Raw genomic sequence first — 72,089 nt, 5'->3', positions numbered from 1 at the left:
CTTTTAGGAAATTATATGCTAATACATATATTGTTTGACACACAAAACTACACACAGAAAACTTAAGTATTTTCTGTCAGTTAAGAGTCTAATTTAGTAAGAATCTTTGCAAATTAACAACAATGTATTTAACCCAAATATAATGAGTGGGCACTTACAACTAAACCAACTTAATACTTTTTTTTTAATTTTTATTTTTTTTTATAATTTGTACCAAACTGCACCACGCTTGTTGTAAAATGTCCTATAAATTAACAGTTTAATACCTGCAAATTACTCAGAAAACAGTATAAAATGAAGCGGTCTGGAAAATAAAGCTTTACCTTAAGTTTCACCTTGGTTCGGTGATATAATGGTGAAACTAAGCATTTCTCTGTGCCGTGCCTGCTATGTTGCCTTACATTATCTGTCCTGCAGGGGACAGTATAGTAACGTGTGAATGATATCAATGCCAACAGCCTGAAGGATCCTCCTATGAGCATTTTAATAACCCTGCACTCTCATCCTAGGATAAATTAAAAAGAGAGCGACAAGCTCAGCTCAGCCTGAGAGAATGAGTGTGTGATGCATGTTCATACGTTCAAGAGTTCCTCAACAATGTGAGTTACTATTGATCAGCCAGTATCAGTTATTGTAAGCCCAACTTTGTGAACACAGAAATGAAACGGGAGGGACCCACAGTGTGAATTTTGTTGATCATTAATTAATGATTTCGGAATTAAAATATGGTGGAAAATATTTGTCTGTTCTTGTGCTGTTTTTTTTAATACAGTATGTCAGGCTATAAACTTTTATTTGGGTAGTAAATCAGATTGCTGCAAATTATATCACATTTTTATTATTATTTTCATTTCATGAAACAGCTGCTGAGCCCTCTGGCCATATGTTAAATCCCTGTCATAAAACAGACTCCTTGTGTCTCTGTGTTTCCTGCTACCACAGGCTCACAGTACAATGATGTGACTGAATCAAGCTTCACCCTCAGGGATTCATCCTCATCAGAAGGACAGTTTAATGTTTGCTCTGCTAGTCCTTCACAGACCTAAGATCAGTACTAATTTTGCAGAGTTACGGTCTCGCAGCCTGCACAGCGTGGCAGTTCCATCTATAGTTAAGAGATATTCAGCCGTAATGATGAATGGCTGCAGTGTGACTCTGTCCCTACGCCTCAGTGAACACTGCTGCACATTACTTTATTAGTACTATCCATCACATGCAAAGTGTTAATGACTGTGACCATTCACCTCTACCTTCACGTGTATGTGTAGGAATTCATGAGCCTCATGCTTCTGCATGTTTTCTGCTTATTCACAGTCCTCATGGGTGCTATTTCTGCACACCTGCCTGTGTGTACATGTGTGATGAGGAAAATCAAGCTGTAGACCTGCCTACTGTGATGTTTTTTACATCAGACATGCAGTTTGATTTCAGGAGAAACTATAAACCTCACATCCAACAATTCAGGTGCTGTGTGTCTATAAATATCTGGTGTTTTCAGAAGCTGAAATAGATCATCACACTGATCACATGCATACAAGAATAATGTATAGAGATGTAAGTAGCATTTTTTAAAACTTTGTCCATGTCTATTTATGTTTAAAAAATAATTTAAAAATATTCTCAAAAAAAAAAAGAAGAGGAAAAAAAGAAAAATCAAGAGAGACGTCCCGCTTTAAGATAACAGATTTCATTATTTCTTATCAAGTTTTTTGGAGAACTCTGGTTCAGTTCATTTTGTTGGTCTAAAATACAAACCAGAAAAAAACATGTTATACAGGACAATCAATATTCCCAGAAACATTCAGTGATTCAGGTGTAATGCAGTCTAGCTACTGTGATACATCGATTTCTGAAAAAAAAAAATCTCTTTCCCAAACTCAATATCACCCTCTCAGGAGGACAGCTGATATTTAGGGTGAAAACAAGAACTATTTTTGATTTTTAATGCACATTACATTTTTTTACTTTTATTTTATCTTTTTATCTGGTTTGTTTCCTGTATTTTCCTTTGGGAGCAAGAATCTCAATATAAAGGAGGCATGTATTTGAGAAACCAACACATATACAGATGAATGCATTGAATTCAATATCTGTAAAAAAAGGTCGGAAAAAAACACCTCCCATAACATCTTCAGGTCAGGGCTGAGTTATGGCAACAGTTGTGCCATTTGCAACTGGCAGTAATCAGAAAATATGGGTTGCTTCTATTTTCTCTGGTGAGTGTAATGAAGTTGTGTTCATTAACAGCAAAAGATTTAACTTCATCGAGTTCAAATGTTCTAATTATTATTCCTGAGCATCATCATTCATCATTTATCATTAATTCCCAACAAGACACTCAGAGTAAAGAGTATCAAGAAGAGAAATGGGGGGAAAAAAGTTGTCCATTCAAGTCATAGAAAGAGAGAGATGCAAAGCCATATTGATCACATGTAGGCAAGTTCAGCACCAAACAACAGACAAAGTTAGTGACTAACTGGTGAAGAAAGTGGAACAACTATCAGACCCGGATATGTCCAGGAAGTGGATTTGTTAGCTGACTGTGGAGCCTTAATTGGCCAAAACAAATCAACTCATGAAGTTTAAAATGTTACCATTTAAGAGATAAACAGAGTGAAAACTTTCATTCACTCAGCTCTGTCAATTTTGTGGTTGATTTGTTTTCACTCAGCGTCTGCTGAATGAACGGGAGTTATCACTCTATCTTCTAAATGGGAAAATTTTAAACTGCATAAGTATTATTCCAACTCACGCAGGGTCGTGAGTAGGAATAATAAAGTTATTCCTCACTTCACCGGCCAGTATGTGACTCTAAAGGCCAGCTAATCTGAGCATCATTGAGGGCTCAGAGGAAAGTGATTGTAGGCTGTGTGAGCTGAGGTTGATGGAGAGACTGCAGGGACTAATATTACTACAAAGGTCACAGTGAAACTTTGGTACCGGAGTGAAGCTCACTTTCTGCCTGTTGCTCAGCAAATGGTAACCAGGCTGGTTACAGGAAAATATGTCAAATTGGAATTTGCTTCATACGATCATGATGTGAAATACTTGGTGTGTTTGATTTAAGATACAGCTGAAGAGATTAAAAACAAGACAAGTGAAAGCATGTTAAAAGTTTGATCCAAACAAACACCAGTGAGAGAAATGTTTCCCCCAACAACTTATGAACAGTTGATTAGATTTGCTCTTCTCTCACTCACATACTGAGACCCTCCAGTTACATTGTAATGACTTTAATTCCTGTTGCAATCAATCCAGATCTACTAAACAGTCATCTGAAATGATTATTCATCTAATTGGCAAGAGAGAAGCACTTTGAATTGTCTTTGTGTATGATATGTGCCAAATAAAGAAAAGAACTACAGCTTTGCCTTCAAAATTTCAATTCTACCCGTGTTATCATATCACAGCCAGATGGTAATGTATACAAATGTGACTGTTTTACTCTGTTTCAATACAAGCTTACACATACTGCAACAAATGTCACAGTATGTGTAATATTTCTAATTGGTATAAATCATTTCAGTTCATCAAATGAAATAAATTAAATTTATCACTTTTTCCTCTTGTTCTCTCTCCCTCTCTCACTCGGCCCCCATCCTCCCTCCTTCCCTCTCACACACACACACACACACACATGCACATGTTGGATAATAAAATCTACAGAAAATAAAATAGAACAGTTAACTGAATATATATGAAAAATTCGTATGATTAATAAAATGTGTTTCTTTGCCCACAAGTGTTAAAGGATGTACCGGGGCTCAAAAATGACACTGGAAGTAAATAAATAAATCAAGTAAACAGGTCTGAAGTTTTCCCAAAAATATGATAAATGAATGAAGAATATTACATTGTTTCTGTATTGATTGTTTTCTTTACATATTTACTGGCATTTCTGTGTAACTTTCCCCCTCATTTATTCATATAATTATTTCCTTATTTATTTATTCAACTTATATATTTCCACATTTCTTTATTTCATCATATGTTTACTTCTGGGACTGTTACAACCTGCCTGAATTTGAATGAGTGTGTGTGTGTGTGTGTGTGTGTGTGTTTGTGTGCTGAGGTCTTCTACAGCACATTGTCTAACCTATAACTGTAATTTAAGAGGACATGCTTCATACAAAAAATACAGTTCAATATATTTATTGTCCATTGCGTTGCCGAGAGGGAACAGTGTGGCCCCATAGACCTCTGACAGTGGACACTGCTGCAATGCTGCAAGCCTCCTCCACCTGCAGCTGCTGATGTGCTGCTTTACGTGATGAGTATCATCAGAAAGATGGTGGCGTGTACACCTACAGAGAACATGTCTTTCCATAATTGGCAGGAGGCTGCTTTCTTTGCCAGTCGAGCAGGGAGCTCTTTGCTGTGAGCATGCAACAACTTGATGATGGCTTTGTCCACAACTGGATCCTGTAACATGTAATATGACAGATCTCCAGCAGGCGCCTGCTGCAAAATTTCTTCGTCTTGGATCACAGCCTTGTGGACTTTCTTCATGTTCAAAGAGAAGCCTTCAGTTACCATGATACCAAGTCCCCACAATGTGACTGTGTAAACAGATTTATGTTTCCACTGGTACACACACACACACACACACACCTCAAAGAAACTTGTTATGATGGACAGGGCTCAGTACCTGCTCTCAGTTCACATTCTGCTCTCCTTTATCATCTCTTGGGGTCATGACTTCTCCACCACTAACAGGGTGCAGAAGTAAGTGATCACTTGACTATATGGCAGAGATATTACAGCTCTTTATTCAGTGAGATGGTTGATGAGGATGCTTTGCTCATGCAAGCAAGTAGACTCTTGACTGCATCAGTCACTGCAGGAGCTAAAAATGAGTTGGCACAGTGTGTCAAGCAAACCATATCCCACTTGCACCAGAATGTGGTGTGTCTGATTACAACATTAGCTGGTTTAGTAACAGCTTGATACCTCACCAGCTCATTTAAGCACATTTATGAACATCATCTACTTGTTAATTTTGTATTACTATCTGCAAACCACACAAACCAGAGCTTTGGTGCAGTATTTTTTTTATTTTAGAAGTAAATGGCATAAGTTTCTGTAAAACAAATGCTTCCTCCTCTTTGGAATCTACTACCTGTTATTGTTTAAAACATTTGTATTTCTCTTTTCTTCTGGTTTCATGGCACCAGTTTTGACATTTTGGGCTTTATGGCCACTATGACGATTGCAAAAAATCATCTTGCAGGGTGCAGAGTGTCTCTTTTTCCCACCTTCTATGTGCTGTACACATGAGATTTGTCAAGACCCTATGTACACTCACAATGAATAAAAAGAAAAGTATTTATTGGGAAGGAGAGTGGAGAATAGCACAGGGTCTCTTTTTTACTCTTTTACACACTCAGATCTGAATACATACTTCATTACAGCCAATAAGATTGATGCATCTGCCAACAACAGTGTTATAAATTTGGGGTGCAACAGGAAGAAAATTCTCCCAGGCCCACACATTACATTTCCTCTCCAAGGAATATATGAACGATCATAACTCACCCTCCCACTGACTGCTGGACAAACAGGGCAGCTGCAGAATGGCCCCCGCCTCTATATACAGGCAGAGTGTGTGTGTGGCCGTTAGTGTGCATCAGAATGAGTTCTCCTCTTATCAGCAGTGTTAAGATAAATATCAGACTTTGTGGTTTATGACCCGGGAGAATACTTCTTGACCTAGCCTCGCACACTGAGTGCTCTCCTGCCACCACATCAAAAACAACTGTCAAGGGCTTGCAGACAAATTGTGCCTATGTGGTGTAATTACCTGTCTTCTATTGTGACAAATTTAACTCAGCGTGTGTGTGTGTGTTCATGGGGGATTGACACTGAATTAGCGTGTCATAGGCGTGGGTGAGAGCATCAGGAAGGATTAGACGGATTGTAAGAAAGCACGGAAAAGATGTGTTTATGTCTGTGCGGATGTGTTATATATGTGAATAAATGTCTGTAGTTGTGTAAAAGGACATTGAAGCCTGATGTATGAATGCAATGTGGCTTCAATTAGGTTTACGCCTTGAGTGTACCTGAAGTGATGTGTATCTGTGAAACCTCTCCTTCTTTCTCTGCTTCCCTTTCTCCTCTCTTTCCTCACATTTCCTTTATCTCTCTATTCCAGGTCATGGGTCATGGTGATTTGTTTTTGTAAGCTATGCATCAAAGGATATGAGGTGTGTATGTTTTCGTTGTTGTGGGAAATGTGAACCTGCAGATTGTTGTTACATTGTCTCACTGGGCATTAAAGCAATAAAGGACAGAGCTATGAAACCATAGTTCTTATAAATGTGAGGAGAGGAAGGGAAGTCATGCCAGCTGGAAAAAAGAAGCACAGATGCAACATCATTTGCATATATGACCGTGATGTGTCTCATTCATGTCTACTTTGTTTCAGATTCAACTGGTTTACATTCAAGGCAAACAGGATTCATTGGAACTTCATTAAAGATATAACTGGAAACGGCATGGCAACAGCTTGAAATAATGGTTTAAAAGCACCATTTAATTTCCCTGGAGGAGGCCTTGAATGTACACAAACACACATTTTTATTCATAAACATGGGCTCACTATACACTATATTACAGTATTGGTACATATTGTTGTATGTCATCAGCATAGAATAGAAATTAAATGGATTGTTTTTCTCATGAGTGGTGCCACTGACAGGTAGTACATCGGTGGAGAGCAATATGAAGGGTTGGGATTTGGGGGGGGTGATGGAAATCAAAGCTGCTGACAGAGGAGCAGCATTATGGTGAGGCTGATAATGACCATCTACTCATCAGTGTCTAATGATTTTAATTTTTCGAGAGTAATGAGCCACAAATTCTTTACAGTGTGAAGCCTAATAATTACACCGGATGAGGGCTGACGACAGAGTTTTGGGAGTTTCTGGCAACAGTATCAGAGATACAGTCCACTGTATTTTGCCCTTATGTCATTAGGTGTGGTGCCAAAATATATAAATATATAAAGACCAAATGAAACTGATCATAAACATAAAGATCTTCCTGAACCGCACCTTTAATGAGCAACTACAAATGTCAACAAAATAACTGTAACATCTTACAAAACCATACAATAGAAAGAGACAAAGAGGTGCGTTTTCTCACAGAAAAAACTTAATCCTAAAAGTAGCTCTTAAATAGCCAAAGTTAGGAGAAACTCAAAAAGAAAATAAAAATGACTTCAGTTTTTGATCTACTTCACAAAGTCAAAGAGAGACATCCAGATAACTGCCCTAAATCACTCAGCTGCTACTGGTATGAGCCTCATTGTATCAGTGTTTTGGAAAAAATGAACAATAATGAACTTCTAAAAGCATATTTTGGTGAGTTAGTGGTGACTTACACAACTCTCCACTATTTGAACACTTCAAAATTGCAGTTTTCAGCACTGATGAACTGAATTTCTTAGCCATCAGAATCATTCATCAAACCAGACAGTTCATTAAGTGCAAATTAGATAATCACCAGTTTCATGGCTATGGCTGGATTACCCACTAAAATTGGTGCTGTAGAATGAAACCATTTTTTTGGTCAATTTTTATTTTTAACATGTAAAAATGAAAATAAAAAACAAAACAAGAATAACAAAATAAAATAAGTAACAAATCTATACAACAAACCCAATAAACCCGTTCTGATAAACCACATATATTAAATATTACGTGTTTGAAAAGGAGTAGGATTAGTAGGAGTAGTATCTTCTTGAACTGATTTATGTTTGTATCACATCCAGACCATTCCACAAATTCCATGAAAGGATGAATTTGTTTGTCTTGCCCCTGTATATCAAACACTTTATTACACATTCACTGATACTGACCAAGTACTTCAAAAACAACCAAGTTAGTGCTGGCATAAAATAAACTTACGAATCCAAAGTGCCGATTCATTTGTGGGTTCGACATGTATCATAACCCACACCTTTCCATCCAAGATCTCACCCAAACTCAAATTTTTTTCTTTCTTTCTCTCTCTCTGTCTTTCTTTCTTTCTTTCTTTCTTTTTGCCTATTCAGTTCAAATTGCTCCTCATATTTAGTACAAGTGGCTGGTTGCCGTCCATGCTTTTTTTGGTACAAAAACACGCAATAATTGGTGTTTATGCAAAAAATCCGTGCCATTTGGTGGTCATGGCAGTTAGTTAGTGCGGGGCGCTGGGGTGCCATCTCTGTTTCAATTATCCAGAGAAAAAAGACTATTAAAACATGTTAAACATGAATTAATTATATTTGATGAAATAACCCTGCACCCCATACACTCTCATTTTTATTGGTAGCATATAGACACACAAGTTTCTGAGCAACGTCATCAGTGAGATTTTATGGGTGTCTGTCCTGTACAACAGTCAAATAGTAGGAATTAAATGCTAACATTACTTAATTGTTTTCATTCCAACGTTACTTGTGTGAGAGGAGCCTCTGGCTGATGGTTTGAGACAGATTCAGCTACTTTTCACTACCTGTAAAGCTAACTTTGTGTGGTCTGTTTTAACGTTATCACTGCTACTAGCTGCCGTTTCTTACTAAAATATGTGTCAAATGATAGCTTTTTGTTTAAATATTGCTTTGTGTGGGTTTGATGGTGTTCACATTCTAATATTTGTGATAATAAATCTGATGAATTCAAATTCACTGACTGGTGGTACCTTCTTGTTTTCTTTAATAGTATTGAATTGTCCATTTTTGCTGAGCTAAGAAGTGGTGCTTCAGTGCATCCTACTGGTGCTATATGGTTATAGCACACCTGTCAAATGTTTTTTTTACTAGTACATCAGTTGGAAATACTACAAATGATGTGATGGATTAAGCAGTCTTTTGAATTCACATGCAACTGTGTTAGCAAAGATGTCACAAGACCCTCTCCAACACTGACTGACGGACCTAACCATAACCCTGAACTGGACAACAACACAAACCACAGCTTTTAATATTACTATGAAGTTGAATCAATGCCTCTGATAATCTCAAAATATCAGAACATTATGGACTTCATCAGCTTTGTGTTTACTACCTAGCTATTGTACTGTATAGTAACATGTTTCTGATATTATATCTTTTGATATTATATCTTTTATAAAATGCAACAAATACTGAGTGAAAGATTCAAATCTGCAATTAATTAATACTTTAATACAATTTGTACTAACCTCATGAGTTGTTTTAAATTATAAAATAATGTATTTTACACTGCATCAGTGCCTGAACATCAGGACACTGTAAATACCTGTACAGTTAATTGGAATATTCCCATTTGCTGTTGTTTTCTATCTGTGTGCTGTATTCTGAAGGTGGAAGTTGTTTTGTTACAACTGTTCATGTGTGATGGGTTTTGAATGACACTCAAGTTTAAGAGTTTTTCATTCTTTTTTTTTTTATAGACAACTATGAATTTGCATCTGGTGGATGGTTTTGATCAACAGCTGTTCATATTTCAAAATACAGTTATCATGTATAAACTAGCTATTTCCATTTAAAATCAATAGGCTAACAGAATCACAAAATATACATATACATAAAATAGGCTATTAAAATGATCAGCTCTATAACAGAGCATTGAAAGTGCTATATCAGTCTATTATCTACAATTATTTACAATTCTTATCATTTCAGGTATAAAACCATTATCTCACTCCCTCATAACTTCAATCACGCAACATTTACATTACAATATAATCTCCCTCATTCATCCTCTCTGTTTACGCGTGACGTATTACAACGTGAGCTGCCTGGTTGCCTTGACAACGGTAAACAATAACGCTGCTAATCAGCTGTTCGGGCTCTGGCTCTAACTGACGTTGTAAACAACTGAAAATAAACGTTATGAACCGTTATAAACTAGAACTGAAAAACGATATTAACTGTTATAAACATACTGAAAATAAACGTTACTAACCGTTATAAACAAACTGAAAATAAACGTTATTAGCTGCTAGAGGAAAACGAACAAAACAAAGAAAATACAAACCACAAAACACTATAACATTAAATCTTACACAATCTTACATATCAGTGCAGTCAGGCAAACCCCACATCTGTTCAACCCAAAGACAACCATCATTGTAACTGGCAAGCTAGCGCCAACCCGCTCCACCTAGCTAGCGCAAATACACTAATAACCTACAGACACGCTACAATACATAAAGCAGTACAATAACAATAAAAACAACAATAAAACAATAAAAACAGTACATTAAATAGAAAAACCGAGAAACTGAATACACGCTTACATTACATTTACCCACCTGAAAGAACAAATTGACACTTTGTGAGTCGGCTGATCCTCAGCGGCTTTACTCTTAACGTTAACTGCCAACTGAAGAATGCAACCGCTCATACCTTATATACCCCCAGGTGGTCTCGTGCCTTTTCCATTCCAACTACCATTATGTGAAATTAAATGGGGGGCTAAAGTTTTATACATATAAAAAAATAACATATTTAAATCAGTGGCAATTTCCTATGCGCCACACATGCATATCTATGTGTGCTCCCTCTCACAGCTTACACATTTGTATGTATTATTACAGTACACACACAATCACATTCTCACGATTAGAGACAAAATTTAAAGAGGATTTGATCACAGTCAGTTGGGGAAATTAAAAATCAACACAGATCATATTGCAAGACTGTCTCCATTCTGTAATGTCATTATGAAGATCGGCAATTTCTATCTGCATAATATTTATAGGCTCATTAGCCAGATGTACGTTTACTCACTCAAAACATCACTACCTATTAATGTGTGATCAGAGCTGTAAGTCTATACACAGCAGGAATAAGAATAACGAGTTTTGCGGTGATTACTTTAATGAGGAAACTAACCTTTTTATAGAAATATTAGATGTAGAAATGTTGCTGTTATTCATGTGAAGTTGTTGCAGAAGTGTAACAAAATAGCTGTTGGGCTGGTAAGTGAATAAATGTTTAACTCACTTGTTATTCTTCATATAAAAGCATTGATTAAGAAAATCGATTCATGTGCAGCTCTGATGTTCCAAAACTTTAGTTTAAAGTATATAGAAATGCTCCCTGAAAGTCAAACGCCCAGGCATCAGCCTGCCCTGAATGCTTAGCAACGTTTTTTTCTAACTTGCCAATGAACTAATGCTGGTTTGTTGTGCAGCTAAATCCGACTACATCCTTTCTGTAGTCTTGGTTGCTAAGGTTGTTGATAAGGTTTTTCTGTGTGTTGTTTGCGTTGTCCACTCTCATATTTCGACTCGAACATGTACAATTGTATTTGAGAAGTTGACATTTCGAGTAAAGAATGAGAAAAGGTAGTGAAACCCTACTATTATTGTTTGCTTCCAGAAGCCAGATATTCCAGTAGAGCCCCAGAATGTAAATATATACCTGTAAATGTGCATGATACATCCCCTTAAAATTACTGTGTATCCATTATGGCTTGTACTCTACAGACATGCACATACATGTGACAGTGGACACATGTATGTTGGCATGTTTTCATGCCAAACACTGTAATATGTTCGAAAATCATCCTTTAATGGTCTGAGTTATGCGCAGATGATAGCTGTGACAGCTGAAGGTCAGAGGCCACACGGATATTGAATTGCGTTTTTCATAAAGACCACCAGCAATATAATAGAGAGGAGGCAGAATGAGTGAGGCAGCGTAAAAAGACAATAATACCTAGACGTAAGACCACTCAGCATCTAACCTGAGATCAGATTTCATTCGAGAATGCTGCACCAGTCCTCATAATAATGGACTGTCATTTACATCTTCAGGTCTGGGCAAAAATAAGATTCAGAAGTATCTAACAGAATCCTGTAGCTTTGTGCAATTGTCCTTCAAAAGCTGTGAGTCATGACAGCCTTGTAGAAATTAATTCCTGCTATAAGCAAAAAAGCCTCACCAGTCACACTTTTTCCTGAATGATGATTGTGCTACATAAAAACATTTTTTCAGACGTTGTTTTGACTAACTGAGTTTAGTAACCCTCTTTCAACCTCTCCATGAATATCTCTCCAATCATCCAAGTCTCAGAGTTTACAGCCACTTTCCAATACATTATGCAGGAACATCGGCAGACAGTAATTACAACTGAGTCCAAGCAAGCAGCTTGAGCTGTCACATGGTCAGACAGGTTTTAATGAAGAGGTGTGAAAACAAAGGTGAACACATCCAAAAATGTGCATTAGCATCACGTGTTGCATTGATAAACAGTGTGTATGCACAACTACTGTAAACTACAACATGTGACAGATGTTCAATGTACATTTTTATTAATGACTGTCATGTTCACCTTTGTTTTCATTTTTTAAATATTTCATTATATGGTTAAGTGTGGATTTGAATGAATGATTTCTTTTTTATATTGGCATTCCTGAACTTCCACATATAACCTTGTTTCCTTTTATCTGTAGGCTGAATAACCTTTGATATTGAGGCACTATGGCATACAGCCATTTTGCAGAAGTGAAAGTCATGGGATAACAGAGGATACATAATAAACAGGGTCTCCGGTGTTGTTTTCCTCATGAGTCTCATTGCTTTATCAGCCTGTGGGCTTTTTAACAGCTCTCACTTCGCTTTCATGCTTCAGCTTTCATATCAGCCTACAGACGAATATCTGACTTGGTGCCATAGTACTACGTGGGGAAATGCTTTTGGAAATGAAGTTAAAATTACTATCCTTGAATATAGAATCTTTACATTTATTGTATGATTATAAAATAATAATAATGCAGATAAAGAGGCAGATGTACTGGAATGTGTGGAAAAGGGGTCAGTCAAAGCTCAAGTCTTAGGTGCACCTACAAAAATGTTATATCAAACATTTAGTGGGAGGAATGAGGGTTCTGGGTTGACTCAAAGGTTAAAAAAAGGGAAAAAATGAGATGGTGTAACAGAGTAATAAATCCATGAGAAAAAAAAAAACCTTACTGGCTTAGCCTGAAGTTAGAAGTATCTCCTATTTGGAAAATTAAAATTCAACACGTCTTGTATAATTTCCTGTTAATACAAACAACATTTCTTAAACACTGGATCCGTCCCAATGCCCACACTTGTGGCATTTGCAAACAGTCAAGTGTCAACTTGTGACGTATTTTGGGGCCATACTTTTGAGGTCTTGTTTTGTGGTTTGCAAACAGAACAAGGATACAAGTCTGTCTTTTATGCTAAAATAATAAAACAACAACAACAACAACAAAACCGTATACTAGGCTGAACATATACTAACCTCTGATTGGTGCATTTCAGCCATGAACGCTGGCTAAAATCAAAGCAAAATTCAAATTCAAATGCAAATGTTTTTGCTTATATTTTTTCATGTTTAGGTAGTACACCGTTGGTATTTGAAAATGAAAAACTCAGTTTCACAATTTTATTATGATTGTGGCAGTAAATGGATAATTATTTGTTGATTGAATTTTAATTGAAATGTTAGTAGTAATGAGGCATTTTCAAACATTAAAATGATTATTTTTGCCATTTAAATTTTTTCCTAGATCATGCACGAGCAAAAAAAGATAAATGAAAGTTTGATTGAGTTATTTCTTTTTAACATTTATAGTCCTGAACTTACTGCTGACAGCTTTTCAACTAAGTAAGAGGACTGATCACTGCAGCTTTGTTGCCAAAATGAATCTTCACAAAACATTAGGTAATACTTTGCTTGGTACTTGGCTAATCCCCTAAACTGTGTTAGTATTGGAACCATCCATTCTGCTTGCGTTACTGGTTTCCTCTGCTGGTTTGTTGTTTTCCTGAGTCTGCATATCTGTTGCAGAATGCAACCTGAGACTAACCTGTCAGTGACCTCTGATCCTCCTCCCACATGTACATCTTTTTGTCCCATACAGACACTATGGTGCCTGTTCAACATGGAGCAAACTATACATTTTTTCTCAAAATGCTATAACATAGCTAAAATAAAAGCCTATGTTATTATCACTTCCTCTAAAATTCCTTTGGACTATGAGGAGGCCAACGCTTCCTACCATGAGTCAGAGAGGAAAAGTATTCAATGACTGATTCACATTCTGTTGGGAGCATCAGCTGGGAGCCGACCTGCATAAAGCTCACCACATTTACCAATACTCATACTGGAAGTTATAAGACTGACATTGCAAAATAAGGCATTCAAATATAGTAGCATGATGGGCCAAATGACACCAATAAACATAATATACAATGCAGGTGGTTGAACGACAATTTCCTTGTCTGTTAAAGGCGACTTAACAGACAAGCTGCAGTTATTCTGTGCCTTTAAATGTGACTTGCGTCATTCTTTGGCATTTACAGAAAATAAGGACAACCTGAGCCCTTAAGATTGACGTGATGCAGCTTTGGAAAAAATTAACCTCTGCCTCGTCTCTTCAAGTTGCAACTTTGAGGGAGATTTTGTGATGGTTTTACATTTCTGTGCTCTGGACCGATCCATTCAGCATTGGTTTGCTATGTACCTGGTTTGTGCTCAGTCACTGGGATTGTTTTGTATCCTGTTCTTGTTTTTTTTGTGTGTGTGCTTTAACAATGATATTGACAAAAACACACTGTACTTTTTCAAATCTACACAGTTTGTACTTGTTATAGGCTGCAGCTGCTGAACATATTGTAGATCTGCATGGGATGTGGGTTTCACTACTCAAGTCTACAAACCTGGACATGCTATAAAAACTCAAACACACTCTAGATATATTAGTGTGAACATACGGATATGCACTACTTATAGTAGTAGCTACTAGCTATGGACAATAATTTCACATAAATTTTTTCATTCTTATTTTCCTCTTTTGGGTCTCAGTTATTTTTCACATATTTTACAATAATGATATATGATCTGTTCTAGATATTTTTCCTTCTTGATTTTGACACTGACTCTTTTCAGTTGTGTTTTGAAATTTCTTACCGGAAGTCATCCTGTATATCCAGGTTGGTTTGACAGAAATCAGCAGCGCAGAGCAGCAACAGCGGAGCATTAAGCCTCATCCAGCCCGACGCACTTCAGTCCACTCTGCAACAGGAGCGAGATTTAATTAAAAAAACAGACAGAAACAAACAAAAAACAAAAGTGAGCCTAGATAGTAACTGGGGGAGAAGAAGAGGAATTTATTGCCACAACTCCATTTTCTTTCTTTCTTTCTTTCCTTCTTTCTTTCTGTCTTTCTTTCTTTCTTTCTTTTTTCTTTCTTTCTCCTTTTTACTCTTTTCTTTCCTTTTTTCTTTCTTTCTTCCCATCCTATCTTTGGACACGGTTATGCGCCCGCGCTGTGCTCTCTGGACTGTACCTGCGGTGATGGGCCGGGCCGGGAGATGAGCAGCGGGTGGTGCGTGGGTGCCAGGGGCGCAAGAGGAGGTCTGCACGCTTAGGTAAAGTCTAATTTTTTTTGCTGTTTGGTCTATTCATCTGTTTATTCTGAGTCTGTCTTCTCTAAGCTTCAGAAGAGCAGGCTAGTGGTTGGCAGATACTTTCTAATAGAGCCTGAGTTGATTCTCTCTGTTTTATTCTGGAGGAGAGCGCAGCCTCAACTTTTTGGAGTTGTTTTTTTTTTCAAGAGCTACTGCAGGTTGATGTTTCCAGCAAAGGCGCTTTATATGTAGTCTAAAATATTTATAGTCCTATTATGTAGGCTACCGTATCACATCTGTCTACATTTCAAGTCTTGTACGCTACTGTAGTCTGTGTCCTCTGCCCGTCCACAACACAGAGATTCCACTCACTTTTCAAGCGCCTGTGTATTATGACTTTTATGGTCAAATACTGTAATGCGTGCGTGCGTGCGTGCGTGCACGCGTGTGTGTGTATGTGTGTGTGTGTGTGTGTGTGTGTGTGTGTGTGTGTGTGTGTGTGTGTTCGCGCGCGCTTCTCGCCGCTGATGGCAGCTGAAGCGCGGGATGTTACGTGAGCTCGTGGCCGCCTTATCACGATGAAGGAATGCGAGAACTTAGTTCCAGTAAAACGTTGTGTTTCCTTTATCAGCAAACTTTCAGTGCTCTTCATTAATTATCTGCTTGTGTGCTGATGACACTTTGCGTGGTGATGAAGGACATATAGGCCTAAGTAATGGTTGATGATGCCAGCGATGATTAAACAGTGGATGAGGTGATATGTGATATATGGATCTATATGAATCGATTGTATTGTGGGTTACAGCTTGTTTGCTGATACTGAATTAGAGGAATATGATCACTTTAATTTCTACATTTCTCCCTCTCATTGTTGTTCTTAATGAACCGATAAAGTCAGGTTGGAGTGACATGAAGTGCTTGCAGAAGGCTGTCAGTGGGCTACTAGATATGATGGATGTAAATATTTTGTTTCTACTGTGATTTCTGAATGACTATGTCGTGATCATGACACAGCAAGCGTTGTTTTCATGTGAAGGTGGAACAAAATTTTCCAAAACAAGATTTCCTTGTTTGTTGAACCCTAAATGTCTTGCTGTCTTGTGATCACTGTGCACAGAGCGCCATACTAGGCTCAGTGATCATCTGTAATCTGCAGACATTCAGACAATCTCTGCCGTTTTTTTTGTTTGTTTGGTTTTTTTACTGCTCACATTTGACATCTGCAAAGAAGAGTTTTTTATAGCCTAATGCAGCTGCAAACAGGCTCCCTGTGCTGCCTTTAGGGGCCTTGAGTGTCCCTGTGGTCATCAGAAGTTAGTTTACAGTAGCCTGTTGTGACCAAATTAAACATAAATCAATGTAGCCTAATTTTCTTGTGACAAGTTCACAAAATGATTCTTTCATATTGCAGTGACTGTGAGAAGCAAAATCCAATTATGTCAAGATTGCAAAATTAATATTTTGTGACAAGAACATTAAAACAATTACACAAATGCAATTTATGGCTTATATGTGTTGCACTTCGACACTCTGCACATCACAGGCAGGTTTCTGTGAAGAAAGGTTAAGCTGGATTCTTGTCCTGGGTCAACTGAAAATTTTCTTCTGCTTTAAAAGTAGATGAGAGGAGCTGATGTGATTGGCCATTACTGAAGCTTGCCCCAAGTACAATCTAATAATTCCATACATCCTGTTTTCCAGATTGTGCTCCGTTGCACCAGGTTCGCACTTGTATTTCATACACACACACATGCTCTTGAGCACCAAGTTTGTCTTCTTGATTGCACTCTGTTTCTGAATAACAGTGCCCTTTCTCCTCCTTGGTGTCTTTTTGTCCCCCTCTGTGTTTTCTTTCACTCTTCAAGAAGTAATATCCTAAGTTTACCTGCCTAAGGGTTCAGTAGTTTCCCCAGACATCAGACCAGCCTTTTGTAATGGTATGATGGCTGGAGATTTGATTTGCCTGGTCGGGATGGGCCGGCATACATACAGGGAACATTTACAAAGGACAGATATTGATTCACGTTGGTCTTAAAACATGGAAGCAGACGAAGTGAGCTAATGTCTTTTTTCCATTAACTTCTTCCTCCTGGCAGGACCCCTGTTGTCAAAAGCTGAGGTTTCACTGGCTTAACTTTTTCCAATCAATAAACCAACAAAGAAGGTTGTTGTGAAACAAGACAAGGCCAGCTTCATTCAGCAGGACTATGGATGGAGCCTGTGGGGGCCATTGTTGGAAGAACGTAATAGCTTTGCCCTTTGACTTTGAGTCCATTAATATATTGGACCCTCTTGTGGCTCAAGAAGATAGTCTCTGCAATATTTTCAGTTCACACATTCTACATTCTAGTAGACTTACGTCTAAGGCTGCAACAAACGATTACTTTCATTATCAGTTAACCTGTTGATTATTTTCTTGATTAATCGATTAGTTGTTTTGTCCATAAAATGTCTGAAAACAGTGAAAAATGTCAATCACTGTTTCCCAAAGTCCAAGGTGACCTCCTCAAAGGCTTGTTTTGTCCACAACAGTCCACTAGCCAAAGATATTCAGTTTACTGTCATATAAGGCTAAGGAAACCAGACAATTTCACACCTGAGAGGCTGGAATCAGAGAATTTGGACATTTTTTTCTTAAAAAATGACTCAAAACGATTCAATGATTATCAAAATAGTTGGTGATTAATTTAATAGTTGACAACTAATCAATTAATCAATAAATCGTTGCAGCTCTACCTATCCATGCTGTCTCTTATTATATTGACTCTATCACAGTTTCAAACAAAAAGTCTTACAGGCAACATGCAGTGGCAGATGATACACAACAAACTATTGGGACAGTTGCATTTTTCTTTAGCATTGATGCGTGACAGCTCTCCATAAAAGTAGCAGTTTTATCACATTTGCACATTCGCTTCCTGGACTTCTTCTTCTGTCTGCATGACACCAGATTTCATGCTGATCCATCCAGTAGTTGTAGAGACATTGTGAACATGGACGTCTGTGTAAAATTTTGTGCCAATCCATCCATTAAATATTGAAATATTTCATTGGATATTTGAGAACTTGGACCTGCTGGTGGCACTTAGATGAAAAGTTGAAGAATCATCAGTGAGTAATAAGGATTTATCCTCAGGAAAACCATGAGTGTTTGCACAAAATTTCATGGCAATCAATCAAATAGTTGATGAAATATTTTTGTCTGATCCAAAGTGATTGACCACCCGACAGACCAACAGGCTGACACTGCCATCCCTGTAGCCATAAAAATAAACCATTAAGCAGTGTAATGCATGGACCTGAATTTCAATTTAATAGAGCTACTTAAAGGTACCCAGTGGAGTTTTTGACCACCACTAGTAGTGCTAGGGAGCAATGTTTTTACAAGTGGGTCCCTGTTTTGTTTGTATTGTGCAAATGCACAAGGATGCACTGGTGTGCACATGAACATCGGTTGGTTTCACATCCTGCTGCTGGTAGCGGTGACATGCCAACAAACATAGCAAATGGCAGTGAAAAAGACAGTTAATGATAGATAATTATTGTACATACAAAATGAACTTAATTCTGCAAAAATCCAAAATAATATTGTGGAAATAGTAGTTACCTGGATGTAACTCCAACGCTAATGGATGTAACGCCCTCTAATGGGCTTCCCCATTGGTTTACCCCTTGAGGCTCCACCTCGGCACCTGAGAAAGATCTTTGCACTTACTGCCCAATCGGGGGGGTAGCAGCCTTGCAGCATCCTCCCCCTATAAAGCCCCAGCGCACTTGCGGTTCGTCTTCCTTTGAAACTCAGCAACAAACAACTGGGGCCAGCTGGGCTTGTGGTTAGATGGCTACTCACATACTCATAGAAATGGAGTTACAAATAGATAACTACTATTTCTATGTCGTATATGTTCTGCCCTCTAACGGGCTTTGCTATTGGTTATAACCTAAGCCATAGGCTGTTAGGGATGAGATGTACTCCCAGCTGGACTCGAACCAACATACAGCAGCAGTCCAACGGTCAAGCACCACCTGTCTTAGGGTCTCACACCGGACTGCAAAAAGGCCAGCAACAGCTGGCCGCTTATCAAACCTTAGTCTGCACTAGATGAGATCCTTCCAGACAGTGCACCAAGCACTGAATGAGACACAGAACCAGCAGTCATATCCCTGAGATATGCGATGCCCCTGGTGGAGTGTGCCCTCAGACCCGCTGGGGGAGGTTGACGCACCACCTCATAACTTCTGCGGATCGCATCACAGATCTAGTGATCAAGTCCTTGCCCAGACCGAGGGGCTCCCTCAGCCCGACTGTTGTGGCAGACGAGCAGCGGACTTACTGAAAGCCACTGTGGACCTGTCACTGGACCTTTCCGTGGTGCAGTGACGCCAGCGAAGCCTCTGCTGCTGCTGCTGCTGCTGCTGGGGATAAAAATGTGAGCCCAGCTGCTCAGCCCGGTGGCATAGGCGAGTCACATGAGAAGCAGGACTTGCAAGTATACATGGTGAATTTGTCTGCGACACCTGATAGTGAACAAAGTTTGTAGGTCAAGGTGGAGCCTTAAGGGGGTAAACCAATAGCAAAGCCTGTTAGAGGGCAGAGCACGTACAACGTGAAAGTATTACTACTGAAATACATAACTTATGAAAGTATATTGTACATTTTAATAAGCAACATAAATTAACATGGTAAACTTAAGTAATTAAAATAACCCAAAAAGCTATGTGTACAGTGACAGTACAATGGTTACAATAGCAAACAAACATGGATGTAAACATTTTAAAAAATCATCTTTGCAAATGTTTTCTGAAGAGGGAATTGCACTCAACATGTTTGTTAGACATTGAGGATACATAGTGCGTTTTGGTGAGTAACAATGACACAGTGCATTTTGGTGAGTAACAATGAGTGTAAATATAACTTTCATTTGTTTACCAGAAGAAAAAAAAACTCCACAGGACATTAACTTCAGGAGTGTTTGTCAGCATATGACAGGAAGAAAATCTGGACCCAAACTCTTTCCTAGCAGCACAATTCTGATTAAACTGTCAGTAATGTCTGAGGTTGGATTTCTGATGGTGCACCACAAACAGCCAGTCTATCACAAGCACAGAGCACTATTTAGTCACAGGGATGAGTAGAGAATAACATTTGATCAACGCTTTTATAAATGTATCAACGTTAATGGAAGCCAGGAAATAGTTTATAACAGATATCTTGATGTTGAACTGTAGATATTAATTAAAACTTGAACTGCTTCCCCCCCTCTTTGAATAAATCAATAGATGTTTGAATAGTAACACCATCAGAGGTTGGAAGGTGTTTTCTTTTGTTGCAGTTCTTTTGTGCCTGGATGAACTCCAGTCTCTCCTTAGCAGATCATTTCCACAGGAAGAATGATGTAAACACTGACATTTCAGCGCTCTGTTGAACTGCCAGTTAGTACTTTCACCGTGTTTTTATCAACGTCATCACGCAGGGAAAATACAGGCTTGGTATTTCATAGTACTACATGTATAACAAATGAAATAAAGCCTCATACAACAAAGGCACTCATCAACATCTCTTATGTATTCATGCAAACACAATAGATTGAGTGAAACCTTCACTACCAGAGCACTCCCCGCCACACATTATACTCTCTCCCAGGGAACCAGAGCACACTAAATAAAAGATAATACTGCTAGGAACTGTCCTCACCTGAGCCAAAGAACATTCATCAGTCAAAATCCAATCTACAATCTACAACAGAGAACATATTTAATGCTGATAGGATGGTTTAGTGTGTCTTGCGGGAACTTTAAAGTTTCTGACTGTTGTTAACATGCTCAGAATGAGAGGGAGGTTTATATAAAAAAAAACACTCTTGCATTTTTCATGTATATTTTCTTTTGCCGACTCCTCTATTTGATCTCTCTGTTATTTATTCATTAGGGTGGGTTGAGGTGCAGGGTGAGTGATTATGCAAGGAGCCTCACAAACAGCCATTGTTTATTTAATCAACATTGGCCCAGGTTTCTCACGCATGCTGTGCTCACACACACACACACACAAACATGCACACACATACACGCACACACAAAGAGAGCACATTACGAGCTGATTGCCCCTGCCTGGTTAAACAGACATTTTATCTATCAGCAAAAATCACATTAATTAATCTCCCCAGTCTGATGCTGATGTCATCAACATCATATTATTTAATCTCCCCAGTCGGATGCTGACGTCATCAATGTGAGACACCCCTGTGGCTAATTAATCCAGGATATGGCCGCAGGGCAGGGGCACGTGACAGCTTACAGGTGTTTTAAATTGCTGAGCTTCTACTACAGATACAGGAGAGTTAACAGTTAGGCAGGCTCTGTCCTCATGCGCTCATGTAAGTAAAATAGAAAGTGCAACATTTTCACAGGTATTGTCATAGTGGTCAGTAATATGCAGCGCACACAAGGAATCACACACAAGCTGATAAAATGATTATTACTGTGTATTATAACATCTGTGTTTGGGCACAAAAACACGTACTATATACTGATTTTCATACTACAGTTTGTACAGTATTTTTCAGTTAGTACAAGAAATTAATTATGAATGAACTTTATGATTTTATACTAACAGGAAATGATGTGAAATATGAGCCAATGAACAATCAAATGGAAACTTTGCTGTGCCCATTCACTAAAATACTTGTTCTAATCAGGATTTGAGTATGTAGTGTGCTCACATTGGGAACGTGACAAAATTAAGTCAACTCAAAATACTACAATAAAAAAATTGCTTGATTTTTGTGCTGGTGATGGACACTATTGCACTATGCACAAAGGAAATGAAGGTACAACACCAGAGAGAGCTCAAAAACACACAACACACAAACTCACTTTAAAAACACACAAGCAAATGAAGGCAACGTCTTTAGCACTAAGACAAAACACAGACATGTGTTTTAGAAAATGCAAATGAGTAAAACAAATATATACACAGTCATAGCATAAAGAAACACAATGCAAATACAGAAAACCAAAGCAAATACAGCCATGCTAGCGGTTCTGTGATACTGTATTTTGGGTGTAGCGGTGCTTTGAAGCTAAATGCTAACATGCCCACAATGACAATTCTCACACAATTATGTTAAATAAGTCAAATGTTAACAACACAAAAGGAGTTTAATACAGTAGGAGTATTAAAAACTGAGAGTAGGCCTAAATTGTGTAAGGCTAACGCTAACTGTATAATCAAGGTCTGCAATAATATCAGGATCACACAGTCAGAATGTTCAAACTAAAATGAACAACATCACTGATGAGTGGTCAACATATTCATCCGTTTTCAGTGTCCCCCGTCGTGTTCTGCTGGACTTGTTCTGTATTTGTGGTTTGACAGAGCTTGTTAACTCGTACCTATTAATAGCACTTAAACACACAGTAATTTGAAATTTCATTGAGCTTTTATGCATGTTCATGCATGTGTCTGCCATGCTGTTGTGTCTGTGTGTGTGTTCAGTGGTGACTATCTGGACGGATCTAATCTTCGTGCTGCTCTGTGAGTTCTCTGACTGACAGTGAAATTGAAAACCATGAATCAGGTCCGTTGCATTTATTACATGCCTGCATCATCCTTCACTCCACCTCTCTGTCTTTCTCTTGCTCGACTTTCAGCATTTATGGCCTGCATCTGAATCTCTTATCTCATCCTATTCACCCATTAATGGTTATTATCCTTCCTTTTTACACCCTGTCTGATAAGGGAGTCAGTTAAACACACTCCCTTTGTTGTTCTGATGTATGTCTTTCTCCCTCCGCTTCCCTTTATTTCATCACCTCTTCACACACTACATTAACTATCTCTGTATCCTCCTCTACATCTCTCTCCCACTCCTCTGGAGTGCTCTTTCTCAAATCACCCCATTCCTAATCTCCCTATATTCTCTCACTGTCTTTCTTGAAATGTAAAATAGAAGCTCTTCTGCCCCATCCCACCCAGTGCATTTTGTGTGTGTGTGTGTGTGTGTGTGTGTGTGTGTGTGTGTGTGTGTGTGTGTTCATGACTGCATAAGCGTGGGTGTAATCTGCTCATCCATTCTCCCCAAGTCCCCACCCTCACCCTTGACTTTCATTTGACCCCACACTTGGAAGTTTCACGGTGGCACAAACTTCAGTTAAGGTATGTTTATACAAATAAATATTCTCATTACCACCTAAAGACAAATGGTGCCTGATTAGCTTCATTGAGGAGAAGAATAAAAAATGTGTCAAGTGAAAAAAGAATGATAAAACTGAAAATGAACAGAGGAATAGATAAAGTGAGGATTGGAAAAGGTTTTTTATTGTTACATGTTCCAGTAAAGTGTACAAAGCAACGAGAGAGTGTAGTTACTGTAAATCCGTGTATATATACAACAGATCAGTAACCAGATCCCCCCCCCTACCACCAACCTTTTGAAAGCATGCTTCCTGAATTTTTTTGTGCCTGTGTGTCGGACTGGGACAGTGCAGACAGACAGATAGCGCTGACCTCACAGCACAAAACTGTGTGAATTTAACAAATAGTCAAATGTTCAGCAGTGGACACCAACTTATTCAAACCTCTGGAAACTACTTTGTGTTACTTTCAGCCAGACTTTGCATGGAGCTATTTTAAATTTGAGAATGAATCACTCTGTGTAATAATTTCTACTTTCATCCAGCAGCTCTGTGCTGTGCTTTCCCTGTCCACAGTCTTTTGTTATGCATATGCGTGCTTGTAAGAAGAAACCCGGTTACGAGTATAATGAAAATAATTGTTAGTCGCAGCTCTAGTTTCTTTTATCCCCTACCCTGATTATGGTAAACAGTTTTTTTATGACCGAGAGTTTTATGACAGTTAAGACTAGAGAAAGCTGAATGCAAGCCAGTTACAGACAGGAAGCGCATATAACGCAGGCTTCAGGCAGGAAGAGAATAATATTAGAATCAGAGTGATGTATGCAATATAAATAAGTAATATAAATAAATATATTGACACAATTACAGTATATAGTCTGCCATGATATGCTCTGCAGTTAGTTAAAGTAATGTAATGAAATCTATAATGACCACACACAGTGACAGTCTATCAGTGAAGAAAAATGTGTAGCTGGTAGAGAGTGCAGCAGGGCAGTCTTCTAGAGGTAACCATAAATGACAATAAGTGGCAGTTGCATAAGCGATAACATGCGTAGGATTGATACAGTGGGGGTGAAGTGTTCAGGAGTTCAAGAGCCTGATGGCTCGGGGGAAGTCTTTTGTACTGTGCTGCTATACTCCAGTACGGTTTTCCGGATGATAAAAGAGTAAACGACCCACGGTTTCAGTTGGTTCGGCTCCTGAAGGATCCTCTGGCTTTTTTACCCTGCTCCTCTTGGTGTAGAAGTCCCACATGGAAGGCAATAAGCTGCACAGCTTTGACCACATATCAAAATGCAGTCAGTCAGGATACTCTAGATTGTGCAACTATACAAGTTGCAGAGTATCCTCGAGTCCATGCCGAGACTCCTTAGCTGGCAGAGGAAGAAGAGTCATTATCTGCGATGTCAACGTGCTGAGGACACCGCAGGTCTTCACTGATGTGCACCCCAAAGAACCAGACACTGCTTACTCTCTCCACTGGTTCATGTGATATAGATGGGGCAATGTGGGCATCCTGCCTCCTCCTGTAGTTCACTACCAGCTCTGTAATCTTCTGGACATCCAGCTGGGGGGTTGTTGTCCTCGCAACATGATGACAGGACCTCCTCCACCCTGTATGCTGTCTCTGTACTATCTGTGATGCAGCCAATGACTGTGGTGTTGTCTGCAAACCTCACTATGTGGTTTGATCTTTTCTTGGCCATGTAGTGGTGGGTGAAAACAGAGTACAGGAGGGGACTCAGCACACAGTCTTGAGGAGAGCCGGTGCTGAGGGACGGTGTAGCACTGCTTCTCAGTGAACCAGTTTGTCAGCTAAAGATATCTTGAGTTATTTAAGCTAAAATCTTGTGTTTCCTTTAAAAGATTGTAGTCTGGTAAAATAGACCAAATAATACCTTTAAGAAAAAGTATTCAAAGGATGTTATTTTGCTGAGTGTGCTGGTAGGGAGAGACAGGGGAAGTAGAAGATGTCTATTTGACATTTGGATCAGTCAAATGAGACATCAGTACAGATGCGCTGTTACTGCTGTTTCCTGACATAGATGAATCCCAACTGACAAACTCACTGACACTTAATTACTGTACATAAATGGACAGTTAACACAGAATGATGAATTAATTCATTACTGAATGCTAATTCAAACTCCACACAAACTCTCACACACACACCCACAACTGAAGAACTGAACTAGGAGGATATGTCCAGGCCTGTCAGTGCTGAGATCACACTGGCAGACTGGTGATGTCCTTCTGAGCTTTACTGTATGAGGGTTTTGTCTGGTTTATATGTACATCCAGGCATTCTTTTAGTGCGTGTGTGTATGTGTGTGTGTGTGTGTGTGTGTGTGTGTGTGCTGATATGTGGAAGACAGAAGTGCTTGCGGAGAGAGTATTTATAATTAGACGGTGAACATTTACCCTCTAGGATATCACTTACCCCTCCATGTCTTTCATCGTCTCCCAACTAATGTTTTAGTCATGCTGCCCGTCTGTCGTCATGACTCCTGTTGTTGAGACAACCATTATCCCAGCTCTCCAGGGGATGGCTGAAGTTTGTCCTGATGTTCGTCCCCTCTGTTGCAAACTTCACTTCACGCAGAAATCGAAAATGAACTGACGTTGGCAGTGATGAATGAATAGTGTATATACAATATATTAAACAGTTGTATTTTTAACACACTTCAAAAAGGCTGAGCTCACTTTAAGCACATCCAGCTGTTTTCAGTAGAACAGGGGATTCAGAAAAGTAATCAGGGACATTGTGGCAAAATCATTTAAATCTATTATTTACTTTTAATTGGATGCATTCTACTGAGTAGCAAACTACAGTAGACGCGACTTGCAATCTTTCTTTAGTATCTCATAAAGAAACTTTAAAAAATAATCTGTGACACTAACACTAAACAGAAATAGGAGCCTGAATAGTTATATCACCAAATCATCTCAACATATGACCCTCTCCTGTCCTTTAATGAAGAAATTTGGATTCTTGAAGTACAATAATGTCAAATATATCATTTGCCAATATCATTTGCTTCTGAATGACATGGGTAAGATATACTAGATATACCAGAGCTGTGCCATATGTGTGTGACAGACATAAATCATGTGACATCATAAGTCACAGATGTCAGTTTTTCCTCAAGCTAAAAGAGTTTTTCTCTGAAAAGTAGAGGACTACTTCTTCATTTGAGAAAAAAATCTACCATGTGTTTCTGGATGCATAAATACATGTCAGGAAAGGATATGTGTCAGGAACCATTATTGGTCAGTCCTTATTTTGATGAAATAATTTCAGCTTGCTGTTTGCAGTCTCTGTAAGCCAGGCTGAGCCTCACCTGCATTTGATCAGGCATAATCACATTGCCAGATAGAGTAAATATTTTCACCAATCTCTTATCTCTCTATCGATTTGATTAAAGAAGACACAGGTTATTTCATCCAACCAGTCGTTAGAACAGCTGAGATTTATTAAGCAGAGTTTGACAGCGAGAGAAGACAGCAAGGAGAGTATGTGGTAGGATCAGACAGTAGTGGACTGTAAAGCCATGAAAACATGGCTGACTGAACAACCAATAGGATTAATGGAGTTAATTGTCTATAGCTCTAATTTTATTCATAATAAGATGAAATTGAACTGCAGCTACTTTCATCACCATTTTCAAACTGAGGTGAAAACAAAAGCTTAAATCAATGACATACAATAGAGGCCACTCAATTATTATAATTACCATAATTCATATTTCAAAAATTGTATGCAACATAGTTTAAGTGCAAAAGCCCACAAATACACATCACTACAATACACCAGAAGCTTCCAAACTTGTATTTTGAATGACTGTTGCTGTCTATTTCTTTGTGATTTGTGCAAAACACCATAATCTAACATCTCTATTAGTTGTAGCTGATTGTCAGTTATAGTCTTACCTAAGTTATTTGACTCAAAATTCATATTAAAATAAGCAGAAGTGGTTCTCAGCTGTTTAGACTCAACAAAAATGTTCTTCTTTGGGAAGTTGAGACAGACCCCCAAAACAGGATCTGAGCTTGTTTACTAATCCTGAAAACCATCACTGTTGCTTACTGTGGCCACACAAGAACAGGCAATTGGAAAAAGGAAGAGACTATATAAGTTAGAGGAAGTGGAATGAATATATATTTGGTATCTATTCAGAGATAAAATGTAAAGAGGTTATGAATAACAGGGAGGAATACTGTGGTACACATGTCTGAAAACATCTGAATGTTTCAGTATTAGAGCCCGAGAGCCTCTCACAGATTTAATACGCCCTTTAAAAGTTTAGAAGTAACTAGTGAACACCTAAAATATAAAGTCAATGTCCTTGCTATTAAAAGCAGGACAGAACTGAGCAGATTCAACTCACATCCCTGCTGTTTTCTTTATGTATGATTAAAGAAAAGTAAAGCTCATGGTCCACAATGTGCATTCAAGGACAGAAACACACAAAGCAACAAAGATGTTGATTCATGAATAACTACAAGGCATCTGATTACAAAACTTAATCACACCTGAATCCTATTGTGAATTACTCATGTCAGTTTTACCACCTCGGTTGCATGCTTAAAAACAATCTCAGCCCTAGCAGCACAATCGACCATTGTCATGATCATCAGTGCGTAGAGAGCCTGCCGAGCCCTGATCAATACGCTGCGGACCTAAAGCATGCCAGATTAAGAGGCTGATGCAGATCTCCATCGGCCCTCTGTGTGTTTAATCTCAAAGAAACCCAACCAAACCATCCATCCACCTCTACTGTTACTACAACCAACACACCCATTATCACTTTGTGAGTACTAAAGACATTCATCCCACAGCTTTAATGTCCTATTAAATCTAGTCAACACTGTCTTCATTCAAGGTACAAAAATATATAATGACTTCACAAACTTTGGATTTTTTGTTGTCGTTGTTGTTGTGATTGTTTTTACTCATCCTTGTGTACCAGCCTAATAAGCCATTTGTTAAAATAATATTTGTTTGTTATAAGGCACAATGTATAAATGTAAATAGTAAATTTAATCAAAAATCTGTGATTTCATTTCATTCATTAGTAAAGAATAATTTCAAGTGCCCTGGTGCAACACCTGCAGGCAGACAATTTATGTTAATTAGTTCATGCATGGTGGAGCTGTGGAGGCGCACAATTTCTTATCATGCCCTTTGGAATTCATTTTGTTCTCCCATTAACTTAACAATAACTAAAACCTAACAATACGTGTGTCATCATACAAGGACTGGTGTGGATAATTTGAACAACAACACAGCATAGACCACATGGTCAGCAATCAAGCTGTGAGGATTAGCAATCATCCAACTCCAAAATCATTCTGAAACCCTGTGAGAAAACTGAAAACACCTCTTGAAACTCTGTTATCATTTTATCGTCTGTCATGTCGATCACCAGGTAAATAGTACAAACAGGGTTTATGCTACAGAGTCATTTCTGAAGAATGTGAACTTGCAAATGTTTGATTGGCCAATGCCAGCTCCTTGCTCCTAGCCGGAAGAGATGTCAAAACAATGGCCTCATTGAAATGAATGAGGAGGCTGTGTTTTGTCATGCAGCTCGGTTGACTTCTGTTTGCACTTAGCTTTACTGTGGAAGTGGTATCATTGAGTTATCCCTCTCCACCAAAAAAAAAACAAACAATAATTTTTGTTTTTTGTATTCAAAATAAAAGTTTAAAAAAAATCATCTGAGTGTCACTTCCCTCTCTCTTCTTACTATAAACAAAAACAAAACAAAGAACAGATGCACAAAAGAACATGTATTTAAGGAAGGTAACTCCTCGGAGGCAAATTAACTGGGCTAAATTGGGCTACAAACAAGAGGTTGAATACAAACTGAGCAATAACAGTTTAGGCTCAGCCTGGGACAGTGTCAGGATCATGGTTGGGTTGGGATAAAGTAAGAAAAGGGTGGCTTTAGAAGACCTTTCATCAGATCTGGCTTTGGCTCAGGAGTTTAATATGTTTTATTCAAGATCTGATGTGCATGATTTTAGCAACTAAACTGCTGTTTTAAAACACAACCTACTAAATTCTAGAAAGGCTGTCCCTTCCTTTTCTGTACACACTGTTGTGAATACTTTCAAACATTGTAAAGCCAGAACGAGCCCTGGCCCTGATAACATTGGTAGCCGTATGCTGTTTCACTGTGTTGATCCAATAGGCCCTATTTTTAATTATATTTTTAATATGTCATTCTGTCAGCAATGGGTCCCTGAACTATGGAAACAATCTATAATCTACAAAAGTTCCCATTGCAAAAAATAGCCATCTCAAGACTCTGAATGGCTACAGGCCTGTAGCCTTGACCTCACTAATTATGAAGTCATTTGAAAAGTTGGTTAAAAAGGAACTTCTGGAGCATCATCTCGACTCATTATAGTCTGCATGTCAAACCAACAGGGGGCTTCAGAATGCAACTATAACTCTGCTCAACTTCATCAATAAGCAATTAGAGGGTAGTAAGAACCCTGCCAGACTGTTGTTTGTGGACTTCCCATCAGCTTTTAAAGTAATGGATGGAGCCATCGTGATGTCACCCATTGGTTTGTGGACTCACGTTTTGAAACTTTGAGTTTGGCATTTTGACTGTTGCCATCTTGGATTTTTAAAGCAAGAAGTGATGAGAAGTGACCATATTTGGACCAGAGGGTGGAGCTGACCCTAATGCTAGCTGCTAGCTTGGTTAGCACGTGCATGTGCAGTCTATGGTTAACTGTGATAATGCAAATGCTAATGTTAATTTTCGCTAGCGAAAAACTGGCTTAAATGAAATTAGTGGAAAAACTGAGGGTTTTTAGTATAACCAAATGCTGAACAAGACTTTTTAAAATTAACTTTCATGAACTGAAAACACACTGAAATAGCGATGGCTACAGCTACACATATGCTCTGTGAATCTGGGGTTACTCCATGTTTACATTACCTAATCAACATTGTCGCTGTGGTAGCAACTTGTCAATCACAAGGTAGCCATGCCCATAATTTACAAAATGAACATCATGCTGTTTTGAAGAAGATGTGAAACTAGTGATTGAGACCATAAACTCATTACGAAAGTTTTTATTGAGGTAATATATCAAGTGAAAAGTAGGGTAATTTTCTCATAGACTTCCACACAAATGGACTTCTTTTTGGAGCCAGGCCCACCCATCCAGGAATTTGGTCCTCCAGGAGAAATAAGCATCAACGCCGTTTTAATGCACAGTCCTACTGGGGCTCACGCCCTGGGCCCAATGATATGAAAGGGCCCATGAGGCATGGGAAAAAAATAAAATAAAATTGACAGGGAGGAAAAAAATCCTGCCTTGTTTGTACGTTTTTTTGTCCATTTGTGGTGTCTGGATTTAAAGCGAAGTGAGACATCACCTTATGTTTAGTATCTCTGATGCTCCTAAGTGGAAACCAGAGGTGCAGTGTTTGTTTTGTTGTCAACAACAGTTGTCACACTTACACCTTTAGTTTCACTCTTTTTTTATCTTTCTGTTGCCTCTTGCTGTTTCTAAGAAGCTTGTTTAACACTCCGAGCTTCAGTTTGCACAAGTTACTGTTATTCAAAGTTTTTGTCGGTGTGACGCCACAGTGGGAAGTTAAAGTGGCGAGCTGAGGTTAGCATGCCGGCTGGTGTTTCGGATTAACCAGAGACCGTGTTATGTGGTGACTTTCAGGGGAATGTGTTGTGGTTATCGTGGTGACGGCAGCTGTTGAAAACAAGGACAGAAGATGTAGGTGTCCTCCTAAAAGTCTTATGTTATCCTTTGTTCAACACAGTCTGGTCCTTTTTGTATTAACGTTACATTATGTAAATTAAATGGTGTTGCCAACGAAAAGCATTCACATTTCCTCACTTACTTTCCTGGAATTAATCTTTTTAAATAGCTTACTTGAGATGAAATGCAGATATGTATATACATTTTAGATGTCATCACCCCAATTCTGTCGGTACTAAAATCAATGGTCAGGATATAGAAATCCTTGAGTCATACAAGTACTTGGGCATTATAATTGATAATAAGCTGAGCTTTGATTGCAACACCAATGTGTTGTGTAAAAAATAACAGCAGAGCCTTTTCTGTATGAGGAAGCTGGTTAAATGACTCTGTTTTACAGATCTTTTATTGAGTTGATTTTTACTTTTTCTTTTATCTTTTGGGTACCCCCCCCCCCCCCCCCATAGAGTTTCAGACCATGCCTTCGGGTTCTCACTTCAAATACCCACCAAAAACCAAAACCATCAGATACAAACACTCCTTCATACCCTCAGCTATTTCACTGTTAAACACCAATAGAAATAGGTAATAATGGTCTAACTACCCAACTACGCTTGATAAATATTATGTACTCTGTTTTTACATGTACTCTATGCTTTTTACTTTTATTATATGTTGTATTTCATTGCCTTTGTGTTTTTGATCTTGTGTTATTTCTGTTTCTGCTGCTGCACAACCTATTGCCCCTCTGGAGACAAATAAAGTTCTACTTGACTAATGGATTTTCCTTCATATTTTCTTGCTTCTTAACCATGCAACAGAAACAGCCCGAGGCTGGTTGGATAGATGGACAAGGCGTCATGCTGATATCTTAATGAACCTGCTCGTTTCAGCTCTTATGTTCTGACGCTCCCGATGTTTGGACTGACATCTATTACAGGGCGCCAACAGGTTCCTGCAGGATCTCCGCACTTTGTTCTTTAAGCGTTACTTTTTAATGTGCAGAAGGAGGGACAGCGCTGTCATTCACACCTGTCAGTAACACACTCTCTCTCTTCCATTTCCTTTACTTCACTCACACACACACACACACCAGCAAACGTTTGTGATTGTTAGGTGTTGGGACTGGTTTGATCCACCCTGATTGGTGTTGTTGACAGGAGCAATACTCCTGCTGAGTCTTGTCTTCACGTATCAATGCTCTGCTCTGCATGCACACACACAAACACACTCATACACACGCAAAGTCCTGCTGTCTTCATCTCAGATGTTTAAGGCAGCTCTATATTGGCAATTTACACAACTTACACTCTTGTCTACAGCACACACACTCATGCAGACACACTCACACTGAGCCTGTTGAGTGTAAATATTTGTGTGTAGCAGCAGGTTTGTCATACCTTCTGACTCTCTGCAGAGCAGGCTCGACCCCATTAATAATGGACAGTGGGATGAAGCTTGGACAGGAGAGAGAGCGAGCTGTAGAGGGGATTATGGAAGGAACGGCAGGATTGAACATACCAGCTCTGACACTCAGGTTACATGGATTTTGACTCTATACGGATGACAATCTGCGATCACGTGGGTGTACATGCCGACATTTGAGAGGAAAATCCTTCGCTCCTGAACACTGATGCAGAGGCACAGAAAGAGAGCTCTTACTTGACTGTTCGCTAAGGCCCGCCCCCCTTGGTTACTGTTGCTATACCTGTCAAGCTTTCCTAACACTGCACATGTACAGTGACAATGATAACGCTGGCAAATTTACCACTTGAAATCCTTAGTAATGTTTTAAACAATGGGCCTTTGATTCCAGACAGAAGTAGACAAAAATGGAGATTTGATTTCCAAAATGACAACTGTCGGAAGCTGAATTTATCATGAATTTATGATGGAGACATACAGTACTCTGCATAAGTTTTAGACACTAAAAGTAAAGTGAAGATGCTTTCAAAAATAATCTCAGGAACATTTTTTATTATCAGTTAACTTCATACAAAGTGCAGTAAACAGAACAATCTTAAATGAAATCAAGATTTGGTGTGAGCATGCTTTGCCTTTAAATCAGCACCAGTTCTCCTTGGTATACATATGGACACAGTTTTTCAAGGTACTTGGCAGGTAGATTGTTAGAAGCATTTTGGAGAACTTGCCACAGTTATGTGGATTCAGACTGTTTCAGCTGCTTCTGTCTCTTCATGTGACCCCAGACTGACTCCATGATAATGAGATCAGGGCTCTGTGGGGGCCATAACATCTGTTGCAGGACTCCTTGTTCTTCTTGTTGGTGAAGATAGCTCTTTAGACTCTGGTTGTATGGCGTCATTGTCGTGTTGCAGAATAAGTTTGGGACCAATCAGACGCTTCTCTGATGTTATTACATAATGGATAAGAATCTAAACATCTTGTACCTAAAACGTTTGCACAGTACTGTGCATAATATCATGCTAAATGACTGAAGCTAAAGCTGTATGTCCCAGGCAAAAGTTCAGTATCCTCACCAGATAATGATCCATGTAGACAACATGGAATGTACTTATTGCAGGGTAACTAGTCAGATCTCATATTATAGTACCGTGTGATGAGGTAAAAATGGGAGATCACACTGATATTTTCATTCTAACATATCTGGACAAAACATACTTGGAAAAGCAACACTGAGGTTATATTTATGCTTTATTATTTGTATGTTTAAACACATTTGGAGGTTGAGGACTAAACCAGGTGTTTGGCAAACATAAATCTATCTTGTGTGTTGAATTTGGATGATACTGCTGGTGTGTAAATGTTCTCAAATCCAATAAAGAGCAGGACAGAGCTGCTAACATTTTGCCACATTCCTGTACTGTAGCATCTGGGGCTGGCTTCCACACAAGAAATACTGGGCTGTTTTAGATGTAGCCTGCAACCACACAATATAAAGTAGTAAACGCTAGCTAATTATCATGCTCCTTGACCTTAACGGACAGCAGGTTACTACTGTGAATGTAAGCTAGTTAGCTGAAAATGCAAATGATTGCAGTTTACACGAAAGTAGATTAACACACAGTTTAATCCATCCCTTACCTTTTGGTCTTGTGTGTTTGTTTTTTCTTTGTATACACAGGATAATCCTTACCATAGCCTCATAAACACAGCTTCAACTGTCAACAGTTGTTTTTCCATTTGTTCAGATGATAGCGTGCAATGTGAGCACTGGTTTACAGAAGGCATATAACCAGTGCCTGGCTGTCCACTTGGGTTCTCATTTCCTCTGGGGTTTTTCTACATCTTTCTGCCATCCAGCTCTCCATCTGCAGTCCAATCTCTACATATATACTGCTCTGTGTGTGCTGCCCCACATTCTATTACAATGCTGATAAGTCACTGCACAGATTCTATACGCTTGATAAGTAGCGGGTTTGTGTGTGTGTGTGTGTGTGTGCAGGGTTGTTAATTTATGTGTTGCATGCATGATTTGGTGACATCGTATTATCAAACACCTCATGTTATCTGCTCCGAGAGCCTCTATGTACATTTGACTGATCTGGCCAGCGGGTGGAAAGACGTTGGTTTGAATTTCTAATTTACTTGTCTCAGTCAGATGAGCCACTATGTTTGAAATGGAAATTAGATCATTTATTATAGAAACAGGACCTTATTCATTCAGAGTGTCTTTCAATGCATTTGAAGCCTGGGTACATTTCTTTTGTTTCATCACTAAATCTTTGCTTATTATAAACAACATGTAAAAGTGGTTTGGTCTTGCTCCCTTTATATTACCTTAGGATAGAAGACAACAATGGGTGCTCTAAAGCTATTGAATGTGATGTAACACAGTTAAAGGATAAGGCTGGCAATCTATATCTATATCTTATTGTCAACAAATCCCAAGTGCAGAGCCAAACCAACAATGAACTTATCACACTTACAAGTATTGTGTGTGTGTATCCAAAGCCTGATATATCATATTCCTCAGTGCCACAGACCTTCGTTGTTGTCCAAAAAAATACGTCAATGAGCCACACAGCTGCGTTGGGTGACATGTTAATTTGCTTCAGAAGAAAGTGATTACGGTTTTATATTGATAACACATGTGCTTTCCCTGCAATGACAAGTCAAAATATCTTCTGGGAAAGAGCCGGAGTCCATTAGTACATTAACTCAGCCAACTCCCAGCACAGTTCCGGCCAACTTCAACCTGAGCAGAGCACTAATCAGCCAGAATAATTGAAAACACCTGTGTGGATGTGCAAGACCTTTAATTGTTTTAAGATTTGATTGCTCCTTATCCTGGGAAGGCCTGAAACTACACCGCCACTTCATTGAGCAGGGCCACCTGGTTGCTGTGATTCTGCCAGCCTTCAAATCTGGGAAGATTATTTGTCTGTGAGGGTTGATGCTGTGGTGTCCTCATTGATAGCCTTAGAATAACATGAAGGCCATTTCTTTTGAATTATATTTCATCCACGTAAACTAGCCTATTTAAGCTAATAAAAATTCTCTTCACCCTACACTTGAAAATGAAATTAAGACCCTTGAAAATCCTTTGCTTCAGTCATTAGAAAAGACATTACTCTCCCTTTGGTTTTGGGAGGAATTCCACTTCAGCTGTTTCTCTACTAACTGCTCGATCCTCCCATTCTGCTCAGGAGTGGTATTACGTATTGGAACAGTCTTTTTTTTATTTATTGCCTGTAGATGCCATTGTTCATTTTTCAGAAAGATGACTGCACATGTTCATCTTTGGCTCTTTAAAAGACCCGTGATTATAGACAGATTTCAGGAGCATATTAATGAAAACTGGATACGTGTTTCAACCATTTTGGAAAAATTTGGATTCACAAACAGTAGTTGAGATTTTGACATACTTTTACCTCTTAATAAATGTGATTATCTGTAATATGATTTAAGGGGAGTAAGACTGCAACCAAACAAACTCTGCTATGTTATGAGCCAGGCCCTTCAGGATGCATATGCATGCACACTCACAGAGAGAAAGATTAAGCTTGGTGTCCTTAGCTGCCTCTTGCACATATGGGTCTATTTAGCTTTAACAGAATTATCTAATTATGTTTCTTCACTAGATCCAAAATGTATCTTATCTGACAGAGAAAAATGGACCTGAATTGTTTACTTGCCTCACTTTTCATACTTACAGATACAATCCTTCAGAGGGAATTGGGAAAAGAGAGAAATAGGCACACTATCATCTTTTTAATGGGTTTAGAATTAATTACAGCAATAAACTCAACATGTTTAGTGGATGATGAAATAGACTTTCATAGATCAGCATGTTTTTTAATACTTAAAGATTAATACTGTAGGGAAAATGTTATGTACTGTGAATGGAAATCAACTGTTGAATGAATCCTTCCAAAAGTGCCACATTTGTAAGCAGCATGTAAATCAGTTATTTCTATTCAAAAGAGGTGATGAAAACAATACATACCTTCCTTCCTTCACTACTTTTAAGTTGCTGATGCAGCTATACAGAAGTATTTGATATTAGAAGATAACTATATCTCTGGGTGTCCATCATTAATCAGATTACTCATGTCTCAGAGGAAAACTTGCGATCAAAATCAGGCTCTCTGTAAGAAATGCTTTTCTTAAATGGACACATATTTGCTATTAAGTTACTATTACTAAAAGTCACTGATACATAATCTGTCTAGTTTAAGTTCTAACACAGAGCAGTTTTGTTTAACTGTTGCAATAAGAATGTGCTAAAGCAGGAAACACAATTTGGGCAGATAACTGTCAGTCCCCTGTGCCGTCAGTCAGTCTAAAGGTCACCACAGATTTCTTGCAGTATTCCTGTAGGATTTGAGGATTCAGTCAAGCTTCTGAGCTGCTTTGTTCATATCAGATATATATTGAGAGGTTTGTGGAGTTTATAGATATGATCTAAGAGTGAAGACCTCAGACAGCCAGTAGGAGTGAAGTGAGGCAGCAAGACAAGAATGATTGTTTGACAACTCCTGTCCGTCAGATGTGTGCGGTTAGGGAAGACTAGGTCTCTTTGGATACACATTTAACTCATGTCTTTTTGTTTGTGTATCCAGTGCTTTGAGACAAAACTGTCAAGAGGAAATGCCATGTTTGCACGAAATGGCTTTGACCTCTCAACATAAACTTTAAATAATACCATGGAAATTACATTTAGATACATATTAAAGTGATTCTTAAATATGTTGACAAGCTTTCAGATGTGGAATATTAACTTTTTTAATAATAAACTTTTCATAAAAAAGTTACAAAATACTTTCCAATGAACAGAATGAAAAAACTACAGAGCCCCTAAAGTCCCAAAAGGTGGTATTTTTTTAATCTTGTGTGCACAATATATTATCTTATGCATACAAGATGATTATCATGTGGGAACAGGTTAATATCTGTACAGTAAAGGCATGATAGGCCTCTGCTTTGAAGACCATGGGTGCAAGTTGCATTTATAGCTTTTAATAGTTTGTTGATTTCTCAAGTATGTTAGAAACATGGCAGCGTTCATTGTTTTATTTAGAATAGTCAATTTGCTATGTTTTAAAGTCCCAAAAGGTGGTATTTTTTAATTTTGTGCACACAAGTTAATATCATGTGGGAAAAAGATAGTATCTTGTGCGCACAAGATAAAAAAAAATACCACCTTTTGGGACTTAAGGGGCTCCGTAAAAAAAACAAAGAACAAAAGTAAAAACAAGTAATAACAAGAAACTGATTTGTGAAAATGGAGTGATTAAACACAGGGACAATGAAATACTGTTAAAAATTGCTAAAAACATAAAATGATAAGAACAGTTAGATAAAACTAGACAAAACAGGAAATGACTGACATTATTTTCACTAATGGTTCCCGAATATTAACATGCTCACAAAATCATCCATTGAAGATTTTTAATCCCGTAAAGAGAAGCCCAGTTATCTGATCTCATTCACTGCTGTCATGGTAACGTTGCCGAAGGTACTCACACCCACCTCTGCCAATACAATTATATTCCAAGGCTAAGTTTGTGTTCACTTTGTCATTTCACAATGGACACGAGATTTTTTTTCATTTCTGTCACATCTGTCACACAGCCATGGTTACTGAGGCAGAGAATGATGTGGAGCTCTGAAGCTCTGATTGTCCAACTGCTTTTCCTTGAGTGCAGAGTCGTGATCTGTTTGTGTAGAGCACTGCTTTTTTCCAGCCACAGGGCTTCACAAAGAGCATTTGGTTTTCAGTTAGTGTAGATAATGTCCTTATTATGTCAAAACTGTGTCCTAATAAAGCATAGACCATTTTAGGCTGTTTACTGTACATTACGTGCCAGTTGGTTTTGAGATTGTTTACTGGAAGATGCAGGTTGCATTGTCTATTTTATGACTGATGTGGGCTGATCTTCAAATAGATTTCCTTCTTGTTAGCTTTCAAATCACATCTTACCACCTCAATTTCTGGAACTCAAAGAAATTGCACAGAGTTGAAATGGCAACATCAAATCAAAGTGACCCAAAATAACTTCTAAATTACAGTTTCCCCAGATTTCCCAAATGTATGTCAGGAATTTATATAAAACAGCGTGAATGAAATCTTGTGGTACAGACTTTGCAGAATTTGTTTGTTGTTGCTGTAATTACGTAATCACACTTTTCCAAATGTTTACTCAGTGTTCTTCAGTTTCTGACTGATGGTCAGAAGAATCGGATGGTTGTGTGTCTGCCCCCGAGCCACCCATCTAGCGCGTGTTTTCATGTGCCGTGGTGACTATGTGGGTACCATGATTGTCTTTATACATTCCTTGAAACACGCATGCATGCATGTATGCGGGTGAACACATGCAGAGATGACACACTGAGACTGAACAGTTATAGGAACATGACTGAAAAGATTTCAAACTTTTCTTCCTTAAATGCAGCAGCTTGTTGTTTTTACGTCAGCATTTGTGCATTATCAAGTACATAAAAACAGCTCCCGATCATTCATGTGTTAAGCTGGTTACTGTGGTGTATCAGGCTGCCCAACACCAATTTGTGTCCCTCATGTTTGCGGCTGTCACAGGTGTGACGATGTGTGTCGGGAGGTGTTTAGCAGATGCGCCCTCAGCAAATGCCTGACAGACAGGTGGGAGGGTTAGTTTAGATATGATACACACTAACACACTCACTTGTGACATTTCTCCCCACAGGGATAGAGCTGTGGGAGACACCATGGATCAGCCCTGGTTCACCTGTCCTTTTGTCCTTTTGCATATCCATCTGGTGATCAGAGGTGGAAGAAGTACTCAGATTCTTTACTTAAGTAAAAGTACCAATACAGCAAAGTAAAAATACTCCATTACAAGTAAAAAGTCCTGCATGAAAAATCCAACTTAAGTAAAAGTACACAAGTATTAGCAACAAAATGTACTTAAAGTATTGCAGTAAAAGTAGTGGTTTGGTCCCTCTGACCGCTATATTATTATATATGACATCATTAGATTATTAATACTGAAGCTTCAGTGTGTAAGCAGCATGTTACTGTTGTAGCTGCTGGAGGTGGAGCTAGTTTCAACTACTTGACATGAGATGATTAATGGGAGAGGAAAGAAGAAAAAACAATACACAAATCTGTTTTCAGTTTTTGGACTTTTTTCCTAATCTTTGATTTTTGGTGAAATTTTGGATCATTTGAACATTTATTGAAATGAAACCATGTGAGAAGTTTAGAGGGAAAAATCACTATTTGGTGGAGCTGTTAACAACTCATAGACATGTGAAATGTGACCCCGACTACACACTGCTTTTTGTAAGACGTCAAAAGCCAAAAAGTTTGGAAACCACTGGTTTCATCTTCAACAATGTGTTGTATTTTAAAAGCTTGTTATATTATCCATTATATAAAATCTTCATCTGGAAAGTAACTAAAGCTGTCAAATAAATGTGGTGGAGTAGAAAGTACAATATTTCCCTCTGAAATGTAGTGGAGAGGAAGTATAAAGTAGCATCAAATGGAAAAACTCATGTAAAGTACAAATATTTCAAAATTGTACTTTAGTACAGTACTTGAGTGCATGTACTTTCCACCACTGCTGGTGATTGTGTATATATGTCAACTACTGGTGTTATGTAATGCATTACTAAGTCACAGTAGTGAAAGTAACGCTCTGTTACTTTGTCATTCTGGGGTTTGGTTTGGCACAGGAGCTGGAGACGTGGGAAGGCAGCGAAATATGGTAACTCCAAAGTTGTCTTGTTTACTTGTGATGTCTTCTTAAGCCTAGAATGTGTCTTGGCTTTCTAAAGTTAGCTGCTGGTCAGCCTTCATTCAGGAATCAGCTTGTTTTCAGAGTTGCAGAGACTGTGCAGTTTCACAATGAGGACAGGACTTCTGGAGTCAATAAATACCTCCAGACTGTAGGCTGGCTGCTTGGTAAACCAAAATGTCTGGTTTCCTATTTTTGTGTGTATTTAATACAGAAGATATGATGTGTAAATGTGGAGGCTTTAAAGTTGTTGGAAGGCACTTTTGACGGAACTGGGGTAAGGAATGAAAGTAACTTGTGTAACAAATAATTTTTTGTGATGTGTAATTATTCAGTTAATGTTATTATTTTTTCCATAAGTAATTAGTAATGGATCACATTTTTCAAGTAACTTGCTTAACACTGTCCACAACTATAGCTCAGATGCTGCTGAATAGCCACTTTTTTGGGAAACATTCTTATTTGCTGTCTTGCCATATATTCAATGATTGATAGTACTCTCATGTCTGTACAATATATTTATGTCTGTAAATATGAAGCTGGGGGGATACAGCTTGCCTGCCTCTGTCCGATGGTGACAAAATACACCTTGCAGCACCTGTAAAGATCGCTAATCTATGGGGTGTCATGTGCAGGATAATTTCTTGACCAGGTGAAGTGATTCCCTGGAGTCTTGTCATCACACTGTGGTTGCCAAGAAACCAGTGAAAACTGCTCCAAGCCAGGACATAGTTCAACACATAGCCCCACATACAACAGATGAGACATAATATGTTAATTAGAGGTGCTGGTAGGCAGATTTTGTCACCTTTGGACAGAGCCAAGATAGCTCTTTCTTTGTTCTTTGTTTATGCTAAGCTAAGCTAACTGGCTACTGGCTATAGCTTTAACTAATTGGACAAAAGGGGGCACCACTTTGAGTATTTGTATGCATGCATCTGCAGTTCAGTAAATCTACAGTAAGTTACATGATGTAATATATTTTCTACTTATTAACTCATTTTATTGTGTAAATTGTGTGTGTTTGTGCTGGCAGGGGAGCATGGTGTCATTTGTTTCCATAGGAGAGGGGTTGTGTGTGGGAGCAATGTGAGGCTGAAGGAGGATATATGGCAAGCAGGATATCTGTGGTATAAGTGAAGCATTTTTATGGAGGAGTCCAGGGAGCGCATGGCTGAGGATTTAGGGTCTGGCTCTTGGCATTCTCCACGGGACACTGAGAATGGTATGTACTGGCCAAGCCTTCTTCCCACGTGCTCTCCCTCTCTCTATCTCCCTTTCTCTCCTTCGTTCACACGCAACTTTTACAACGCTCATCTGGACACCGTTGAATACACTGGACACTTGCCCTCAGATGCAGCGTTGCCATGATTTCATCGGATTAGACAGAAATACCACCTTATTCTGAATTTAGTGATCAGCTCAAAGCTACTCACACCATCTGCCAGTGGCTCAGCAGTAAGCAAACTGCTTTCCAACCCAGATGTCTCCTAGGTGGAAGTGATGGTGGTTGGAGAATGATATTTTCATTAGTGCTGGGAGCCAAACTATCTCCACTATTTTAATATGAGAACCATGAAGAAGAAAGCTGACACTGCCATGTTTTCTACATGCAGTGAAGAATGAAAAACACTTTATCTCAGGCTTAGATGGGGCTAAAGTATTAATGGGACATCATCAATGGACACATTCAAGACAAAGGCAAAGTGTGTCCAAACTTTTGACTGGTACTGTATGTATTTGTATAAATGTAGAAAAACAATATTTTATGTAAAGTGTAATATGTCTGTCAGATCCTGATCTGCCGTATCTGCGTGTTTCCCATTGCGCCGTCTTCCCACATGAGCCAAATTAGACAGGAAACAAGATGGCGAGACAATTCTCCCTTGAGAAGGAAAAAGGACACAATAAGTAAGGGAACAGGGAAGGAGAAGACTCTGTGAAAGCTTTGGCTGATGACAGTTTTCTTCTGAGTGGTCAGAGAGTTATAGAAGAGTGGCGAAAGGACAAGGATAAACTCCGATGAAGGGAGAAAAGACAGAGAGATAGATGAAAAGAGCAAAAGGTGGCTCTTGCTCTGTTTGTGAAGCGTAACATCTGCTGAGGGAGCAGATTCTGGATCACCTCCATCACCCACCTCGGTTAATCATAACACTGTCTCACACGCTTGCATGCACGCACACACAAACAAACACACCCGCACACACACCATTGTGATTGTCACTAGCCAAGTACACCTGATGGTTCGCCAACAATGAACTGTCCATGAAGAGGACAGCAACCAGAAAAGAGTGCTGCATGAGGGAAAGGACATATTTCATATCTGTGCATATAAACTTGCTGTGTGCGGATCAATTTACCAGAATTACCAAAAGAAAAAAAAAACATATTTTATCATTTACCTCTAGTGGTATTTAGCCATTCAGGTTTTTTTGTCCAGGCTTTAGACATTCATTTTTAAAATTTCTGCTGCCAATACAAAATTCCATTCACTCCAACAAAATGGAGGTGAATAGAATTTAGCTTTTGGTGCGCTAAGCTCTGACAAATTTACCACAAAATACTTGCAGCGGTATGTCTTTTCAGAAACAGTCTCTGTCTTACAGTAAGCAGATAATCCACACTGTCATTCAGTCACATTTACGGCAGTAAATTGACCACTTACAGCATAGAGCTCTTAAAGAATCCAAGCAGCCACGAGGCTTCAGCTGAGAGAGCTAAACTAATCCCTCTCATAAACATAAATCAACAATACAAAAACATCACATAAGTGGGAGGTTGGGGTGGTGGAGGGGGGTGTGGCAGCAAACAGTGCTGGCATAAGAATAGTCAGCAGAGCAACAGTGATGAGTGTCTGGTTAAAATGTCCATGTCCATGAATATGATTGGACTTTACTGGCCACACAGCTTTGGATGATCCAATGATTGTGGAGCATATTGAGAACAGTTGATGCCAATGAGCCAATACTTCAGTGGGCTGCCTGAAAACTTTGCTTCATTAATTGGGACCAAATCTTTTGCAGAAATGTGTTCCATGAAAATTGTTGGTGGATTCTTGGTGGATTAGATTTATTATTTCCATGTAATGAGGAAATTGAAGACAAACTGCCAAATGTAATGTTCCAGTTCTTTGAGCAGCACATATTAATCCCCTCCACTTTGTTGGGGTGCAGGCAGAAATCTCAGAGACAGATATTTTGAAACTTGGGAGCATAAAACCAAAAAAAAAATCTCTAGCTAGCTAGATATAGCATCCCTGGCTGAATGATGATGTAAGTCTTTAACTGAGTGTTTTGAATTACTATTTATATTACTATTTATTTTCCAGTCAATCAAGAATCTTTTTAACTTAACTTAATGACAATATATTCTACTTAATTAACTAATTAGGGATTTAAATTAAATCCCTCACATTTGATTGGATCGCTTGAAGGTGGGCATTGTGGAGCAGTAGACAAGTGTCGGCCACACACCTCCTTCACAAGCATTATTGAGAGGAAGAGAACAAGGAAGAAATTAATAAATTAGACATCATCTGAGCTCCTTTGGAAATGTAAACAAAGTTCAGGGTTACCCAGTTGTTCCAAATCACATTTGATTGTATACATGTATGTAAACATTTCCAAGTTTGAGTCATCAAAAATATTTGAATGTCTTACAGGAAGAGAAAAGAGAGAGACTTAAATGAATGAATCTTTTAGCATTTATTTGGCAAATCACATGGGAACACAGGATTAGAACATGAAAAATGTATTTTAGTATTTTGATATGTCCTTATGAAAACCCCTATTAAATGAGTAAACATGAAAAACAACAATTTCCCAACAATTACCACACTAAAGGCCATTTAAGGTATAAGGACTTTTTATGTAATTTTTATGAACCAACCCTCTGAAATTTGAATTATTTCCTCACAACATGTAGTTTGAAATGGGCAGAAAGAAAGCAAGACAGACAGAAATAAAGAGGAAAAAAGTTATGCGGAGGAATGATATCGGAGCTTAAGAGCAGTTGGCTGTTAGTCTCCATGTGGGGCACAGCAACTCACCAAGCCAGAAACAATATAATTACAGCACTGTTTAGCTCCATTACAGCCACTGCACTCCTGTCTCTGTTACCACCTACATACTCCTCATACTCTGCCTAATTGCCCACTCCTCATCACACAGAGACGGCTTATTGATTTAAACAACATAATTAGGAGGTGCTGGTGGTGGGTAATGCAATTATTCAATAACATTATGCCACAAATACAAATGCACAGTGCAGCAGACAGCATGACCTTAATGATAATGGAGATCAGTCTGTTTTCCTGATAGACATCATTATTGGTCGTTTGATCGTTTGAGATCAGTGCCCTTGATGTTTGATAAGGAGTTTTTCTCAGATTTTCAAATGATCATCTGTCACACACTTCTCTCTCTGCTTCCCTCTGCTTCTCTTCTGCTCATTTTCCCCCAGGACAAGCATGTATGTTGTGCACTTAAGTGGAAATGTGTAGGAGGAGAGAGGCCTGGTCTTACTTCAGACACATGGATGCAGACTGAGAAAGAAAATGAAAGAGCAAGACACACACTGTCTTTGAGGACGAAAACCGTGAATGAAAGAGACAGATAATAGAACATAGGGTAGCAATGATTCAAACAAAAGGGTAAAGAGCAGTATTGTTATCAGTAATGTTGTTTTGTTCATCAGTTAATAGAGGAGAGCAGGTTGTGGCCTCTTCTGTCGATAATTTGTGTTATAAGCAAAGAGTGTAAAATACAGTCAATGATTATCTTTTTCACATCCACCTTGTTCATCCCCAAAGAGCGAAGGGAACGTGTGTTTGTGTGAGTGTGTAAGAGAGAACGAGATGAATGAACAATGCAAGTTATAGCTTAATTTATGGCTGTTTAAGCAAATATCCCTTGAGACACCGAACACAAATACAGAGAAAGAGAGAGAGAGAGAGAGAGAGAGAGAGAGAGAAGTATGTGTGAGCGCTGGTCATGCGTTTAGATTTACATGCGGCCTCATATGAGCAGCACATCATTCAAGAATATTCCAAAGGAAAAGCCATGACTCACACAGGCTGATTGTGCTTATACAAATCAGTGAGCATGGTTATGCAGATATTTGCTTGCTTTCCATCTCTTGCTTTGTCTTGCTCCTAATAAAATACACAAATACAGCTCATATGATTATCGGACATGGACGCTGAGCTTTTTCCATTGAATTTTCATGCAAAATAGGTCAAGCACAGCTACGTACAATAAGGATGCATCGACTCTGTGACAGCAGAAGTTCAAAGAAAGGTTTCACTGAGTGAATTTACATAAAATTACAATAAATTTAATAAAGGCATTACTTGTAATGATGATCATGTTAGGGTGTCATCAAGGCATGTGAAAGTTATTCATTATTCAGGCCAGAGCCTGAGAAGAACCAGAACTGAAGATACATATTGTAGCATCACTGTTGTGTGAAAAACTAACACCAGTTTAGAGGATCTTTATGTTTTTACTTCTACCACTGGATTATTTGGCTCTGGATTTATTATAAAAACTCAAAACTGCTCTGTCATCAAGCAAGGTAGATGACATTTTGGAGATACAAAGATTACATCCAATGTGATACATTTCACCCAAAAGCAGCGATTACTGCAAAACATTTGGATAAGGATTTGAATACTAGCCTTAAAACTGAGGTTAACTACCTGGATACAGAGATTTACACAAGCTGGAAAATGCATTAAGATATCGTCATTTCACAGCATGCTGCTGCTGCTGCTGTGTGTGTGTGTGTGTGTGTGTGTGTGTGTGTGTGTGTGTGTTTGTCTGTGTGTCTGTGTGTGTATGGTCTGTCATAGGCCACTTTTGGGGACAAAAGCCATGTCCCCAATTGGGAAAAAGCTGATTTTTGGGTTAGGGTTAGGCAAAGAGTGGTTATGGTTAGGGTTAGAATAAGTCTCCAGGAAATGAATGTAAGTCTATGTAATGTCCCCAAAAGTGACCATGATCTGATGTGTGTGTGTGTGTGATTGTGTATGTAATGTAAAACTTATCTGTGAGGTCGATAAGACTATCAGTTTGAGACAATCCTGCAACTATGTGCTGTCCTGTGTTCAGTATTGTGGTTAAATAAAAACAGACACACAGGCGCCAGAAGCCCAATGGCACACATGTGCACATGAACACACACACACACACACACACACACATATGCACACGCACATGCACATGCATATGCACAAGCACACTATGCTCTTCATATGCCCAGTTACCCATGTAAGTCAAGTAAATCCCTATATGTGACTGTGCATTTCACTAGCAAGGACCACACCATCAACGAGATGCGTTTGGATGATTTATTGAGGAAAATAATTAATGTGCATAGTTCTTTCAGTTGCTGACTGTGTTGTGGGGAAGCTTATGGGGAATCTGCCGCAGCACCTGGGCAACAGCGGACCCCTCAGGACCCTACGAAGGAGAGGAAGAATCATGAAGAAACAGGAAGAGAGAAACAGAGTGGGAGGGAGGGGCGCAGAATACGAGATTGGAAGAAGCGGAGAGGGTTAGGTGGTATTTATAGGAATTCCGGTAGTGGCGTAATTGAGGTGTGGTCCTGCTCCTGAAACTTCGCTGAATAGCTTCAATTCACTAGCAAGGACCACACCATCAACGAGATGCGTTTGGATGATTTATTGAGGAAAACAATTAATGTGCATAGTTCTTTCAGTTGCTGACTGCTTTGTGGGGAAGCTTACGGGGAATCCGCCGCAGCACCCGGGCAACAGCGGACCCCCAAAAACCTCCAGTTACTTAAGATAAGGTTGAGCCAATCTGAGATCTTTGAGATTTTGATGGGTGTAACGATGATATGTCTGGGAGGAAAGACGGCCCATGAATTGTATGAAGGCAGAAAGAGGAAGGCGGTGAGGATTTTTAGCTCACTCTTGGTGTAAAAGTTCTATAAGGAGTGAAATTAAATGAGAATGGTTGAAGACCAGGCCCGGCTGTCCGCTAGGAGATTAGAGAAGAAGTTGATGCCACTTGGGTAAACATGGATGGTATGTGTTTTGATGGCCATCACGGAAGGGCGTCACCGAAGTGATGTTAAGAGAAGTTAATGCAACCCGGTGCACATATCGATATATGTTACTGATATAATGTTAAAGTTGTTGTAGTATTTGGCAACCCAGTGCACGTAACAGCAGATGTTACTGAAGTGACATTAGATTAGTTGTATCAGTAGTTTGCAGACCGGTGCACGTTACGTCAGATGTTACCGAAGTGACATTTGATTTAGTTGTATTATTAACTTGCAACCTGGTGCACGCAACGACAGACGTTACCGACGTGACGTTTGATTTTAGTAGCTTGCAACCTGATGCATGTAACAGCAGACAGTACTGAAATGGCATTAGATGAGTTGTATTAGTAACTTGCTATTGTGGTTTGCAGTGTGGACCCAAATGCAGACACAGACTAGAGTGATGTTAATTGAAGTAAGGCTTTATTGCCAGGGAAATGGGTGGAAGTTGAGGTAGATGGAGTAGGGATGAAGCAGGCTGAGGCCGAGGACTGGAGGGCTGAGAGGAGTGAGGGAGAATGGCAAGGGCAGGCAGGAGGGAGGGAGGGAGGGAGGGAGGGAGTAGGTGGGCTGGAGGGCTGGAGGGCGAGTAATGGTCCAGGGGCACACTTGGGCAGAAACAACGATCTGGCAATGAGTGGATGAAGAGCCGGGGTAGATATACTGCAAGCTGATGAAATGATGAGAGGCAGGTGAGCAGACTGGGAGAGATGATGAACTGATTGCAACCAGGAGTTTGGCGCTGGGAGCCAGGAGAGCCACGCCCAGGCCAACACACACACACAATATAAACAGAGAAAGACAGACAGGGGAGCACTGGAAACACAGGGAAGGTGGAAAAAAAACAGGGAAGCACTAGGGAATCTTCAGGTACCATAACACTTGCAACAACAGACATTAATGAAGTGACATTTGATTTTGTATTAGTAACTTGTAACCCGGTGTACATAACAATATATGTTACTTATATAATGTTAGAGTAGCTGTAGTATTTGGCAATCCGGTGCACGTAACAGGAGACGTTACTGAACTGATGTTAGTTACGTTAGTAGTTTGCGGACCGGTGCAGGTAACAGCAGATGTTACTGAAGTGATGTTTGATTTAGTTGTATTATTAACTAGCAACCCAGTGCACGTAATGATAGATGTTACTGATATGACATTAAAGTAGTTATAATAGTATTTGGCAACCCGGTGCTCGTAACAGCAGATGTTACTGAAGTGACGTTAGAATAGTTGTATTTGTAGCTTGCAACCTGATGCATGTAACAGCGGACATTACTGAAATGGCATTAGATTAGTTATATTGATAACTTGCAACAACAGATGTTACCAAAATGATGTTTGATTTAGTATTAGTAACATGCAACCCAGTGCACATAACGATAGATGTTACAGATATGATGTTATAGTAGTATTTGGCGACCCAGTGCACGTAATAGCAGACGTTACTGAAGTGACGTTAGATTAATTGTATGGTAACTAGCCACCCGATACACATAATGATGGACCTTACTGAAGTGACATAAATTAGCAACTGGCTAACTGGTGCCAGTAAATCCGAATGTTATTAAGTGACATTATAGTTTGATTAGTAACTTGCAACCCATTGCAAGTGACGACAGACGTTACCGAAACAACGTTTGAATAGTTATTATTAACTTGCAATCCGGTGTACATGGCGATAGAATTTACTGACGTTACGTTAGATCAGTTGTATTAGTAAAAGGCAAGCCAGTCTGGTAACTGATGGAACTTGAGGCTTCTAGAAAAGCATTGGCGATGTTGCACAGGGGGAAATACGACCTGGCCCCCAGCAGGGGGTGCTGACGATGCAGACTGTGGCCGTGGAGGCAGCGGCGGGTCTGTGAGGTCACGCTTACCGACTCTGACGGTGCTTGGTTCTGCCGATGAATCCGGAAGCGTGGGAGGATTGGTCATGGGATTGGTGATTGTTGTTGACACTGGCCCTCACCGGGGGGTGCTGACGATGCAGGCTGTGGCCGTGGAGGCAGCAGTGGGTCTGTGACGTCACGCTTCCCGACTCTGGCAATGAATCTGGAAGTGCGGGAAGTTTGGTGATTGTTGTTGACGCTGAGTTGACTTTATTGTCGCTGCGGTTGAAGGGAATGCCTACCCTTACAGGAATAGTTGGATGCAAGCGACAGTTCAGTCTCTGATGTCGGGCTCTGTTTGTGGATGTAAAAACAGCTTAATCGAGAGGAGGGCGCACCATGGTTTCACCGTGATGAGTAGTGACCCAGACTGTAGGCAGCTGATGAGAAGTTGAAGCCACCTGCTCCCACGGCTATGACTGTCGCGTCCATGGTTTTCGGCTCTAAATTTTTATATCGATGTAAAACCAATGTTAACTTCATGTAAGACATGAGTGTGACATCAGTGTGTGAGTTGAATGAGAGATCAGAATCGAGCCATACACCAAGATGTTTAATATTATCAACTTTATGTAGAGGAGTACCATTATTACAGGTTATTACAAATCAGGAGTGGATTTGAGTTTCTGTCTGGTACAAAAGATCATAATATAATATATACTTTGTTTTATTGAGCAATAGTTTATTACATGAAAGCCAGGCTTGTAAGATGTTGAAATCAGACTGAAGAGAAGCTTGAATTTGTGGTAGATCAGGTTTGATGTATATATGACAGTGTCAGCATAAAGTTGAACACAACAGTTACTGAAAATCAATGGTAAATTGTTTACATAAATAGTGAAGAGAAGTGGTCCTAATGTTGAACCCTGGGGCACTCCTCTTTGTTTAATCAACAGATCAGATTTATTCCCATGTAAGACATTGTTTACTGTTATGAAGGTATGAACCACAGACCTGCATTTTCAGAAAGTCTGATAGCATGGAGTTTATCTAAAAGTAGATAGCGATCAACAAAATCAATTGCTTTTGTTAAAAGATTGCCTCTGTGGGTTCACCATTATCTGCAGCAGAGAAAACATCATTGGTGAATTGAAGTAGGTCAGTAGTAGTGGAGTCGTTGAGCCTGAAGCCAGATTGAAATGATGATAAAAAATTGTTGATACTGAGACAATGTGATAGTTGATAATGAATGAATTTTTCGAAGACTTTAGCAATAGAGCAAATAATGAATATAGGTCTATGAGTGTTGAGATCAAGTACATGGCCTCCTTAATGGAGTGGAGTGATGCATGCACATATCCAGATAGCTGGTAACTCACATGTGGACAAAGAAAGGTTGAAGAAATCAGTAAGTGGATACATAAGAATATGGGAAGCTAGTTTAATAAACCTGTTTTCTTTTCCATCACGTCCAGCACCACAGTTCATTTAATTCATTAATGGCATTCTGAACTTCAGTTCACCTCACTGCAGTTGTTTTTCCTCAAAGAAAAAGAACGGCAGTAAGGTGAAATATTACTAAAAATCCAGTCAGGTAAGAATCAGGTAAAACAGACAGAGGAGAAATGCTGATTAAATGCTTGAGCAATAGATAAAAAGTCATGTTGCATTGTATTGGAAACTCTTATTTGATTAATAGGATGTTTTTCTGATGTATTAATAATGGTTTTGATTTTGAATTTCTTTACTTACAGTAAAACATTCTTTATAGTCATTACATGTTGCATTGCAGGTTTGTGTCTTGCTCATATTTCTCAGCTGCCTGTATACTTCCCAATCAGTATTACCTCTTGTCTGACGGACTGTTGACCATGCTTTGCCCCTCTGCCCAAAGAGACTAATAAATTCGAAGGAGACCTTTCAACTTACTGGGTTGATTTCTATCTTATGAATGTGAGCTTGACAACATCTCAATATGGTTTGGCCAATTCGATCACATCCCAATCGCATTGTGTTCTGAGTGCATTTACGCTGCATTAACATGTTTTTCCTCATCCACCTAAAATATCCAGACACAGATCACATTTTAAAGCCAGGTGTAATTAGGATAGTTGAATGGAGTCCTGACTTTTTAATGTTTCTTTAGTTGAAATACATTGTGTTACCTTATCTTTTCATGGGATTTGCTGAGAATAAGAAAAATATAGAATATCACCACACTTATCCTTTAAAACATGATCTAACAGATTGAACAAAGCAAGACCTTTGGGTGCCAGAGGGACAGGACTGAAAGCACTTGTTGTTTGACCCATTGGATGCATTCTAGGGTACCTGATTCCATAGCTGCCATAATAAGGTAACATCCTCTGATTCATATTCATGTTTACATAATTCGCCAATAAATTCCGCAGCAGATTTCATCATAAATTTATTTTGTCGTGGAAGTTTAATCTCTCAGATTGTTACCAAACATGCAGATTACATGAAAATCTGCCTGCAGGAGTGTGTAAACTGTCTGTCTGTCCATCTGGTCTCTGTTGGTTTTGCTGCTCAGTCGATGAGAGCAGCATGTGGCCATAAACAGGAAGGTTATTATTACTGTAACAACACAAGATAAAAGGCCTGTTGCAGGAAGAAAACACAGCAGCATTTTCCCGAATTGTTGTTTGCTCTGTAGTCCTTTCAAATTGAAGGTGACCATCTGTGTGCTGTGATAACATGTCAGGCTATCAATGTTTGGCTTAGGTCTTTGTCAGGTACAGCAATGCAGCGTCATGGATACAAACACAAATACATACAGAAAACACACAAACACGGCTGGAGAGACTGGAACAGAATGGAATTTGAAACGTTTTAGCCAAAAATGTTTCCACGGTCAAGGTGTTTTTTGCAGAAACGTTTCAGATTTCGTTTTGTTCTCCAACTTCGATGGTGAAGACTGGTCAACTGACACCCCAGGAAATGCGCCTGCTGTGGAAATCAACACACATTCACACAAACACTTCAAGCCATTTTAAGGGGGTTTGTGTTATAGATCTCATTCACAGACTCTAAAAATGTGAGAGAGTAACCAAGGCGGGAGGCAGGGACCTAAAAATTTGCAGCTGTAAGCACAGACAAACATGCTGGTAGGAGTTGATTAATGTGAGGAAATCTCACCATCCTCTCCTCTGATCCACTTCCCACTACTGTCTTACCATGATTGATGCTTTTGTGTGGTGATTTTGCAATACATTCACAGATAAATGTGCAGTGCATTCATGTGTATTTATGCACAATACGCAGTTTGTTTGCATTTTAGTCATTTTCAAGCAAATATGCCAAAACATTTTGCTGATTTAATGCTTTTCTTTGTAATGGCAAAGTAACACACACCAGGGGTTGTAGTGAGGTGTTGATCACTGGAAGTAGACTTGAGAGTAGGAAAGAAGTGTCTCACACTCTGGCTCCATATGCAAAACTGTAAAATTAAATTTTACATTACAGTTCTTTGGTTAAGTATATTTAAAAATGTTAAAAATACAATTATTTTGAATAGATTTCTAATATATATACAGAAAAAGTTAACAACTTAATGTGAATGTCCAATAAACAGAGGTACATTACAGAAAACACTTCAAGTCATAATCTATATTTAATCTATATTTAATCCACGGGGTGACAGTATCCAATAGCGTTCCCTCCTGGAAAGTAAAACATCCAACTAACCTCCTCCTGAGGGAGTGATACCTTCTCAATACCAATATATCTTAGAGAGGAAATGGAATGATTACATTCAACAAAATGTGTTACTACTGGATAATTCATGTTTTTGCATCTAATAGTGCTTCTATGTTCGGTAATATGAGTTTTCAAGTCTTTACAACATATGACTTATACCACAAGGGCAACTGATAAGATAAATTAGATTTAGTGTGACATGAAATAACTCCTTTTATAGGGATGTCTTTACCTGTATGAGGATGTTTAAAACTTTTGCAACAGTGAGTATGGTTACACTGACTACAACAACCACAGCGACAATTGAGTCGCTTGGGCTGATACTGATTGAAGAGGAGGTAAGTATGTGTGCACCAGATGTCAGGTTTTTACCTCTTTTACCTCTTTTATATACCATGAGAGGTTGTTCTTTGAATACACCACTGAGTTGAGAATCAGATTCAAGTATGTGCCAATGTTTCGTTATTATTTCCTTTATCTGTTCTGAACCCTTAGATGTTATAAACATACGGTCATTTGATTTCACTGTAGGTTTATTTTTAAGTGATCAGACCTAGATCTGTCTTTTATTTTAGTGGCAGCAACATTTATGACAGATTTCTTGTATCCTCTTTGTTGAAATTCGTTTTTCATTTCACTCATATACCTGTCAAAATCATCAGTTTTCTAGCAAATTTGTTTTAATCTGCAAAACTGACTAAAAGGGAGACTATTTTTTAGCAGTAAGGGATGATCAGCGTCTGCCCTTAGTAAAGTATTTCTGGCAGTAGGTTTTCTGAACAGATCTATATACAAGTAATAATTCTCTCTCTGATCCATAAATTTAGAAAACTGATGCATTGATTCATAATAAATGACATGAAATTCAGAATATGAGTTGAAGTATGTAAAAAATGACTCTAGCTGGGTCTTGGACCCTTTGAACAAACAAAACACATCAGCCAAGTACCTCTTCCATAAGAATATATCTCCTTGAAGTCATGATGAGGGTAAATAAAACAAGCCTTTGTTGTTTGAAGGGAATTGGCTGTAAGGCTGTAAAGCTGTAAGGCTGAGCAGCGGTGCCGTATCCAGCTCCTACAGTATAATACATCCATAGAGAAACCTATGGAATAGAAGAGGAAACAGGATAAGATGAGGAGAAATGATGAGGGGAGTGAAAAAGGAGTGAAAAGCAGAAATGAGAGAGGAGAAAAATGTGTGATGAAGAGCCAGGAGGAGAGGAGTGGAGAATTGGTGGGAAGAAGACAGATGTGGAAGTCTGAATTTGAGAAGTGAGGAAGAGAGAAGAAAGGGAGGAGTGAAAGAGACAGTGAGGAAACAAATGAAGGAGAGAATAGAAAATGAAATGTGAAAACTTGTGGGGAAAACAGGTGAAGAGGGGGAGCAGAGGTGCCAGGAGCAGATGTAAGAGAATGCATTTAAAGTTTATGATTAGAAATCTTAATACTTTATTTTTGTTTTATATTTTCTTCTTTCAGTGGAGGACATTTCCAGGGATAAATGAGGGCAGTTGAAAGAGTGAGAGAAGTTAAGAAGAGGAGGAAAGGAGAACAGAGTGACCAGGAGTAGATCAAATAAAGTACATTAAGATAATAACATATGTTGTTTATCCTTCTATGCTATTTGCTAAATAAATCTAATATAATTTGAGTAAATGTTCTTCTGTTGGCCTAATATTCAATTCAGAGTATTGAAGACTACATTTACTTGGCATTGTTGGGGATCCTTGATTTGCTAATAGAGCAGCCCAGACTATTATGGCATTGATTCAAATGTAGCAGATTTGTCAGCTAAACATTCATCTGTAAACTCTACACCAGCATAGTATAACAAATCTTACACCAAATTCCTACCCTACCTATGTTATGTAACTTAAAAATAGTAAGCAATATTTGTATCAGACAATTTTTGCCTCTTTTTAGGTGGCAGGAGTGAAAATTAGTCATCCTCAACATTTGTTGTGTTATGAAGTCAGTTGGACAACAATTAGATACAAAATAGGATGTAGACTCTACAGGATGATTTTTTTTTTCCTGTGCAACTTTTGTGGTTTTTCCCAATGATGTATAGATTTTTAGGCATTCTATTATCTCAAATGGCTTCAAAAATAGTGTATATAGCTGCCATAAATGGGAAAAAAATGGTTTGGGCTAAGCACCGAATGTTTACAACATCTGTCTCTGCCCTGGTATTATGTTTACAACTCAGAACAGGGGGAATAATAACAAAACATTTGCATATACTTGAATCTCAACTCAGTGGTGTATTCAAAGAACAATTTCTCATGGTATATAAAAGAGGTAAAAACCTGAGAGACCACCTGGTACACTCATATTTACCTCCTCTTTAATCAGTACCAGCCAAAGCTACTTTTGCACCTCTATCCCCAAGGGCAACGGTCGCTGTGGTTGTTGTAGTCAGTGTAATTATACTTACTGTTGTAACAGTTTTAACATCTTCAAACGGGTAAAGAGATCTCTATAAAAGGAGTTTCATGTCACACTAAGTCGGTCATTTATCTTATAGCTTGCCCGTGTGGAAAGTCATATGTTGGAAAGACGAGTAGAGCACCGAAAACTTGTATTGCTGAACATAGAAGTGCTATTAGATGCAAAAACATGAAATATCCAGTAGCAGCACATTTTGTTGAATTTAATCATTCTATATCCTCTCTAAGATATATTGGTACTGAGAAGGTATCACTCACTCCAAGAGGAGATAAGTTGGATGTTTTATTTTCCAGGAGGGATTCTTGAAGAGGGCCGAAACGTCATCTAAATAAAATAGAAATGCATATGGAGCCAGAGTGAGAGACACATATTTCCTTCTCTTGATGCCTTTTTTTGTCATACATGATAGTAAATTGACTTTGAGTTATGAACTGACAAAATAAGACATTTATTCCATTTGTGTGGAAAACTCAAATGATGATTTGTGATGGTGATTTTCACTTCAGTTGAGGTATCCCATGAGCTTTTCTAATGGATAAGAAATTATTCAACCTTTTTAAAATTGTGGAGCTATGTGGTTTTCATTATTTGTGTGCTGTTTTCTCCTTCTCTCTCTCTCTCTCTCTCTCTCTCTCTATCTATCTGTGTGTATGTGTGAGCAAGAGGCTGTCAGTGTATCACTGAGAGTTGTTTTTTTCTGTTCATTGATTCTCAATGTCTTTGTTGTTTCACTCCATCTCTCTTTCAGTTGCAGTTCAAACAACCCCCATCACACACACACACAGACACACACATACATACACACATGTCTCCCCTTTAACATGCTTCTCCATACCATGTTTGTAGGCCACACGGTGAGATAGGGCTGAGACCACCTCATGTGTTGGGCCTCCTCTGTGTTCTGGTCCCCACCAACCCCCATCCTCCCAGCATCAGTGGGATGTCCCAGGTGTGTCTCCTCTTGGCCTTGCTCATGCTCTGCAGCTGCACAAAGGTATGACTCCTAAAATCTCTCACATCTTTCTCTCTTTCACAGACTGTCTTTGATCCTCTGACATCTTTCTCAAAAGCCACTGATTGTCACTGACAGTCAACAAACCAAACCAAAAGCGGGATGGAGACTGACGTAAACAGTGTGTGTGGATTTTCACATTATAACATGAAACTTCAGGATGTTTGGTCCTCCCGCAGGTCTCCTCTACTAACTCCCTGGAGCTTCTGAAGGAGCAGTGGAGCAGCTACAGGAACCAGTGCCTGGACTACATCAACGCCACGCCCCCCGCCACAGGTGAGCCCCTCTCCTCGCAGCATGAGTTCATATCTGAACAAGATGCATGCAGCAGAATAAACCTACAGTAAGCTCTGAGCACAGGTTTCACAGATCACACTCTCTGCTCTCCGCTGCAGGGCTGGTGTGTAACAGGACCTTTGACCAGTATGCCTGCTGGCCTGATGGACTCCCAGGAACCACTGTCAATGTCTCTTGCCCATGGTTCCTGCCATGGTATCGTAAAGGTCTGTCTGTGAAAGTTTTTTGCATATAGTTTTGCATAATTATGCAACACATATTCACATTCACTGTAAGTTTAAAAACATAAGTGTTGAAAGTTCAGTGGTGGCCAGAATACAAAACAATTATAATGTGTGTAAAGATCCACTCCCAACCTTTTTTTTTAAGTTTTCAACCACACCTCACAGTCACGAGTCTGCAATGGCACGAGTCTGTACTGTCTTGACTCACGAGTCAAGACAGTACAATAAATATAATAAACATCATGAATAAAAAAAGGTCAGCACATATATTATCTGTCAATGTATTTTCACTTTTAAGTACAAATACAGTAATTCACAAAGTCAAAATAACCAACAAAAAAGAAAAGTCACTTAAAGGGGACGTCTCATGCAGAATTCAAGGTCTATATTTTTATTCTGGGGCTCTGCTGGAATATCTTTGCATGATTTACAGTAAAAGAAAAACTCCTTATTTATCTTATACTGGCCCTTTATGCAGCCCCTCAGTTCAGTATCTGTCTGAAACAGGCCGTTTTAGCTCCTGTCTGTTTAAGGCCCCCCTCCCGGTGAGCCCACTCTATCCTTATTGGCCAGCTTTCCATAAGCTGCCCATAAACAGTAGTAGTCGGATTTCGCTTCTTTTTCTCGTTCTTTATGCAAAATATAAACATCCTAAATATATCCCTATAAGTTTTAGCCCAAATTCAATATGAAATATGCAAGTAAATAACGTGAACAACCCATAGAACAACCTCAGCAACAACGGCTACCAACGGACGGCTGTCTGTGGGCATGTCAATCTGTTGTCATCATGAGGAGGAAGTAGAGGCAACGTTGCAAACGAAATGAACTCCTTCTCTGTGTTTTTCTATCATGTACTTACACTGTCCCGTCGTGTTGTTGGAAGAAGCCAGTTTTGGATCATAGAGAGATTTTCTCTGATCTTTAGCATTTTTCAGACTGTCTGTGTGGTCTTTTCATCGTCTAATAAACACAATTTTCTGTCTCACAGTATTTCTTCACTGCTCGGCAGATGACTGATATGTTTTGTTTTTTGAGATAAACAAGTCTTGTTTGGAATATATTTCCTCTCTGCCACTAAAACACGTGACATTCAGCAGCAGAAAAACTCCTGTGGTTTGAACTGACACTTCAAAAGGGACACTGTGGACAGACATTCATGGAAACATCTGCCATTGTGAATACATAAATTGTCTTGTCCTTGTGCTGTTGCTTTATTGTTTTTTTTTTTTTTTAGAAATGTAACACTGGCATATTGAACTAATAGATGTATTAATTGTCAGAGCATTGTGTTGAATTTATCACATAACATAAAGAGCTCACCTACTCTTCGGGGCACCTGCATGAGAAGTGTTGAATGACTGTTCAGTAGGCCCACTTGTTGCATTGAAGTATTGACGTCAGTTCATTTCAGAAACGCAAGGATGCAGCACCCATCCAGTGACAAGACATGAGAGTGAAACCTCAGATAGAAAGAGCTCTCTGAAGTGCCTTTATTCAAACAGAAAGTTCTTTTCACAGCTTGTCACATGTCCTTGCCTTTGAGTGGGATGAAAGAATATGACATCTATTGGATGAATGTTGTTTTGAGTAGAGTGTGCAGAGTTTTCCTTGGAACAGATGAAGCAATAATCGGACGTGAAGGCCAAAGATTAGTTAATTATCACTCTACTATCATCCTGCAAGTGGTGTAAAGACTTCACACTGTGTCTCTAGGAGCAGTGCATTTGTCCTGTGGAGCTTTCTTGCCATCAGTGTAGCTTGTAGCTCAGAAATTACAACAGTGTCAGTTCATGACATAAAGGGCCCAGGTTTGATCTGCAGCTCTTCCTGTGGAGAAGATTTATTTTCACGTTCAGGTTTCCTCCAGGTGACCTTTGGAGACTCTGATTAGGTGTGAAAGTGGACTTGTTATCTCCTGAGGAGTGGTAGCCTGGCAGGGGTCTCTCTGCCCTCGTTAGAAACTATAGAGTTGATTTCCTGCAACACTTCTCAGTTTCAGCCTCTGTTTCACTAGCTTTCACCTGAAAGAATGCACTGCAGCACAGAGGGTCAGTCTGTCTTAGAAAGCTGCAAAGTCAGGTGAGACTTTGGCATCATATGATGGGAGTTTCACCCACCTGTGAACCTTAACAGGAATAAACCGAATAATGAATGAGTGAATGATGGTATCCAGCTTGAAAAGTACACTAAAATAAAATAGCATTGTCTCACTGCAATAAATGGTCCAGAATGAAAGTAGAGTTATAGGGTTTAATAACTTTTTGTCAACTGTTGTTACAAAGGTCATAAATGAACATTCATCTCAACAATTTTTCTTTGTTTCAGATACAGAATGTAACTTAAAGGATAGGTTCACAATTTTGAAGTTTGGAAGGAAGTAGGGCTGTGGAGTTTGTCCACCATCACTCACACTGAAAGTACATTATGAAGGGATTTCTTTGTGGCCAGTATGAACAGGAGGAATGATTACAATGAGAAAAACATGTTTCAGTGTTTAATGTTTACTGTTCTTTCAGGAGAAACTTGAAAAATTGTGAACCTATCCTCCTTTAATATTTAGTTATAAACTATCCATGCCATAATGGGACATTCAGTGCTCAGTGCATTCTGAATAATGTGGCATTCAATTATAAAATCTCATAATACATGTCTCTGTGTGAACAGTCCAGCAGGGTCTGGTCTACAGAGTCTGCGGTAAAGACGGTCGATGGGCACAAAAGAATACCAGCGAATGTGAGGACGACCCTGGGCAGGTGAGGTGTGTGTATACTGTACTGTGTGTTTGTGTGTGCATGTCTGTGCCAGAGATTGTGTGAGTCCGGCCTTCCACGTGTGCAAACTGTTTTCATGTTTGAAGCCGCATGGAGTAGCAGATGGTTGGATAATATTGTGACTGTACCTGACTTGACACTTTTACTTGACACAATCTGTAATGAGTCAGCGTGTGAAAATGACCCCCATCTGTCTAAATAAACATTTGGACCCTTTTAACATTTTTTGTGCCAAATCTAATCGACGGTGTGTTGTGTGTGTGTGTGTGTGTGTGTGTGTGTGTGTGTGTGTGTGTGTATAAAGGAAATGCGTGGATGTAACTGACTGTTTCTCCTGTTGGCTCTGCAGCAGCAGTATGGCCGCATCCTCAGTCAGTTTCGGATCATGTATACAGTGGGATACTCGCTCTCTCTGGGAGCTCTGCTACTGGCCCTGGCAATCCTCATCACCTTCAGGTAGGACATGTAAGGGAATGAATAGGAGGAATGGATAAAAGAATGAAAGGAAAGAGGGAAGGAATGGATGCAAGTAAGGAGTGATGAACGATGAGAAAAAGGAAAGAGGCAACTGATTAAAGAAAGAAAGGAAGGAAGGGTGGAAGGCAGGAAGGAAAGGATGACACGGAATAAAAGAGCAGGAAAAAGAAAGCAATGAATGAAAGGAGAGAGAGATAAAACAAAGAAAAGAAAGATCGAAGAAGGGAGCGAAGGAAGGATGGAGGAAAGGGAAGGAAAAAGGAAAGAAATGAAAGAATGAAGAGGGAAACAGACAATGGGAAAAAGGAAAAAGGGATCCAAGGAAAAAAGACAGAAAGAAAAAGAAAGAAAGAAAGAAAGGACTGCACTGAATGATAGGTGCATAAAAAGGAGGGAAAACTTTGTTTCCAATGATGGAAACAAAGTAAGGAAAAAAGATGGTGGGAGAAAGGAGGGAAGGAAAGGAAGGAAGGAAGGAGAAAGTGACGGAGTTCAATGGAAAAGAACAAAACTAGAAACAAATGAAGGGAGAACAACTGCTGCATGCAGAGTAGAGAACACAGCACATCAAAGTGAAAAGCCATCACACGCTCTGTCACTCTGCAACAGGAAGCTCCACTGTATGAGAAACAACATCCACATGAACTTGTTTGCCTCCTTCATCCTGAGAGCCGTATCCATCCTGGTTAAAGATGCCCTGCTGACCCTCACACTGGAGCACAGGAGCAGCAACACCCAGGCCTGGGTTAACATACCGGTTAGAGCAAACACACCACACCAACCTCATCTGCTATGAATACTCATATGCAGCTATTTTGCATGACAGCAAAATCTTGTGATAATAATATAATGTCGGTAATAACAGACACAAATTTGCACAACATACAGTAACCATGCCATATAGTCTTGAATATCTGCATTTTTCTATGACAGAACATATGACAGAACCTCTTTTTTGACATACCAGCCCATACATGTCATTTTTCAATTCTATAACCATCACTCATTATTAACAGCTCAATGAGGCACTGATCAGGAATTGATCGTGTGTGCTTAGACACATCAAAGCTGCATATAGCTGATATAAAGTGGGAGCTTTGACAAACATTGTTCTTGTTGTTTGGATCAAGTGGCATTCCCTGGAAAAATGAGGTGAATGAATGAAAAATGAATAATGAATGAGAATGTTTCTATTTGTAATGACAGTCACGTACTATATCATCAATAGTTCATAAAGAAAATACACAAAAATACTAAAAAAAATTGTGAAACTGATATGTTTGATGTCAGAGGGGGAGAGGAAATCAACAATGTTCACATAGTTTTCAAGTTCGACTTGTTTCTTTCTTGCCAAACTGCTCTACATTTGCACTGGAGAGAAATGTATCTCATATAAAATGGCATTGCATCTGCATCGATCCACATTAAATATAAGCGATAGGCAATTCAAATGTCCTGTGAATGTGATCGGTAGCTCTTATGTTGTGGTTCAACAGACAATGTGGTGAACAAATGGGAAAATATATGCGGATGCCAGAATCAAATATTGTTTTATTCTGTGTGTGTTGGACAGTGATCCTTGTCCTCTGACGTCAGACAAGATACGAGTATTGTGGTCTGATTTGGACTCTATTGAACTGAACTGCAGCAGACCATTTGACATTTATCTTTATCTTTTATATTTATTTGATCTCGGTGGAGTTTTGTCTCATTGTTTGTGTCCTTATCCTCGTCCTGTGATGTGTGTCAGGCTGTGACGTGGTGTCGTGGTGCCATGGTGATGATGCAGTACAGCGTAATGGCCAACAACTACTGGCTACTGGTGGAGGGCATCTACCTGCACAGCCTGCTGGTCATTACCGTGTTCAGCGAGAAGAAGTACTTCTACATTTACCTGGCCATCGGCTGGGGTAAGAACCAAAACTGAAATCTATCAATAATAACCTCACACCGCTGGCTTCATTAATCATGTAGATCTAAACTGTTCCTCGCTGGTTATCAGTAATCAGCTGCTTCAGTGGCTATGTTTATCATCAAACCTCAACAGGAAGTCAGTCAGGTACCAGAATGGTTAACAGGTGGGTAAACAGACTAATGAATAAATACAGAGCAGCTGTGTAGACAGGTGACTGTTCTCAGGGTGAGTCAGGTGATTCACAGAGATGACAGATATCTCAGAGGGCATCTAGTGGGCAGGTGTGGCATGACAGGCTCTGAAATGACAACTCAAGGTGAATGCACGAGCAGGCACATCAAGACTTTTGTCCACTGACAAAACCACGGATTTGAAGATGATCAGATATTTGATTCATAATCATGAGACGGTGAAAATAAATATGGTTTGCCATATATGACCGTGAGCAACTAAAATTCACTGCGACAGGTTGTTCAGCTAAACCAGAATTAGAAAGTTAATTTAGGTACTGCAGATTTTATTATCATATCATATTATTTAAAATGTATGAATCCTCAGGGCACATTATTTTTTAAAAAACGTACAAAGCGCAGAGCTGTGGTTGATCGTAATTGTTTTAGGCCTGTTGTCTTGATATCACAATGTCACTTTTTTAACATCTCTAAATATATAATGCATTCAGTCTGCTATTGTGAGATAACAATTTAAATATATAGTTATCTTGAAATCTCAAACATTGTTTTCCCATTATTATGGCTTATAAACCCCTACTTGTTTGGAGATAACAAACCATGGTCTTGCCACATTTCTAATTTGTCCCAAGTGTCTGTCTATCTTGATTTTATTCGCTGTAAATCAAGGTTGGACGCAGTTTTCTGTATTAGAGAGCTTTCAAGTCTTCATTGCGTAAGAAGAGAATATAATTAGATGTCTTGAGATAATGAGATTTTGATATTATGATTAAAAAAAAACAATGTTTAATGATGCATCTTGGGTAATGATATAATAAAACAATTTCATCATAATAATTTATTGTACACATCAGCTGAGTGCGCTAAATACGGAGCTTTAGAGGAGCAAATGGATTATGTGTGTTGTCATCAATTATGTGGTAAAATGACAACAGTCTTTCCATCTTTACTTTTTTTGTTAAAGGGAAAAAATTTTCAACCTGGACCCTATTTTCCCATTTTTTGTGTCTAAGTGACCAATTGGGTACATAACCGTTACCAGTACAGAAAGTATAGCTTAGTGTTATCTTAAAGATTTTCAAAGTTATGGCTGAATATTTAGCTGATTTCAAAAATTGATGTCCCCATTAGTCACTTAGACACAAAAAAGATGAAAAAATAGGGTCCAGGTTGAAAAATACTAAAGTTTACCTTTAACTCATTAAAAGTCACATTTTACCTCTCTTATTCTCAGGTGCACCACTCATATTCGTGTTGCCATGGATCACAGTGAAATACCTGTATGAGAATGAGGAGTAAGTTTGGTCCTTTTTTTTGCATCAAATGAAAGGCAGTAATATATATCTATCATATTTTATCTGTGACAGTGAGGAGAGAGGAGGCTTTAGTTTTTTTATAGTGAAAAAAGATCAGAATCACAATGACAACCGCAGTAAGTTATAGTGTGTGTGTGTGTGTGTGTGTGTGTGTGTGTGTGTGTGTGTGTGTGTGTGTGTGTGTGTGCAGGTGCTGGGAGAGGAATGTTAACATGGGATATTGGTGGATCATCCGTTCTCCTATACTGTTTGCTTATCTGGTAAGACTGTTTATCTTTCTGTCTGTCAGTGTGTCTGTCTCTTGGCCTCATGTTTTCTCTTAGAGAGTTTATAACTGATGGATGCGATGACGGATATTCAAGTCTTAAGTGTTCTGGGATGTGATCGAGCTACAGATGCACACACACACAAAAAAAACCCACACACAAAGGCTGCAGGTAACACTCACCAACTGTGTCTTGACAGATGTTGCTGTGGGTAGATACCAAATGATCAAAAGTGTGTGTAACAGTATCTGGATTAGGCAGGTGTAAAATGTGCTGGAGGTACTGTAGTGTTGGGAGAAAAAAATCAACTCACCTAACAATTGAGATTCTCATCTTCTGCTACTATGAATCATTTTACAAATTCCTAACATCACTCCTCGCACATTAACAACAATGTGATCTCTCCCTGCTAAGTACTCTATGTCAACAGAGTGCCACTCTGTAGTCAAGTGTAGCTTTTCATTATAATGTTATAAAGTAAAAATGATTTCAGAAGCGAAGGCAAGCACCGCACCAATTTCAGATCTCATGGAGAAGAGAGAGCATGTCATGGCTGATGATGTCAAGCTCTTACAGCTGTGCACTACATCAGGACTTTACTCATGATTTTAGTCTGATGCAATATGAAACATACAGTAACTGCTAACTGATCTCAGTCAGAGTCACTGTCTGACTTTTATGTACAGATCAAGCAGAAAAAAAGTGTTGAAAGTGGGCACTTTATTTGAAAATTAAAGGGATACTTTGAAATTTTGGGAAATATGCTCATTTGCTTTCTTGCAGAGAATTAGATGAGAAGACTGATACCACTCTCATGTCAGCACTGTTACCAGCCAAGAAATAGTCCAGCATATGATCTCTGTACAGATTATTATTACCCTAACAATATAATAACATTTAAACACTGAGCTTTAGAGGTGTTGTTTGGCAGATTTTTTTTCTACCTTTGGACAGAGCCAGGCTAGCTGTCTCCCCCTGTTTCCAATCTTTACACTAAGCTAAGTTAATTGGCTCCTAGCTGTAGCTTCATATTTAGCATACAGATGTGAGATTAATCTGATCTGCTCATCTAACTCTTGGCAAGAAAGTGAATAAGCATAGTTTCCAAAATATCAAACTAGTCCTCTAAGGTACAGAAGATCTAAAATGCCTAAATGAAAAAAAAAAAGGTCAAACCACAAAATAAAGTGAAATACAATGCACACTGTTATTTGTATTTCCTTTATATGTATGTATTTACTGTGCAATAATTAAATGAAAAACATTTTAATGCCAATTTTGCCAATTTGTCTTTAATAACTGAATTAATTGCTTTTCATTGTGACATGAATTTTCCATGCCACATTAAAATAAAACCACAGCACAGAAAACAAAGTGTTTCAGTGTTGTCCAGAAGAGAAATTTGTTGATATTGACAGTGTACATAAAAAGACAATACAAACAATGTTGTGTATTTTATTTTGCTAAGCATTTGAAATCCTCCGTACTAAAGTGACTGTAATCATCTTCAACATCTTCAGCAATAATGTGAGCCCAGAGTCAGCAGTTAATACACAGAAACAAATGATCGAAGCCTTATTGAACTGAGAATTTTCAAATTAACTCATTTGTGACTTCTAGAAATCAAATCAAATAAATCATATAACTTCCAGAGAAGATTCCCACCCCTCATTGGAAGCTGGACATATATGGCTGAACTATCAATGATATACTCTCATTGCTGTTCTTGCACTTCCAGGCATGTACATCTGTTTTTTATGGTATGATAATCTGTAACACACACATACACACAAACACACACACACATACACACACACACACGCACACACACACACATTCTGCCTCCCTCTGATTTCCCCCCACTGTCTCACATCTAGTATCATTCACGCAACACACACACATACACACACAAGATAGAATAAGTTATGGAATTCCTCTTGTGTGTTTCCTGCCTCTTGTTCCCATAGAGACAAATAACATTATGGATGGACACACTTATGAACACACATTAACAGTAGCGACCTTTGTGACCTAATGTAAAAGCGTACGTGTACATGCACACACACACACAAAACCCGTACATTTCCTGGAATGTGTAAGTCAAATGTACTCTGTGGAAAAAACTCCTCTTTATTGGAATCGCTGAAATCATTTCTGTTCAGTTGTATAACAGAAGTAATGTTACATGTCATCCTGCAAAAATCCCAAACACAAGCCTGCAGTTCAACCATTGTTCACACTCACACACACATATTCACACCTAAATAAACTCTATTTGTGTGCACCTATACACACACACACACACACACACACATGCACACACATTCACATAAACACATCTGTCAAGACAAATATACACGTTACCAAACTTGGAGAGCTAATAACATGAGTGTTGTAATAATTAATGTTCTCTGTCATCAGCGAGGGTTCTGCACTAGATCACAATGTGTGTGTGTGTGTGTGTGTGTGTGTGTTTGTGGCCAGGAGGTCAAGTCTCACAGATCACAGAGAGACAAAATATAAGTCCAGTAATGGACATTTTAGGGAGTCTCTCCATCTCTCTCTCACCACACTCACAAACACAAAAAGTCACAAATATTGTCATCAAAAAATCTGCAGAACATATTTTCCATATTTGTTTGGCTCCATTTAACTCCCCTTCTCTTCTCTTCTTGTTTCAGATTAATTTCTTCATATTCATACGAATTATCAAAATCCTGATGTCTAAACTCAGAGCTCACCAGATGAGATACACTGATTACAAGTTCAGGTGAGACAAGTGTTTTCTGTTTTCAGGGTATCTGCTGGAGCTGGTGCTCTATGGATTAATGTTTTTAGGAGTGGGTCCCTGTTTTGCACACATGCGAGGATGCACATGCACATCCTGTCGATGGTTTCATGCTAATATACCGACTGAAATATGTAGCATGAAATATGTGTGGCAATATGTAGCACTGCGCCAATAAAGGTAAGAAAGAAGAAAACTGCTTGCAGGCAAACAGGAATGTAAACTCTGGCTCTGCAAATGTTTGGAAATACATTCAACACATATATTAATCCTCAAGGATACACAGAATGTGTTTTGGTGAGAAACAGTGAATGTAAACATGTAACATGTAAACTTAGTTTAGAAAAAAAAACTCCACAGAGTAACTTTAACATTTTACCACCTTTAGTTTAGTTTGAACTAGTTTTTGTTCTGAAGACCATATTCATTTTTATCTACATCATAACTCAATAAAATAAGTACCACTGACCAACAGTGTGCAGGAATTTCTGGTTTCCTCTGATAAAAATAAAGAAGAAATATTCCCTGCATTTCCACATTCCTACTCTGATCCAGATTAGCGAAGTCCACTCTGACTCTCATCCCTCTGCTGGGGATCCACGCCATCCTCTTCACCTTCGTCATCGACGAGTCCGTCCCTAAAGGCTCCCTGCTGCGCCTCATTCGCCTCTTCTGTGACCTCCTTTTCAACTCCTTCCAGGTCTTTATGTCATATTTTTGTGAGGCATATCATTTCTAAGCCTGCAGTTTCTTCAGAATAACACTCGATATGCAACTGTATACTCTCATATGTTCAATCACCTTGCTTTTGTGGCATTTTTAGAGCATTACTGTACTTTTTGGTAAATCTAACATAAATGCTCTACATCAAAGATTAACTTCTTCTAATTTACAGTGTTAAAATGTCTTCTTATATTCTTTTACTGTAAAATGTTTCGTCACTTTTCATTTGGGAAAGAGTAACACATGGACCTGGAGTAAACTAATGGACAAATAACACACATATTTCAATGTGTCATGACTTTTTCAGTTTCACTTTTTCGAGTTCTACAAAGGCAATATTGCAGGAATTTTTCATGATAATAAAAAGATAAAATAATTATATCCTTCAATGTAGAGAAAAAAAACTACTGAGAAACTTTTTGGTATCTGTCGTGATGTAAATGCTAAAACTCCACCTTCTCTTTTAGGGCCTGCTCGTTGCCATCCTGTACTGCTTTGTCAACAAAGAGGTGAGACGGATGTGTTTTCGTGTTTAGCACCACCTTAATTTAATTTCTGCCATTGCTACAGTTCTTCCCCTTGGAGAAAAGATATATTATTCATCATCAGTGTTCCTGTTACCGGCCTTTATCAGTCCTTTCCTATCTCTAAAAGCTCCATCTTTGTTCAAGCTCCACTTTATTCTTTTGTCTACAAAGTGGAAACGACATCACCCGTCTGCTAATCTCTAAACTTTTAAATGTAGTCTTTAGCAGGAGACATTCATCCAATAGAGTGCTTAGTGTCTTATCTAATCTTCATCACAATCTTCATGTGTCTCTCTCTGTTGCCGGCTATCTCTCCGCTATCCCTTCATCCTCCAGGTGCAGTCCGAAATGCTGAAAAAGTGGAAGAGATGGAAGCTGGGTAAGGACATTGATGAGGAGTACCGCCACACCCACAGCCAAACGCCACACATCAAGAGCGGCAGCATCGCCACTGGCAATCTGCCCGATCTCCATGACAACAATGCCAGTGACCCCAGCGGTGACTCGCCTCACCTCGACAAGGATGACAGAGCTCCTTCCTGCTCCGCCGCACCCGAGGAGAACCGCCGATTAGTCGTCTCCTACAGCAACGGGACAGGGAAAGGCAGGCCCGCCAAGAGCAAACACACCTTACAGTTCTCTTTCTTGCCACACCGAGGCACCGCCAGTCATGCCAGCACTACCATCGAGGAAGTGTTTCTGGAAGGGAGGGCGCAGTGCAACACTTACCCTCTGGAAGGAGAGGAGACTAATGTCTGAGTGGCGGTGGAAGGATGACCTGCCCTGAGCCCTCATCACACAAACTTTCACTGAATGTGCTAGTCGCTGTTTCGGATCAGTGTTCATCATGCGCCAACAAGACAAGACTGATCAGGCTTTTCACTGCTGCACATTGTCGCAGGAAGTAAAGTATCAACCTGCGCCGCTGCAAATAAATATTTATTGGTTTTGGGACCTTGAGTGAAAAAGCACTTACTGACTTAAGACATCAGGAATGATTAAATAAATTAAAATGAAATTCTAGTGGTGTTCAGTGTGAGAGCGTGTGTGTGTGTGTGTTTGTGTGTGCGTGCGTGCATATGGAGGAATGCCATTTCAACACTGACTTTACTCACATCTTTTCATCTGTTCTGCTGGTGCCATTGGATTTCGACTTGTGTCGTGTGTCTGTTTGCTGCAATGGATGCTTGTGGTACTCTCCTACATAAACCTCTCAGTGTCGTTTATTTTTTCTTATTTTTTATCAAACTGAATGTGGACCACAGCATGCATGCCTCTGACGCATTTCCTATCATTCAAATGCAGTCAGAAAAGCATTGAAACAATGAACACAGCAATGAAGACATCTTGTTCATGGAGATCAGGAGGGAGGCAGAACCGAGCGATTCCCTGTAGACTACTGACTCTTGTTGTGCTGACACAGCCTTGCAGAGGCACTTTGATCTTCAGAGAGACTGAACGCTGTGCTGTAATGTTTAAGTTATTGTGGTTTGAAATGACCAAGGCCAAACATAAAAATATTAATATATTGCAGGTTTTACATGAAATGTGTAAATTAGGCATTACATTCGTTCCTCTTTTTTTCATGCCAACCCTCTTCCTCCTCCTCTTTAAGCAGAGTTTCCTGTCTGAATGTACATGAACAATGGAGACATATGGGTGGAACATTATTTAAATGTATAATGAGAAATATGTCCTCATTTGGATTTATCCAGCAAGGAGATTAAAATTAAACTCTTGATTTGCCTGCATGTAGACATTTAGAAAATTTGTACATGACACACTGTCAGTTAATTGGATGAAAATTTAACAAAAATGATCTTTGGTGTTTTACATAAACCAAAGTTGCTCTAGATCACAATGATCATACCACTCCAATCTGCTCCTGTCACTGTCCATGCAGCTGTACATTTATTCAGTCATACAGTGCTCTTCAGAAAGAACAGAGGCAGTTTTTTTACACAGTGCACAATATGTACTGACTAGAAAAGTCCTTTTATACGCCAGAGGGGTTTTCAATTGTAAGGAGACATAGATGCATTTCATAACATAATGTGTGTGGATTTATTGTTGAAAAGAGCACCACATGAGGGAATGAAGTAGTTATCATTCATTGCATTGTGAAAATGAGCAAATTGAAACAAGATTTGGTGGGGTTTTTTGTTTTGTTTTGTTTTTTATTTCACATTCACTTCAGACATGGATTGAATTGGACTGGATTGTGTGGTCAATAGATTCTAAACATGATAGATTTCAATCACACTGGAGCCAACAAGAGTTTTCACAAAGGGATTCCTAATGGACTTTTATGATCAAGGACAGAAATATATTCTGTTTGAAGTGTGAGAGAGTGCACTGTACACTGTAAATACTGATAAAACTGAATATCATAAAGACAAAGGCGGGTGGGTGAAGGGATATGTTGTTGTTCAGTGTTTTTGCTTGCAGCGCAGGTGACTCAAAAATGAAAATCAACTAATTATCTTGAGAAGAGAATCTGTTTCACAGAACATGACTGCACCTATGAAGTCCTGTCTCATAATTTAAAATGTTGCAATTGTCACAAGGGGCCCAAAGCAAACAGTATAATATGAGAAAAAGCAAAAAGTTTTATATAAAGGCCAAATTGTTGTGTCTCATCATCTCTGTCTCTGTGGATCCTATTAAATGAATTCTGTCAGCAAAATAAGTGTCAGTATATATTGTGTCAATTCACCGTATGAGAGAAAGACACTATTTTAGTATCGAGCGCTCAGACAGTTGTCATTCCTCCACAGTTAGATGACATTAAAATCAAACGTATTGCATATAAGTGACAGTTTGTGGTGACTTTCACAGCAGCTGATGTAGACTAATAAGACATATTTCAACATTGGCTGAAAAACACATATCAGACAAATAAATAAAAACAAATTCCTCTGTGTGTGTGTGTGTGTGTGTGTGTGTGTGCTCATGTATATCATTGTGTTATTATTCCGCATCATATCTGACCGCAAGGCCAGTAGGTCGTCTTATTAGCAACCGACACAGGTCCTTTCCTTTGGGGATTGTCAGCTGATGAATAATGTATTGCTCATGCAGACATGTCCAATAATGTATATGTTCATTCTTGTGTGTGATTGATCTCAAAATCTCTCTGAATACATCTCCCTCCCTTGTGCTCCATGTGTGTATTTACATATTGCAGTATCTCTGCATGGCAGGATTAAGGCGGCAGAGAATATTAGTTATGGACAGCTCACATAAAGACGGGTTAGTATGCTGTAACATACTGTAGTTGTGTATTAGAAAAATATAGAATTTGAGGGTTTGGATAGATTTTCATCTTAATACTCAAACAATTTCACTAACACTTATCACTTAATCTACTGTGTTTTTGTCCTACTTCTATTTATCTGCTTCTTACAGTCTCTTATTGGTTTCATACAGTACCAGCCGCTCAGAATTGCCGCCCGCAGCCGGCTGCCAGCTGAATATATCCATTCATTCCGTTCAGATAAGTAAAGGCCTGTCATGGACCTGTCACGGACCTGTCACGGACCAGCCAGAAATTCTAGGCAGCTGCATCTGTATATGGATGTATTGCACATTTTCTTTTTACAGAAGAGCCAGGGCTATATGAAAACAAACAAATGTTTGAGGTTAACAATTGCATTTGAAATATATGATGGATTACATGTAGAATTTAGGAAAAACTGTTTTTCAAGGTGAGACGTGGGAAGGTGTCAAACCATACATTACATTGCTCATAAGGGCCAGGGCTAATAATTTCTTCAACAATATAGTGATACACAGCTCATTTAAAGATCCCCTCCAGACATATATGAACACTCTGCTTAGAATCATAATTTGTGTCTTAATGATTAAACATTTTGGCCTGACGAAGACCCGACTAGGATCGAAACGTACAGATTAAACTTTGTGGCTTGGAGTAAATTTTCATTGATACTGCTTCCTAATAGCCTCACACCTACATGATGTGCGTATAATTTCTCTCCTTCAACAGTATCATAAACTAAAACCATTCTGAAGCATAAACTTTGACTAACCTACATTA

General features: G+C 39.0%; 2 protein-coding genes across 2 annotated transcripts in view; both read left to right on the top strand.

The window, feature by feature from the left end:
- Window positions 1-738, top strand: part of slc25a10b (solute carrier family 25 member 10b) — a 14,397-nt gene extending 13,659 nt beyond the window's left edge. Inside the window, exon 11 of the mRNA XM_044346040.1 lies at window positions 1-738. This exon is cut by the window's left edge and continues 1,901 nt beyond it. The gene's annotated coding sequence lies outside the window, so the exon portion shown is untranslated.
- A 14,479-nt stretch (window positions 739-15,217) lies between these two features.
- Window positions 15,218-70,711, top strand: gcgrb (glucagon receptor b). Its single transcript, XM_044339729.1, has 14 exons — window positions 15,218-15,376; window positions 56,369-56,516; window positions 56,714-56,810; window positions 56,930-57,037; window positions 59,723-59,811; window positions 60,179-60,285; window positions 60,916-61,063; window positions 62,057-62,216; window positions 63,647-63,707; window positions 63,919-63,988; window positions 66,676-66,764; window positions 67,338-67,482; window positions 67,973-68,014; window positions 68,369-70,711. The coding sequence occupies exons 2-14, from the start codon at window positions 56,463-56,465 to the stop codon at window positions 68,789-68,791; spliced, it is 1,593 nt and encodes a 530-aa protein (XP_044195664.1). The 5' UTR covers window positions 15,218-15,376; window positions 56,369-56,462; the 3' UTR covers window positions 68,792-70,711.
- The last annotated feature ends 1,378 nt before the right edge of the window (window positions 70,712-72,089 follow it).

This window comes from Thunnus albacares, chromosome 3 (genome assembly GCF_914725855.1).
Source record: "Thunnus albacares chromosome 3, fThuAlb1.1, whole genome shotgun sequence".
NCBI classification, from domain to species: domain Eukaryota; kingdom Metazoa; phylum Chordata; class Actinopteri; order Scombriformes; family Scombridae; genus Thunnus; species Thunnus albacares.
The sequence above is the reverse complement of the archived record's forward strand: the minus strand, read 5'-3'. Positions and strand labels throughout refer to the sequence as shown.

Coding starts and splice junctions, on each gene's coding strand:
- gcgrb (XM_044339729.1), top strand. CDS start 56,463: ATGTCCCAGGTGTGTCTCCTCTTGGCCTTGCTCATGCTCTGCAGCTGC. Junction 57,038..59,722: donor CCTGCCATGGTATCGTAAAG/GTCTGTCTGTGA, acceptor CTGTGTGAACAG/TCCAGCAGGGTCTGGTCTAC. Junction 60,286..60,915: donor GCAATCCTCATCACCTTCAG/GTAGGACATGTA, acceptor ACTCTGCAACAG/GAAGCTCCACTGTATGAGAA.